This window comes from Macrosteles quadrilineatus, unplaced genomic scaffold (genome assembly GCF_028750875.1).
Source record: "Macrosteles quadrilineatus isolate MER2022 unplaced genomic scaffold, UCM_ALF_1.0 Scaffold_1__1_contigs__length_201487025, whole genome shotgun sequence".
Taxonomy (NCBI): Eukaryota; Metazoa; Arthropoda; class Insecta; order Hemiptera; family Cicadellidae; genus Macrosteles; species Macrosteles quadrilineatus.
The window spans coordinates 27868837-27940925 of record NW_026542594.1 but is presented as its reverse complement, the minus strand read 5'-3'; the positions used below and the strand labels follow the sequence as shown (position 1 = coordinate 27940925).

The 72089-nt window shown below is 35.3% G+C and overlaps 3 protein-coding genes across 5 annotated transcripts; 2 read left to right on the top strand and 1 right to left on the bottom strand.

Moving 5' to 3' along the window:
• The first annotated feature begins 1188 nt into the window (after positions 1-1188).
• Positions 1189-7901, top strand: LOC128995529 (uncharacterized). The gene is made up of 10 exons (XM_054420551.1): positions 1189-1272; positions 1793-1871; positions 2099-2262; positions 2563-2624; positions 3224-3468; positions 4084-4277; positions 4972-5594; positions 6088-6390; positions 6683-7090; positions 7652-7901. Exons 1-10 carry the CDS (start codon positions 1189-1191, stop codon positions 7899-7901), a joined length of 2412 nt encoding a protein of 803 aa, XP_054276526.1.
• Positions 7902-19746: 11845 nt separating this feature from the next.
• On the top strand, positions 19747-60719 carry LOC129005709 (geminin-like). Of its 3 annotated transcripts, none has more exons than XM_054434692.1 (6): positions 19747-20294; positions 25859-25992; positions 33511-33605; positions 34865-35037; positions 39221-39293; positions 60587-60719. In XM_054434692.1, the coding sequence occupies exons 1-5, from the start codon at positions 20232-20234 to the stop codon at positions 39290-39292; spliced, it is 537 nt and encodes a 178-aa protein (XP_054290667.1). In that variant the 5' UTR covers positions 19747-20231; the 3' UTR covers position 39293; positions 60587-60719. The 3 variants fall into 3 exon arrangements, with proteins under 3 accessions (XP_054290667.1, XP_054290676.1, XP_054290658.1); XM_054434701.1 differs by lacking the exon at positions 60587-60719 and adding an exon at positions 50405-50429; XM_054434683.1 differs by lacking the exon at positions 60587-60719 and having other exon boundaries at positions 39221-39689.
• On the bottom strand, positions 50487-67995 carry LOC129005704 (probable G-protein coupled receptor Mth-like 3). The gene is made up of 6 exons (XM_054434670.1): positions 67040-67995; positions 61993-62071; positions 60122-60306; positions 59721-59847; positions 53722-53845; positions 50487-50940 (listed from the first exon to the last, which is right to left on the bottom strand). Exons 1-6 carry the CDS (start codon positions 67872-67874, stop codon positions 50737-50739), a joined length of 1554 nt encoding a protein of 517 aa, XP_054290645.1. The 5' UTR covers positions 67875-67995; the 3' UTR covers positions 50487-50736.
• Positions 67996-72089: the final 4094 nt, after the last annotated feature.

The window sequence follows — 72089 nt, the reverse complement described above, 5'->3', positions numbered from 1 at the left end:
TCCGTTTGAAAAAAACGTGTTTTATCGTTTTCAGAGGTCCGCCATTTTGGATTTTTGGCGGGGTTAAAATTTGAAAATGGGACTTTTGCAAAGTTTACCGTTAATATAAGATCCCCTACAACAATAATACCAAGTTTCAAGTCTCTAGCACGTTTCTAAACGGTTCAGATGAGCACACCAAAGTCGACCACTTTCAATATTATTCTCCATAAGAATAACATGGGGCTTGTAAAAGTGGTAAAAAACCTTCAAATTTTGAGATTAAAATTAAGTTTTGGGGGTCAAGGAGTAAAGTTACCTAAAAACATGTAATGAGTAAAATTTAAAGTAAAGTAAGGATAATACAAAGCAATAATAATTTTTGAAAAAAAAAAAAATTTAAGTATGAAAACATGGCGAAAACCGGTAAAAATTTAATAAAAATTTACCAAATTTTGAAAGTAGGGCGTTTTTTGAAGCTGAAGGAGTGCGATTTTTGGAAAACGCCTAAGAGGGTTTTATATAAAATTTAATTCCTGTTCCTGAATATGCTTTCAAATCTTTTCTATCTCTTACCGTTTTCGGGCTATATCCCTTTGAAAAAAACGTGTTTTGTCGTTTTCAGAGGTCCGCCATTTTGGATTTTTGGGGGGGTTAAAATTTGAAAATGGGACTTTTGCAAATTCCACCGGTATTTTAAGACCTCTCACTACAATACTACGCAAATTTGAAGTCTCTTCCACGTTTCTAAACCGTTCATATGAGCTCACCAAATTTGGCCACTTTTAATGTTATTCCCCATAAGAATAACATGGGGGGGGGAAATTCAAGATTACGGGGGGGTTAAAATTTGAAAATGTCACTTTTTGGAATTTTATGGGTGGTTTGGGCACTAGACCTACAACCACCGAAAATTTCAAGTCTCTAGCTCATCAAGAAGTGGTCTAGAATTTGTATACCTGAGTGAGTAACAATTGCGGCTGTATAGTATTTAGATATATAAACTTAGTGACTTTTTCAAGTTTCATTATTGTAGTTTCTCTACGTTTGTTGGTATAAAACCAATTTACTTGTGGTAAACTAAAAACTGTTTGGATATTTGGATTCTACAGTTAATGCAGAATAAAACGATATAAGTATCATATGAGAAATATGTTCGTACAACGGTAGGGGAGCGTGTAAAAGAGTGAGATTTTCGCTGGCCGCGTAATGGAAACAGGCCCGACTGTCAGCCCGGTGACGTCACAGGAGGTGGGGGAGCGGGGCCGTGTCGGCAAGTGCTACATCAAAGACGTGAGCTAGCCCCTGTATTCTATAGCCCCGGTAATCACGCCCAACGATGTAACACCACACCAGCATACCACAACAAATGGTGTATCTCGTCAAAACATGTTAATTTTATATATTCTTATCTACATATTATTTTTTTATATTCTGAACACTTTTTAATAATATAGATAAATAGTAAGTACGGCTTTTATATTGGAGCTCTCATACCTCAAAAAGAAAATAAATTAATAAAAATTGTTTTCTAAATGTTTAAAAACAACTCAAGTTTTACTAACAGTAGGCCTACTTACACGTTTTTTTAACAGGGCAAGAGACGCCTTACGTATGTTTTTAATATTTTCGCAGGGTTGAAGAAGACTCTTAATGTAATGTAATTTCATAATACAAAATTTTACTTCCAGTGTGAACAAACATCGCTCAGACAAATAGTACACATCAATATAAAGTAACCAATTGTATATTAAATTGATTTAGCTTTTCATATTTTACATTACATTCTTGAATACATTTTTGTATTTTATAGGGGGAAATGGCGTCTACCTCTTGTGATACAAACAAGAAATACAGTAGAAACTTGTGCTCCTTCACCGGATGTGGAAGAAGTAGAGCTCGCTATCCCTCATTGCACTTTTTTAGATTTCCGACTAAAAGACCTTCTATTTGTGATCTTTGGGTCGAGAATTGTGCTAATGAGGCTTTAGATGCGGTCACCAAAAAGACACTAGATAGAAGGGTAGTGTGTGAAAAGCATTTTGAAGACAGTTGCTTTCTAAGCACTGAGAAAAAAGATTACACGCATGTGCTATTCCAACAATTTTGTCTTTGGAAGACGGAAATGATGCACCATCAACAGTAGCTGCCCAAGAGCCAAACCCCACACAGCTGACACAACCCCCTTCTGATCCTTCTAATCTGTACCAAGAATCAATAAACCCCGTACAAACCCCACAACAATCTCAAGTTTATGACAGACAGGCTGCTGGTCACGAAGCGGTTTCTCGAAGAGCTTTATTTGCCACGCCTAGTTCTTCAAATACCGATGCCCCCACTCCACTCTACAAAAAATTTAAAAGCATTAAGGGCCGTAAACAAACCCCCAAAAAAACGTTGACACCTGGGAAAAAAAGACTGTTAGGTAAATTAAATACATCAAGAAAACTTAAGCGAAACTATCAGCAAAAAGTACAGCGCCTACAAAATAAACAGACCAACATAACAAAGGAAATGATGATATCTGCAGTACAAAACATGCTACCAGTACATGTTTCAAATTTTGTTTGTATGCAATTGAAGCATGTGGATATGAAGAAAATGCCATGGACACAGGAAGAGAAGTTGCAAGCCTTAGCAATGAGGTACGCTTTTTATACACACTGTATTTTTTTATGGCCTACCTATTTTATGCGGACAGCTGAAACATAAATAAGCGTTGAGAGGTGTTGCTCTTATTTAAATAAGTTAGACGGAGGATTTACTGGTTATTTCATTGTGCGAATAATAAATCATAGCACGAGTGTAGATGTAGCAGATTTTGTAATCCGCGTAACATGGAGCTAAGCCGTTATTTTCAATTGTTTATCAATTAATTCAATAACCTTTGGAGCTTGGAGGGTTTTCTAAAACTTTATAAACTTGTGATACTATTTTAGCTTGCTATTACAGAAGTAAAACAAACTTTTGGAAGTAAATTTATAAAATTTCAAAATTATGTAAATCATAATACAACTTCAAAGTTGAATTGAAAAGTCCGTTATTTCGAAATTCTACAAGCTTGGTACTAAATGTTTAACTGTATGGGTTTGTTATTCCTACGACACAAAGTCGGATAGTAGCCTATAATAGTATAAGCATAGTATAATTTCTTGCTTACCGATTAATATAAGTGGGTAAGTCCAAGTCGTATTACAGTTTAAATTGAAGAAATTTGTTTAGTGTCAAATATACAATTTTACAGATACAAATCCCCAGCATTGTATGACCAGATGAGAAGTGATGGGTTTGCTCTGCCTAGCACATCGACAATTGCACGCTGGCTGCAGTCTATCAACTTAAGGCCTGGCGTATGCTCAGAGATCATCGGCTTGATAAGAAATAAAGTCAAACACATGGGTGATTGGGAAAAAAACGCTGTCATTCTGTTCGATGAGATGAGCATCAAGTCTAGTCTTGAATATGACTCGAAAAGGGATGTGGTTGAAGGTACTGTCTGTTTTGTATTATGCTTTAAAAGTATAATGCATAATATTAAATGGTATTAAATTATAACGTTCTTTAGTTAATTTGAATGAAAACCATTCCTACTAAACAAGCTACCAAAGTTTGTTGCTAAACAAATTTAGAATTATAAAGTCAAAATTAAACTAACGGAATTTTAACCAGTGAGCTTATCTTAAAGTTAACTAATAACCTCTACCTCATTCAATATTTACCTTTCCCTCCTCCAAACCACATCCACTTCACCAACCCTTCCCCCTTTTTGTAACAGTGGCCTTATGCTAGACTTTATAAGTAACTTATATTTCATTCACTATTTATTTTATGTGGAGTTGATACGGATAAAAGTGGTATAACCATTCGAATAGTCATTGGTATTTTGTTATTGACATTACTCAAAGTCGTGACAGTTTTTGTTTACCTTTTAATATAATTATGCATTTTGAATTAAATTAATTAACTTCGTATTAAATAACTAATTTGAAAAGGGTCGGTTTATTTTTTGTTATTTATTTATTTTAAAAATCCACATAATTACATAAACAATTAACAAAACTTAATACATCAAATGATTTTTTTTAACTCACTTTGGTATTTCAGGATTGTTTGATCTTGGAGAAGATGGCCGTAAGCCTTACCCAGCTACTCATGTCCTACTGTTTATGGCCAGAGGGCTTACATACAGATGGAAAATGCCCATCGCTTATTTTGCCACCAATAAAATGGTGAACGGCTCTGTTGTGGCAAAACTGATTCCTAAATGCATAAATGCAATGCAAGATGCTGGGTTAAAAGTGAGAGCGGTAGTATGTGACCAAAGCTCAGTGAACAGAAAAGCAGCTACGCTACTGAACACGTCGGCAGAAGCCCCATTTTTTATAATGGACGAAAGGAAAAACTAATTCATCTACGATTTTCCTCATGTCATAAAATGCATCAGGAACAACCTGATGAAAAGGAAAAATGGATGTTTTTTTGGACAGATGACGTTTAGCAAGACACCTACGTTTGTAAATCAGGAGGTAGGTGGTGTTACAAAGTTTAAGTTTTGCTACGTATTTTGTTAGTTAATTTTGTTTATGTTGTTAATGTATGCTATAATTAATTATAAGCAATTTCCCTACAGGGAAGAAGCTATTACCGTCTCATGGTAAAAGCTAAGTCCGGGTCCATGATAACTTTTTGTTTTGAGGTCCCCAGCTGCCAAAAAAAACCAGTCGATCAACTTTGTATAAATTTATGTGTCCATAAGTACGATAACTCTCGTAAAAAGGGCCCAATAATAATGAAATTAAGACTTCATTTATATGAGTTATATTGATATTTACATAAAAAAAATTTATTTTGTGTTTATCGTTGCAGCAAACCTACGTTCAGTAAACCTTTTTCCATTATACTGTATTCAAGCAGCCAAAATCTAACGACATGTTCCCACATGTAGGGACTTTCTTGAACTATGTAATTAATTAAAACATGTAAATGTTTTAGGAAACGGCCAATCCTGATGATGAGCAGCAGGCAGCTGCTTCAGAGGAGCCGGGTGAAAAGCCCAGTATTGGTGTTGCCGACTGGGATCACGTCCAAAAGCTCTACAACATAGATAGCGGAGCCACCAAGTCCAGAGCCACCAAACTGACGGAGAAGCACATCCGGCCAAACAGCTTTGAAAAGATGTCGGTTAAGCTGGCAACTCAAGTCTTTAGCTTATCCGTCAGCGCAGCCATGTCAACTGCAGTTGAAACTGGGGAGCTGCCTTCAAGCGCACTAGATACTGCGTACTTACTGAAACGTTTAAACAACAGATTTGATGTGATGAACAGCACAAATAAGTTCCATCCGAACCCATACAAATGTGCTATTTCAGCATCTACCAACAGCCATCTTAGAAAGCCACTAGATACTTTAGTTGATGACATAAATTGGGTCAAATCTTTAAATATGTTGCATGAGAAGAAAAGACCACCTTGCTTACACAGCTTAGAGCACACACTGGTTGCAACCCGAATGCTCTGGGCAGATTTGGAAGAAGATGGCGCCAAATACCTTTTGACTGGAAGACTGAACCAGGACCCAATCGAGAATGAGTTTTCGGTCGCTAGACAGAAGTGCGGGTATGTAAACGTATTGGGATAAGAAGGCTTAAGGATTAGGCCTGTAAAATATCTCTGATTTGAAAACACCCCCGTAGAAGTAAACCTACTAATTCATGAAATTTCCAATGAATAATATATGCCATAAAACCGCAAACCTAGTTTCTTAAAATATGTTCACACACATATAAGCGATAAATACAATAATTTTAATAAGTTTCCATAACAATAACATTGTTGATGAGTACGTAGGTTTGCTGAAACAAGGAACACAAACAATTGGTTTCTATGAAAATATGAATAGAACTTAATTATGAGTGTAGGTTTTATTGGATTTACTCATTAACCACTTAACCAAGGTTAATAGATGAAAATACAATGTTATTTGTTTTTAAACTCGATAAAATCGTCAAAACCAAATATGTTTTTTTTGTCTTGACGATATTTTTAAAAGTACAAACAAAAAAACCCCAATATAATTGAAATTCTTTTCTCAAAACATTTTATGTTCTAGGTTTGAAAGAAATCCGTCTATTCGGTTGTTCCGCCAAAACTTAAGGCATAGGATACAGGCAGCTCTGGTCCAACCCCCAGCTGGAGCCAACTGTGAACCCGATGACGATGAACTTTTGTCGACAATGACGATAGATAAAGAGACAGAACCACACAGCGGATCCTCATTAGCCTGTGAGTCAGCCACGACCGCCCTCCCCACTGAAGAACATGAAAACTCTCTTACTCCAGAATCGGACACCGACGAGGAAAACGACGCCGGTCTTGGATCCTCATTGCCATCATTGCAGTCCTGTTCCGTTAGGTGAGTATAATTAAATGCATTATAAGTTTTTTATAAGTGTTTTGAATGGGAAATCATATTTATCCACTAAACTGGAGAAGCATACTATTCCTTCATTAAGTAATAATGCTGTAAGATAAATGGAGAGCTGTGAATAGAGATATTAAATAGTTTACAACTATTTTAACTAATTTTTAGTTTTAACTCATTTACAGGCCTACAATTTTTAACTAATAAATGTTATTTTTACAAGGTATTTCACCGGTTATGGGGTCAAGTCATGCTTAAATAAATTCAATTGCGCCGACTGCAGGAGGGAACTGTTGAAGCTGCCACCTGTTCATACAGCAGACAGTCCTGAAGAGGCCCTCATCAGGAACAAGGAGTATCGGCATGACACATACAGTTTGATATACCCTACGGACAAAACAACTGAGGTAGTGGACATGGTGCTAAGTGTTTTGGACAAAATTTTCAAGACCAAAATACACGTTGTTGGTTTTAAGAAAAATGTGCTCTTGAAAGCCAAACAACTTATTTTCAAGACCCACTCAGAATGGATGAGAGGTGCTACGGATTGCTACAAGCACAGGGAGTTCTTAATAAATAAGATTGTCTCCGCCAAAATTAAAAGAACTCTGCAAGCAATGTCCAAAGAACTGCGCCAGCCCGGTGGGAAATATGGTAATCACTGGGAGAAAGTGATGAAATTGCAAAACAAGTAGGCTCTTTTCTCTTTCAATGCCATGTATATGCAATGATAAATCAAATGTATATATAGCAAAGCAAGTTATTGTATAAAAATATTAACGAAGTACTTGTCCTTAAAAAAATCAGATAAGATACCAGTAAAATTCAATAACTTTAATTGTAAAGTAATTTAGGTTTCATAATAGTAAATTGTATTCCTTCAATTCAAACCTGTCAAATTTATTAATGTTCCCAGTTTTTTTGTCAACTTTAATTTTATTTCGACTAAGTAAACATTATCCAAATTTAATACATCAAATCACAGAAATTACTTTTTCAACTGTAACAGTTCTGAATTTATGGCGGAGTTTTTTTAGCCGGTAAAAGTCCGGCACTACTCTCAAATACGGGTTTTTGAGTGTCCATGAGGATTTCCACTCCGCCCGACAAAATAAAAAGGAAAAAAATGATATAGAATTAAATGGGATTCTATAAGGAAATTATTGCTTATTATTAATTAACTACATCCTTGGTAATGAAATATCAGTTCTACATATCATGCACCCTTTACACTAATTTGATGTTATAACAGTAAGAGGATTTTCATGAGTGATCGTAGTACATTTATCAAGGGAGAAGTAGGTATATGGTTTGACAAGAGGACAGTACTGTCGCTTGTGGCTAGCCAGCACCCTGCGAGGGATCCATTTGCCAAAGGTATGTTCAGCGGGTTCAGTGTACACAGTACGTGTACGTCGGTGTCGAGTCGAGTCGACGGCCAGTCCCGGGTTGGCGCTCGGTGCGGCGGTGCCGTTCTCATACGCCGCTGTATCCCCTCCTAGCACACGGATCGTTAGTTCCTCGCGGCGCCACAAGCTGTGCCACTGCGCCGCTGCCGTCGACACTGTTGCTACAAAACTCCGCAAGATCGCACCACTGTTCCCCCGTCTTCATCTTTTAACATAGCTATAACTGATCTACTTAGGGAGTATGTTTAATCTATGGTTCTGGTTAGATGAGACGTGTGACCAAGCTGTAGCGGGAATCCATTCTTGTATTTGAGATACTCTATTGGCTACATACGTTTTTAACTTGTATGGTTGGGTACAAATCCAATTTAAAGTTACAGTAGAATCCGTCCAGGCGTGAATGGAAGTAAGTGGCACTTGTTTTGATAAGAAATTATTAGAACAAAAATGCATTAATTAGGCGAGTAAATGCGCCCCGCACAATTCGAGTCTGGGAAGAGAAATACGCTTAAGAGGCGCTACTCTGGTTTTGGCGACAATTAGTGAAATATGCGTGTTATGGTCGGAGTCAGTAACACGTAAATAAATACAGGCTGAGAAAGCAAGCTCACTGGCATCACAAAAACCGTGCAATTGTATGTCACTTGAATTGGACATTCTAAAATGTCGAGGCAACATTATATTTTCAAGTAAATATAACTGTTCTGTAAACAACTTCCATTGCCGCAATAGGTCGGAGGGGAGGGGGGTGTCCCATTGAAGTCCTCTTGTCCACAATGTTTGGATAAATATTTTTGCCCATATCACCACAGGAGATAAGAATCCGCACGGGTCAAATATCTTTGCAATGTCAGATAACACAATTCGTTTTGTATACGTTTCAGACTGAGAAATATTTATTTTATAAGTAAAACAATCAGAGCTTGAGATCCACTGTAATCCTAAGATGCTAATCAGTGGTTGGTCTGGGGTGCGAAAAACTACAGGTTTTTCATGAAACTCACTTGGAATGTCCTTGAGTAGAGCATTGTGATTTGCTGTCCATTTTCGTAATTGAAAACCACCTTTAGCGAGAATTGATTTTATATCATTTTGAAGGAGCAAGGCATCTTCTATTGTGTCAGCGCCGAGGGCGACGTCATCTACATAAATGTGATTCCTTAAAACCTGAGAAGAGGCAGGGAGATTAACTTCCTCATCCTGAGTTAATTGTAAAATTACCCTATTAGCTAAGTAGGGACTACTTGACATACCGTAGGTGACAGTGTTTAGCTGATAAATAGAAAGCTTCTTTTGTGGATCGTCTCTCCAATAGATAAACTGATAACGGCGGTCGTCCTTGTCGAGTTCGATTGAACGAAACATCTGTTTTACATCAGTAGTGAATACATATTTATAACGCCTGAAATTCGTTATAATTGTAGCTATGTCATTATGCAGTTTTGGGCCTACATGAATAATGTCATTCAGTGATAAACCAGTCGTTGTTTTTGCGCTTGCATCAAAAACCACTCTTAAGCGAGTACTGGAACTGGAAGCTTTAAAAACACCGTGGTGCGGTAAAAAATAATGCGGCTTGTCAGGAATAGAATCTGTAAACAATGACATGTGGCCTGTACTCTCATAATCACTCATAAAATCAGAATACAATTGCTTAAACTCAGGTTGAGTATTAAGTTTACGCTCAAGCGATAAAAAACGCCTTTTAGCATTGAAAGATGAGTCCCCTAACTTTGCGGGATTTTCCTTGAACGGAAGTTTGACAGAATATTTTCCTGTCTCAGGGTTGCGGCAGTAAGTTTCAGAAAAATGTTGTTCACATTTAATATCTTCCTCTGTGAGTTTAGAGGGTGCGGGAGGCTGTTCCAAAGACCAAAAATTAGAAATCAATTTACTTAAATTATCCTCTTGCAGGCAATGAAGTATAATGTGATTAACATTTTACAGTCCGTGGATACAGGAGTTTTGCCGATAACAATAAAACCAAATTCAGTGTCCAGAGCATGAGGCATGTTCTCACCTAAGCTATATTTATTCGGCTTTATTATTTCCATGAAAAGGTCAGCTCCAATGAGCATTTGAATAGGACCGCTCTTATAGAAGTGAGGGTCAGCGAGTTTGAAATTAGCCACACTTTTAATAACATTGTCGTTAATAAGTGCTGAAGGCATGTCTGAGGTTATCTTACTCAAAACTAACACTGGATGGTTAGTAGAAACTTGTTTGTTATCAAGCGTGAGAATATTTACATTTGTTACACCTTTGGTGCTAACAGGAGTAGTGGAAATACCATTTACTTGGCATGATTGTTTAGAATGTTTTAGCTTTAGCTGCAATTTATTCACAATGTCCGTGTTAATAAATGTACAAGTGGAAGCACTGTCCACAAGTGCTCTAACAACCATTGTGTTTCCTTCAGTAGAAGTCAGTTTCACGAGCGCAGTGCCCAAAAGTGTAGTAAACAATTCATTGTTACTATTTGCGGTGCAGACGGTCTGCGAGTCATTGTTGCCATCAGCTGATAGGGGAGAGGGGTGAGGGGGGAAGCCGGAACTGGTTTTATTCCTAGTTTTGCGAATACTGTCCGCTTCGTTATCTTTGTAGATTGCTGCAGTCTGTCTACTGTGTGATGGAACTGTGTTATTAGACCTAGCTACATTTAAATGTAAAAGCGTATGATGTCTTTTATTACAAGTACGACAAGTATTCTTGCTGACACATTCGTTGAATTTATGCTTACCTAAGCAGTTAACACATAAGTCATGCGACTTAACAAAATTATATCGCTCTGAAGGACTTAGCCTAGCAAAATCATTGCAGGAATAGATCACATGATTGTGACTACAGAATGAACACAATGTATTGTTATTTGTGTTTTGAGTGGTGAGAGATACATCTTTTATGCGGGAAAACCCAGGTTTCGGCTTTACATTGCTGACATGTTGTGCATTATGACGCACATTCTGCGAATGAATTAAATGAGCATTTTCCATAAAAGCGCATTCACTTTCGAGAAATTCAATAAATTCCTTAGGCGTGGGAAGTTCCTGGGAGTTTTGACGTTTAGTTTCAAAACTAGTGCGTATTTTTATGTCAAATTTACGCAACAACAAAGTCATGAGAACTGGATTATCATCATGTATGTTTACATTCAGACTGGCTAGAGCGGAGCTGTGCTCATTAAATTGAGAGATAAAATGCCTTAATTGATTAGAACGTGTGTCAGTGCAATTAGGCATATCAATGATATGATTTATGTGAAGCGACTTTAAGATCCTAGGATTGTGATACCGCTTAACTAGCGTGTCATACGCGATGTCGTAATTGTCGTTAGTGAGAGGAAGAGCCTTAATTAAATTAAAAGGCTCGCTTGAGAGACAAGACAAAAGATATTGGAATTTTTCAATGTTTGTGAGCGATTTATTCCTATGTACAGTCACCTCAAAAACATTATTAAAGGCTATCCATCGAGATATGTCACCAGAAAATGTTTTTAACTGTATCTTGGGAAGCCTGACATTAGATTGGTTTGGATTCAACGAATTTGAGGTTGTATTATGTTCACTAAAGCTTTCCTCAGCACTTTGAGGGAGAAGCGGCCTTAAAATAGTTAGAATATCAAGAAATAAATCACTTATAGTAGAGTCAATACTTGAAAGTTCGGTTTCCTCAGCATCTGTGGTAGAACCAGGAGTATTAAGTACATTATCCCGTATCTTATTGTATTCAACTTGTTTTGCAGAAGTATCCTCGTTGAGAGATAACGCCCTTTGTTTATGTTTTTCTTCAAATGGTTTTAGTTCAGAGAGAGTAGTTGCATGCTCCAATAACTTTTGAAGTCTATTTTTAATTAATGTAGACTGTCGTTTAAAAGTTACGAACTTCATGATTAGCTTTTACAGTATAATTAATTGAAATGTGAACACTGCTAGCTAACACAATAAAATAGCTACAAAAGTAAAAAAATCAATTGATTTGAGTTGTGTTAACAAAGCTTGATTTTGACTTTTGTAAACAGAAAAGTTATTATTTTATAATCTTCATACTATCTCATTCTTAGTTTTAGTTCTTGCTGGAAAATCAGGTATTAAATTTAACTAAAAAACAGTTTGAGAGAGTTTGTCAGTAAATAAGCTTCACAAGAGTTTTAAACACTTTCTTGAAGGGTCAAAGACAAGGTTTTGCTTTTATTTAGCACTGATAAACCCCATATCCGGCTCGAAGGACCAAGATGAACGGTACTTTGCGTACTTCCAATTTATAAGAGCAGAGACCATCTTAAATTTTGAATAGTGACGCAAGGTGCGGGCTATGTTAACTGTACAGCGCTTGACTACTACAGCATAAATGCTGGAATTAGGATTTTTCAAAGATATTAAAAGCTGAAAGTCCTGTAAAGAAAACAAACATTTTAAGCACTCTTGTGACATGAATAAATATATTAAAATGAAACGCTGAGAGTACCTGATTTCCAATTTTACTGAGTGTAGGTGTTATTGAAGCTGAAGAAGTGCAGCCGTAGAGGTGTCAAGATCCTGTAGATGAGAGAGATGGCAGCATAGGGGAGTTAGGGCCTCACTGCTGTGGGAAGAAGGCGCCTTCTTTAGGGGACGATGAGATGATGTCGGTCGTATGTAGAGATGATGATGTGCAGAGTTGATGTAGATAATTGTGTTAAGCATTAGAGAGTAAAAAAGCTATTCTCTAGCATTTAAAATAAAAATAAAAATCACTTCCTCTTGAGGTTTTATCACTTTATTCATGTGATATTTGAATTAAAAATAAAAATATTTACACTTGGCACTCTTCTTTATGCCTTGCACAAAATAATAAATCTTAAAATTAGCAAATTGAAATGCAAAGTAAAAATGATTTAAGACTTTAAACTGGAGCTTGATGTTTCTTGAAATAACATGAAATTTAACATGAAAAGTGAGAAATAGCTTATAAAAACTGGCGTCTTGATGTATTTAAATTGAGAATTATGCGGTGAACTGGATGAAATAACACTTTGTCAGACGGACGCTGCATAAAGCGAGAACGAGAGTAAGTTATAAAACACTGGTAAAGAGACCACGTGCAAAAAATGCGTAATGCAATATTAACCGCGAGTACACGGGAGTTGCCACGGTGAAGACATAAGCGGAACTGGATTTTGTCGTTACAAATAACATAGCGTATCTCCCACTCTTCAATATTTGAAAACCTGACCGATCACGTGAGGCCGTGTTATCACAAAACTGCTCGACAAAGTGCATGTCTGGAAACAGGTGACTGGACATGTCGAATACTGACCACTATGTTTCGGCCGCGAGCTTCGAACGCCTAGGGCGTTACACGGACCTTCATTTGAACGCACTTCGGAGTTAGGCGAGGTGGAGCGTGTGGAACAACACGCCCAACGGATGCAACGGTTTAAAAGGTTGTACGATACCACACGACGGAACCTACAAACTGCTTTTAACGTACGGGCTAGACATTATAACTTACGGAGGAGAGATGTGCGGTATGACGTAGGTCAGTCCGTCCTAAAACGAACTCACGTACTTTCGTCGAAAGCTGAAGCTATCGCGAGTAAATTAGCGCCAAAGTATGAGGGGCCCTGGGTTATCACACGTCGATCAGGGTACAATTTGTACGAAGTAAAAGATCCAAATAGTCGTCGCAGACAAATTGTCCATGTTAAGGATCTGAAGCTTTTCCTTGATAGGAGTGAAAATAATTAGTTTCAAGAAGAGTTTTCGTTCTTTTTAATGTCGTGAGTGACAGTACTTATAGGAAAATCTAAGTTTGTTTATGCAAGGATGTTGCAGTAAAAAATTTTTTTTCCTGAAGTAAGAGCATTTTTTTTGTTGATTTTTTTCCACCCCGAACTAAGAAGGGGGTGTAACGGACCGTTGCCGTTCGCAATTCAAATAGCGCGGGGTTGTTGTTCACCGAGCGGCCACGCACTGCACCAGCGTCGCGACCCCTATATAAGCAGCACGGGACAAGGGCTAATCACTTCCTTGAGCGCTGGGCGAATAGCTAGCAACATCTCTCCCTGGTAAGTGGAGTGGAGTATATATCGCGAAACCTTAGGTCGAGGGCGGAATAGCCCGGTAACAACCAGTGGGGGAATAACCCTGGAAGCGTCGAATACTAGGGTTAGGCTGAGGGCGGAATAGCTCTCGGACCGCGAGACGATAGGTCGAGGGCGGAATAGCCCGGTAAATACACCAGTGGTGAAATAACCCTGGTAGCGTCGAAACCTAGGTGTTAGGCCGAGGGCGGAATAGCTCTCGGATCCGCGCATATCCGTCGCGAAGCCGTAGGTCGAGGCCAGTGGTGAAATAACTCTGGTGTCGTCGAATAGTAGGTGTTAGGCTGAGGGCGACAATCGAATCGGTTAATTGTAAGTATAATTGGTTTTAATTCTAAGAGTGAAACACGGTAAATCCATTAATTAGAAGTTTTATTTTATTTTCGAAGTTAATATTTTAGTTTTATTTTGACCAGTGTTTCACTTACGGAATTAACGCCTAATTATTATTTTGTTTAAATTAGGGCCTAACCCGGGCAGTGATGAATGTGTCATTCACTGAAAGCTGATGCTTTAACGACCATATCTGAGCCCATATTTTAAAACTTAACTATTATTATTACTACTAACCCTGGACTAACTCAATTAGATTAGCTATCCGAGGCCGACAGTACAATTTTGTCCCAGGACGAAATTGCACCGTCACAGGATGTAATGCTGCTAAAATTGACCAAAGGAAGAATTTATTGTCAGAATTCTTTATATTTAAAACTGCATGTTTTGATTGAATACTTTTTGGTGTGGGGATATATGACTTTGGAGTTAGGGGCTTATACTTGTAAACATGCAACTGCCAATATTTAGTATGGTCATATATCCATCCACTGCCTTGGGCTTGATATTTATGCATCGATGCGTCAATCTTTAAAAATTCATTTTCAATTTGTGGCTTTAAATCACTTTTCTCAATAGTTAAGGTAGTAAGGCTTCTAAAATCTGCAATACATTCTTTCTCATTAACTAATTTTCCATTTTGATCCATTGAATATTTTATAAATTTGATTCTCCTTACTGAAGTCCATTTTATCGGCAGAGGACAAGACTTGAGAGCATTTTCAAGTTCAGCTCTAATTGATTCACCAACAAATTGTATCATTGTGTATGGACAATTGTTGCAAGAATTTACGTGTCTCCTAAAATGTCCAACAACATTTTTTTTACAAAAATTACAAGTCTTGTGATTTTGTAATAAATGCGATTTTAGAGCCATGTTATTATCACAGATTAAATCACAAACTTTGCACAGTTTCACCTTCATTTGATGTTTCAACTTGTAGTGCCGAATCAAGTTACTTTTGGTGGAGAACGACACGGAGCACTGTTGTCATGACGGCTTCATGTTTAAGAATGAGGTCTCCGACTGATGTCACCTCTATATATAGGCCTAGACTTTTTTGGAAAATTTTTAAAATTAAGAAATTTTTAAAATTTTAATTTTGATAATCAAATTTTGTAAAATTAAATTTTTAAATTTAAAAATTTATAAATTAAGAATTTTAGAAATTTATAATTGAGAATTTTATAAACTTATAAATTTTTCTACGTCCAAACTTTTTGACAGTTTTGCACACCTCAAAATTTTCCAAGTCCATAAAACTGTTAAAAAACGCTTATATCTCGAAAACGGCTTGAGATACGGCAAAATGGTTGAAATTCTGGTACACATAGTGGGTGTCAACTTTTGATTTCAAACAATATTACAACATAAAAAAATCAAAAATTCCAAACAAAATTTAACATTATTTTATATGGGTACAAATAAAAGTTACCACGAAAATTTTCGAAGTCCAGACTTTTTGACACCTCAAAATTTTCTAAGTCCAAACTTTTTGACAGTTTTGCACACCTCAAAATTTTCTAAGTCCGTAAAACTGTTAAAAACGCTTATATCTCGAAAACGGCTTGAGATACGGCAAAATGGTTGAAATTCTGGTACACAGAGTGGGTGTCAACTTTTGGTAACAAACAATATTACAACATAAAAAAATCAAAAGTAAAAAAAATTAACATTAGTTTATATGGGTACAATTAAAAGTTACCACAAAAATTTTCAAAGTCCAGACTTTTGGACCATAATGATTTTCTCTAAGTCCAGACCTCAGAAAAACCATTATTTTACGATTAAATCACCAGAGGTCTAGTACTAATTGTTTCATGCCATTTAAAGTGATTCCAGCAACACTTTATATTTTTCTATATTTCGGGCCAACTTGGGTCCCTATAGAGTTTCGAAATCTGGTGCGAGGCGTTCCGCGCGGAACGCCTCGCACAGCCGCCGTACCTCGAAAATTTTCTAAGTCCAAACTTTTTGACAGTTTTGCAAACCATGAGCCGGGAGCACGCCCGAGTTCGCGTGCAAACCTCATTCGAATTGAGAATATACATGAGAATGGATGTGGATTTCAAATAGTAATGGAGTTGTACAATGGTATTGAACATTTATATACGGGTGTAGAGGCAAAGATCAGGATTTTTGAAAAAGTGGCTAAAAAATGATCCCCATGTTATTCTTATGGGGAAAACGTGCCTAAAGCGTCGTCTCTTTGCCCTATTGCCACTACTGACAGTCTTGATGAAAAAACATTGCTGTAAAGTCGTTGACTGATAGGCTTGAACGTGCTGTGGAAGCTCACTGCGTAGTTGCGCCCGAACTAAAATCTTTGAAGTCAAAAACGGATTGTGCCATTGTCACCGACAAATGGCTAGTTGATTCTGTCTTAAAATCGTACTTTCCTTACTTTCAAGAAAGTGGCAACGCTGTGTCTACTAAACCCGAAGGGGTACCCTGGTCGAATTACCTCAGAAAGATCATATGAGCAGTACCAAAAATTACCTCAAAGTAGTACACCAAAATATTAGAGGGTTACTTAACAAGATATGGACGCACTTGAAATTGTTATAGATGATGAGCAGCCCGATATGTTAACTCACTCTATAAATGTTAACCTTCATCTTCATCAAACTAGAACTTAGACAAAAATAAAACTTAAACGTGAAAGTCAAACATCAAATTTTAGGTTGTGTTTTGTCCACGTAGTTCTGTTTCAGAGTAATTCGTTGATTAATTTTTGTAAATCCTTAATTAGGAATGATAAATAACTTTTGTAGATTTTTAAATATATTCAGAGAATAAATATTTCATTTAGGTTATTAAAAAATAAGACTTTTAAAGGTAATACCGATACACAAAACCTATCTTTAATGTTATTTTAATCTACTTATTAGCAAGTACTCCTGTCAGTTAGCCTTCTCCAAATACTACAAAAAAAGGTATAAAATATAGTTCATGTGACTGACGTGAAAAATATTTTTGAATTTCTTGTAAACACTAACAAACAACATAGCCTAATTGAACTGAAGAGCTACATCGCTTGCACTTTCAAAATTCAAACTCGCAGTCTCGCAGACGAATCATCAACACAGGACAGGATCAAGGTAGCCAACATACGTCCAATAAGGAACAACATTTGTCGTAAACGAAATTCCAACAAACTATAGGCCCCTACCGCTAATTGATTGTTGATTTCTTAAAATAAGGCGTGTTTAGCCTACCTAGTTTAATCAAAGTTAAATGAAATCAAAGAAACATCAAGTTTATTCGTCCAAGTCAAAGAAATTTTTATCTTTGATGGATTTTTGCAAATATTTAAATTTTATTTAGTTTACAAATATATTAAACCTAATAAAATATAATATATAAATGTAATATAATTTTCTTGTATCTGACTTCCCAACAATCCCAACTCATGGCAAGGAAATTCCCAACTTTTCTCTTTCCCAGATTCTAGGGGGGAAGGCTCCCCCCCACCCCCCCCCCAAGGCGACGCCCCTGTCTGGGGGTGTGAAAGCCAAAGGACTCAGTCACGGCCATCTTTAACTCCAGGCCGTGACCTGGTAGAATTTTCAACGTTGTAAGTAGTGTTGTCTAGTGCCAGACGTCCCATAACATAACATGGCAGACAAGTGACACCAGCTCATTAATTCGCGAATAATTTATTTAAATTTAAATTTATTAACACGAATTTACTAAAAGATTTAAAATAAAACATATGGATTTAAAACCAGAACAATATTTAAATTAAAAATCTATTTATGTACGTTTAAAGTGGAGTCAGAGGTGGCCGTGACTCAGTTCATATTGAAGCTCCAAATAAAGGCTCTCCCAACTGTTTTTCCCTTCACCGTCGTCAATCCTGCAAGAGGTGTCTTCCGATCACATAAAGTTCTAACTTTCCCTTCCATTTACATTTTAGAAACATTATCATTTAAAACCAATCATCATATAGCTGTCCATACGTAACCATAATTATCCTGTCCGCAACAATTTTAATCTTTCAGTACTACTACACTCAACCACTTTCTTTCAGAAAAACTTCCACTTCTATGCAGTAAAACATTTTAATGACCTTCCTTTCGGGGGGAGACCCTTTGAAAGCCGAACAGGATATCGGAAAATTCAGAAAATGTGTTAAGTCCATCTTGATAAATAAGGTTTGCTTCAGCGTCCGGAAATTTGCTTGTAGTCTTTAACCTATTCCTATTAAATATCACAAGGGGTTGTATGTCACAACAAAACAAATTGTATATATGCCTTTAGTAGTTAATGATTTCATAATAAATGTAATTTATTGACTTGGCCAATGCAAAGTATTGTTAATCTGGCTTAGTAAAGGACTTTGACTTTCATTTTAAGTTTAAAAATATATATATAGGCTACCTAATATTTTTAATTTATTATTTTCACATATTATTTTAATCACTAACATTGATATTCTAGAACTATCAAGAACCAACTAAAAACTAACGATTTGTTAGCTATTTGAATTAAGACTTAATAGTCATAATTTTCAATTAATTAAAATTACTGACCTAAAAGCTTATGTAAATAATTAAATTACTTACTGGGTTAGGAACAGTTCGGTATAATAAAAGTTTCTTGTAAGTATTTTACATTTTTTTTTTATAAGATTGCCTTTTATATTATTTTCTACAAACGTTTCCCAACTTATACCCATAGCCACTTAAATGTTAGTGTGTATGTGAACAATAATGAGCAGTTACCATATATGATGTTTGTCTTATCTGGATCATACAAGTGTGTATTATTTAACCTGATATTACTCAACAAAATGTGTTTTATTCTATAGCGTTTCATTAAATTTAACATAAAAATCATATGCTCCCTTCATTTTTAAAAGTATTCAGTCCAAAAATGTAATAAAATTTGCTTGCGCGTAGGCCTACAAGTATTTCGTGATAATAAATAATTGAGGAGATGCAATACATTTATGTAGTCAGTCGCAGCAGTCGAAGCCGGGCATACGCAAACCGCGCAACGTGTAGCTAAATGAGCTGTAGTATAAGTGAGCCATCTAATATTTTACCGCAGGCTCGTGGCTCATAGTCACTATGATCTCTAGAGTAAGTGAACCTTCCTACTACTGTTTTTTAAATATAAGACACGAGGCTCATAGGCACTATGATCTGTATAGTAAGTGAACCCTCTTCATTTATTTGATATTTTCGATGTAGTGCAAGTGAACCTTCTATTATATATACTATTGATAGTATTATTTACAAAGCTCGTATAGACTATGATCTGTAGAGTAAGTGAGCTGTCCCCTTCCGTTCCTCGTTTTGCAATGTATAATATGAGGATTATATAATTTACTTTATCCCCAAGAAGATTTTAGCGGTGGCTACATGGTTAGTTCAACCAAGCCAGCTTTAAAAAAAAGCAAACTAGAAAGAAGAAGAAGAAGAAGATTTTAGCGGGATTCTCCTACCTAGAAATTCCCACATCGATTCGATTCGATTGTCTGTCTGTCATTAGTGTCATTGTCATTGTCACTTCTTGTTTTGGTTAGTCAGTCAAGTCAGTCAGTTAGTTTTCGTTGTCATACTTTTTACATTTAAGTATAAATCTTATTACTAAGTTATAATATAAATAAATAATACAAAGTTGCAGAATTCGATTTATGAAGTAAACGTCTGCCATCTCTGTTCGAGTGAGACTAACAATAAAAATACGAGTTAGGCTAAAATGCAAGTGATAGCCTAGTGTTGCATTGTTTTACCGTTGATTGATGCATTTTCCAGGTTAGCCTAACTTATTTGAAAATTTTGCACTTCTTTTACCCTGAGAACTTTACCTTGCCGGTAATTAAACTGTTAGCTTAATTAAAAAACATTCTTAGCGTGGCACACTTTGTTTATGAATGAAATCCTCGGACTAATGCCACTGATAGTATAGGTGGGCCGTGCTATAGACCTGATTCTGCTTGTTTTGCATCCATAAACATATGATTTTTCATTAGTACTGTAAGTCAAGCAATCTTGAAATGAGAACTGATACCCAGAAGAAAGTCGAAGCTGCAAAATCGGAAGGTGCATCTGCAAGTAAAGTAAGTCATGATTTAACTTAGGCCTAAGTTAGATTGGCTTTTTTTTTAGGCTAGGCCTAGTTTTTAAAACTTGACTGAAGGAAAAACCTCGACTATATTGTTATATAGTCAATGGCCTGGTTATAACTTGGCTTAGCTGTATGTAGGCTTAGGCTAATATTAAAACGTCAACAATTTAAGAACATAAATCATTGATAGGTAGGTAGCCTACTTCTAAGTTACAAGTTATTCTACACATAGGCCTAGTAGCCTATTTTTCTATTCTAGGCTTAACTTAAGTAAGATTAACTTAGTGAAATAGTTTCATAACTAAAGTGTGAAGTAACCATTGACTAAGTATATATACCTATAGTAATACCTGTAGGTATATATAGTCAATGGAAGTACCGGTAACTTAACCCTCCCAGTGTTACTTGACGAAAATTCGACAAGCAGCACACTTTGTGTAGTGTTACTTGTCGATTTTTCGACACGCAGACATCGTTTACGGCGAAGGCTCTATGACTGACTGAATCGGATCGAACTGGATCGAGTTAGGTATCGTTCTTTCCGTAATATTCTAAGCTTTCTCCAGAGGTCTGTCTCTAAGCGCTATTCATTTTAGTTCCGAAAATATTGTAGCAGACAGCTGACGTGCGTGTATTTGTAAACAGCTAGGTTCCCCCGGACCGATGACTGATGTGTTTTATTACGTTTATCATTGTTTTAGTGTTAAAAATCAAAAGTAGTGATATACGTGGTGCATTATAAGAAGATTTAAGTGGTTTTGAAGTGCTGGTTGATGATCCTGAAGAAGTAGGTAGTGATATCGATGTAAATAATTATCAGCCAGATTCCTAGCTAAGTTATGGTTAGGCTATGCATTCTTAGCTAAACGCTATGTACTGAAATCAGTTTTTTGCTCATAACTTATTTATTTGCAAATATACTTTCTTATATTATTATATATTTGTAATCCTCATACAATTTAGAACAAAGTGGCTATTTTCAAATATTTATAGGCCTATAATTTATACAATTTCATTGAGCGCAAACTTATTTTTTTTTTGAAAATTTTTGAAATTATATTTTTTTTACCTAAAAATTTTTTTTTTTTGAAAAAATGTTTCTTATGTTTTATATATAATATTGAAGCCCATGATTTTCCAAACAAAATGGTATATAGAACATTAGAATTAACATTGTTTTAAGCTTCTCAGATCCGTTTTAATAAAACCTTGCAAATGCGCCAAAAATAGGTGGACATTAAGGCCTAAACTATGGACACTTGGAGGGTTAAGGTTAAAGGTCAAAGTAGCCTAGGCCTAGGCTAAATGGAACTGGTGGGTCAAGGTAGCCCAAGGTAATGTTTTGAAATAGGCCAGCTGGTAACCTATTAATCAACGGCCAGTTTTATTTGAATTGAATATTTGGCCTGTATATCATCAAGCGTAGTTAGGCCTTTAATTCTGTTGTCTAGGCCTAACTGTAGGCTAACTACTTAGGACAGAGCATAGCTTAAATTTAGATTGAACTTTTTAAAATTTAACTTTCTTTTAATTTTTTTAAAGACCAAGAATAGCTAGGCTAGTAGGCCAGATGTGTAAGTTAAACACCCTAATGCCGGCAGGTTAAGGTAAACTATTAAATTTAACCCCTTAACCGCCACGCACGAGATATGCCGGGCGATACTAGTTTTCAGAGCAACCGCCACGTACGAGTTATCTCGTGTTGACGTAATCAGCTGTTGTGTTTTATTTTTTACAGTTCACTTCCCGCCTTATCTCTGATATACGTACGTAAACAAGTTTTTGACAGTGCTGCTTGACTAGTGCTGCAATCTGGTGGATTTTAGTGGTATTATAGGTCAGTAATGGTCCCGATCAGTTCCGTTCGTAGTTTCAGTAAAACCCGTGCTTGCGGAAGCTTACGTAATGCTTACGTACATTATGCGTGTCATTATAATTATTGTGTTTTTTGGGGGTTATTTACTTGGTAGTGTTGAATGAGTAGTAAATATTAATCGTAATGGCTGGTGACATGCTTGAGGATGACGATTTATTAGAGTTGTAGACTTTATTGTAGGCCTAACTCAAGAAACCCCCGAACCCCCCCCCCCCCAATCTCAAATTTTAGTAGGGTATTGTTAAAGCTTAATGTTTTTGAAGATGTCTACAAACAATATTGATAACTATTTTCTTTAAAAAAAACAACTGGTACAGTTTTTTAAATTACAAGTATAAATCGTCAAAAACGGAAAAAATAAGTGGCAATGGCGGATTTTGACTATGCTACTTAGACGGCGGTTAAGGGGTTAAAGTCGTTTTTAAGGGTAGTAGGCAATAACTTAGGCCTATCATCAGCATGGGACTGATTTTATCCAAACCTACACAATTCTAGGATAAAAAAAACACTTTTGATCAAAATATTCCTTAAAATAAATTTTATATAATATATACTTTGGGTAACCTTATTTTACCTCCTTTGCCTAGTTCCGGAATTCGCCGGTCTAATACCGGCACCCTGTATAAAGACCTTGAACTACAGTAGGCTATTTAGGCATAACTTATAAGTTATTGGCTATATAAAATATATTTACTAAGTTAGGCCTAGCTTTTGATCAGATGCAATATTTTTGGAAGGTTAAAAATAAAAACAATATTTCACCTAACTTAACTTAGGCCTATAAACTAATTAATATTAGATGTTTGGGGTGGGCCTAACTAAGTTTGATACAATTTAACTTAAGGCCTTTTTTAGTGTTTTTTTTTTCAACAGTTATTTTCTATTTTCCAAAAAAAGTAGCCTAGACTTTAACTCAAACACGGGAGAAAGCTCTACTGATATTGTCGAGCAGTATGCATTATATTTCCACTGCTATTATGCTGGATCAGCGCTATTGGTACTGCTCGGAGTGATTAGGGGCGCATAGGCCTACGCATGCCAGTGTTATTGTCAAGACACTAATTCCCCCCTATGCGTCCCTAAAGGAAAGTTGGTAATTAACTGATCTTTTGATTAGCTTACAACTTGCGGGATCAAGGTTAAATATAGTCCAGTAAATAGAGACAGAAATAGAGGGGTTAACTTACAAACGGTCCGGTAAGTCTAAATTTTTTATATGTTGTCTAGGATGGTAAGTAGGTGTTAAAACCGTAAAATGCACAATTCTACCCCCTCCGCGCCCGCCGCCATATTTAAAAATCGAAAAAATCGGTACATTCTAGAGATTTTCGCCTATTTTTCCGTTTTGGTGCGTTTTAGCGAAAAATATGTAATTGCAATGTTGTAGACAATTAAATTTCCTATAATATAGGTATAACAATTTGGTTCTAAGACTTATGGATACGAAAATATTCAAATTATTTTACAATAAAACATAATTTTTTTTGTTATTTTGCCAAATCTCTTTCTTTAGATCGCTGTAATTCAGTAATGAAATATTCTAGTAGGCCTATAACAAATATTCCAATCACATGTATGTATAGAGCATTTAATTACTTACAAAATGCTTCTATTTTTTAGGCCAACCGTTTGATGTGGGGCTGAAAAACAAACAAAACAAATTAAAAGAACGGGTCTATTTTTTCCGTTATGTGACCTAAAAATGAACAAATTAACTTTCAGTTTTCGGTTTAATTTTCAGTTAATGAAACAATACTTACTGTACTTACTACATGTAACAGTGCAATGCTCATGATGCAGGTACTATATTCCTCCCTTACAAATATTCACTGGTGAGAGGAGGTGTTAAATTTAAAACAACCCACCAATACAGCAAGTACATTTTTTAAGATTCATTTCAAAAACGACAATCTGTTTCAAAAATACAGGATATAAAATACTCACCGACAACTGGTACAGTAGGCCTACAATGAAATCCACAGATCGAGAAGGAGAGAGACTAAGAGTAGTGAAAGCAGCAGCAGACATAGTTTTGGAAGATATTAGATGTCAGGTGTACAATACCACAGAATACCCACCCACTGACCAGTTTTTGAATCATGTTGCAACAGTTATTCCACAATCTTTGCCCACTCTCCTGACATCCGTTATAACAAAGAACAAGAAAAGATCTGTCATAGCTACTGCAAGACGAAGGTCCTTTGTGTCACCCCTTCTGACTGGATTAAGTGTATTCATGTACAAAAAGTTTGGTTCAAAGCTTCTGTCATCTTTTGGATATTCTTCCTCTTATCACGAAGCACAATTACTTAAAGTGTCTACCATCATGCAACAACTACCTCTGGTGAAACCCAACCGTGGCGATGCTTTCTGCCAACTGGTTTTTGATAACGCCGACTTCAACGTCAATACTCTAGATGGTCGAGGGACTTTTCATGCCATAGGTGGAATAATATGCATAACCCCATAAGATGCCTACTAAACGAGCAAAGCTCCAGTAATTAATTTTCTAATATGTTAGTTATTTAGTTTATTTTAATTCTATTAGCCATTAGTTTACTTATTTATTAAACGTTTATTATTACAGTATTTGATCTTATTTTGTTTAAATAAATGAATCTTTAAAAATGTACTTGTTGTGTTGGTGGGTTGTTTTAAATTTAACACTTCCCTAACCAGTGTATATTTGTAAGGGAGGAATATAGTACCTGCATCATGAGCATTGCACTGTTAACTTACATGTAGTATGTACAGTAAGTATGGTTTCATTAACTGAAAATTAAATTCTTTTAATTTGTTTTGTTTGTTTTTCAGCCCCACATCAAACGGTTGGCCTAAAGAATAGAAGCATTTTGTAGGAAATTAAATGCTCTATACATGTGATTGGGATACTTGTTATCCTAAAATATTTTATTACTGAATTACAGCGATCTAAAGGAAGAGATTTGGCAAAATAACAAAAAAAAACTACGTTTTATTGTAAAATAATTTGAATATTTTCGTATCCATAAGTCTTAGAACCAAATTGTTATACTTATATTATAGGAAATTTAATTGTCTACAACATTGCAATTACATATTTTTCGCTAAAACGCACCAAAACGGAGATATAGGCGAAAATCTCAAGAAAGTACCGATTTTTTCGATTTTTAAATATGGCGGCGGGCGCGGAGGGGGTAGAATTGTGCATTTTGCTGTTTTAACACCTACTTACCATCTTAGACAACATATAAAAAATTTAGACTTACCGGACCGTTTGTAAGTTAACATACCTCTATTCACTGGACTAATAGAAAATATGTTGTGTTGAATGTTACTAAATGACCAAGTTTGTCTTAAAAATATCAAAAAAATATTAATGTGAATTATTATGACTTTGCAATAGGTCATAACCCAAAACTCAGGAGGATAACTTAATACCCTCCAAAGTGCCATTTCAATTCTGTCAGCCTCTCCTCAGGCCTAACCATCGTGTGGTTGGCCGCGAAATATATTGCTTGGATTTCCTTTGTGATTATAATCTAGTTGCCATTTAACTTCTCATTCCATTAAATTAGGGCGGAAAGATTATTGGGTCTAGGGGCGCCAAAATGCTTAATCCAGCCCTGTTAGTATTAAAACAATAATTTTATCTCCATTTAACCTTATTATTGATTATTTTAGGTGGTTTATGTTAACAGGAGACAATGAAAGTTGTCAGGAAGTCACTTCATCCCCTCCAAATTGCTGCTGGTGACAAGGAAAACCTTGTTGGAGCTGGGAGGATGCCATCCACTACTGGAGAGAAAGATGGGAAAATCCTGTCTTTGAATAGGTAGGCCTAAGTTAGGAATTTGGTATTACTGTACCTATGTATTGTATATATTCAGTTCTTATCAGGCGCTCATGGAGAGTGGACCTCCTTATCTGTTCATGTCCGGCTAGTTTCCTCGTTGCAAACTGTCCAGCTCATACCTGTCAGTGTGTTGTGTTATTGTGATTTTTTATAATTAATAAACTATTTACGCGGTTGGTGAAATCGGGGATAGCCAAGTGGCGTTGGTGAAAAGTGTTTTTTATACAGTAAAGTGGCTCAGAACATGACAAGTGAAAAGTGCGGTAAATGTGAACTACTGATTGATCAGCAGAAAAACTTAATTAAATGCACGGATTGTAATTCTCCGTTCCATTTAACCTGCTGCAGGAACGCGTCTGGAGATTCTTCGAAGAGGCTGACTAGGAATTCATACAAGTGCGAAGGCTGTGTATCCGAAAACTCATCGACGAACAGCAAGATGGGTCTTGATCGCGATACGGCGACTATACTAGATACGATAGCCGCGCTACGAAAAGACACTAATGAATCTTTCATCGGGTTACGGAAGGAAAGTTCTGAAATGTGGCAGCAAACAAAAAATAAATTAGATAAAGTCAAATGTGATATAAATATCCTAACAACGGGCCTCGGTGAAGTCAAACTACAATATGATGAAGTGAAGAGTAAAATAACAGCTACAGACATAAATGTAGAGAAACTACAGGAAGAAAATATAGAACTACAAACCAAAATACTAGATATGCAGACTGAAATCGAAGAGATGCAGCAATATTCCCGTATAGATAATATCGTTATCACAGGAGTGCCCATGCTTAAAGGCGAAAATGTCTTCATGATCCTAGCCGACATTGCCAAAGTCCTCAATATTAACTTCCACCGGTATGACGTGTCGGCTGCCCATCGTCTTTCAAATAAAATGTCCAAAGGTCGTCCTCCCGTGATTGTCGTGAAATTCTCGTCCAGAACTATTAAATCTGAATGGTTAGACGCTAGAAAAGAAAAGGGATCTTTAAAAGCCAACGAAATCCATCGTATCTTTCCTGATTCGACTGTCTACTTTAATGAGCACTTGACCGAACACTCTAGAAAGGTCTTTAACTTAGGCAGGGATATGGTCAAAGAGAAATGTCTGGCTTGTGTCTGGGTGAAGGACGGGTGCATACTCGTCAAGCAAACGGAACAAGGGAAAACCATCCGAGTAAAAACTGAAAACGATCTCAAGCGAATTCGTCGTTCTTCTTCTGGACCTGCCGCTCTCAAAGATGAGGTTTCCGAAGCCGCCGCCCCCGGGAACGCCACCGTCCCAGTGGTCAACTCAGCTGCCCCAAGCTTCACCCCTTGCGATGTCGACTCGGCAGCCTCTGCCGCCGCCCCCGGGAACGCCGCCGCCCCAGAGGTCAACTCAGCTGCCCCAACTAACTCCATCAGTTTCACCCCCGGTGATGTTGACTCCGCAGCCTCTACCGCCGCCACCACTGTCACCACCCCACCGACCAACACGTACGCCAAGACACTGGCCTCACCAGCTAAACCTGGGTTACCCTCAAAGTAAAGTTTTAACACCATAAATTGTAAGTCCCTCTTTTAGAGTATACTTTTTATTTAGATGCATAGTATTTATTTATTTTCTCAGAGTACCTATCAAATTTAATTTTCTCATTAACCACAGTTTATCTGTAAAGAAACAGTTCAGTAAATGTAATATGTATGTGTTAAATCTCCTGTAAGTATAGATATCTTTTACCTGAAACAAAAGTCAATTTTAGATATCTTTATTTAATACCCCATAGTAATTTTAGTTATACTCAGGCAAATCAATAATGTGTCTTTTATAACGATAAAGAGAAATATACAAATAGCATCGTAATTAGGTATCTACTTACACACTACAGTATACTCTTTTAGATGTAACAATACTTTTTAGCTATAACAATTGTTTAGTTGCTTTTATGGTAACCAGAAAAATATCTTACGACATAGTTAGTTTCAACTAAAAGTAGTTGTTTATTAGGTCTTTTTATTTTATTTAATAATTTGTTCAATAATAGTAAAAGTATATTTTAGAGATACCACAGTGAAATTATAAATAATACAGTCAAATTAAATACCACTTTAGTGTAACCAAAAACAATAATACATTAAACTATAATTATTAGTCAATTACAAATACACAATACGTATTACAAATAATTAATATTATAAATAGTTAATTTTGTGCGTTATTACAAACGTATTATCATTATTATTACGTATGGTTATTATTACAAGTACAGTAAACTTATTACTTTTCAAAATATAGTCAGAAAGCTATAGAGGGGATTATTTCATTTTTTATTATAGTTAAATTCTAACAAATGAAAAGATAATAGTCAATCTAGTAACAAGAACTATATTTCCAAAACACATATAACAAGAAAGTAGTATTCACCAAGAATTAGCCATTTATCTGTATTAACAGTTGCTCAAAAGAGTTGTGTAGGTTTAGTGTAATATAATAAATATGAGAAATGGGTTCAAAGTATTTAATGTGTTCATCAAATCTAATGCCATTCATTTGTTCATTTATTTCATTCTATTAAATTGTCATCCACTTTTAAAATATCAGTATGTAAAAAAAATCCCTCAACACTTTCAAAAAATAATGTCTCAAATCTCAAATCATTTAAGGTTGGTCTTGTATCTAACAATTACATTTTGCCAATAACCCTTCCTTATAAGAGACTAAAGCCCACCTTGTTAAAAAATGTTGGCGTATATTTTCATTTTAGTAGTAATTTTACCTTGATGAAAGGAATGTGGTAAGGATGTGTCTTTAGATAAGACTAAGATAAAATCATAATTATCGGAAATATTATTTTTTGTGATTTTCCAATCTCCTTGGCATTGTAGGATTTATTTTAATTAAATATGTGTGTAAATGAGTGTATTTATAGCAGAACATTCCTATATGAATAATAATTAATATTTAGGTTCGTAATAAACATAAAGAAACACGACTTTGGATCTGTTAAATTAATTAGGCTGGATGGTTTTGCGATAGGGACCGGGTATGGACATGTTAAACGAGGAAGATTATAACGAATTTCCAATTAAAGAATGTAATGTTTACTCCGATATAAGTACTCTTAAATCTTGTTTTGATTTATCTCAAAGTAATTTCGGGTCAAGGTTTAGAATAATCCATCAGAATATAAGGAGCTACAATAAAAATGTTGACGAATTTTGTGCGTTTCTCCAAGGAATAAAAACCCATTTTAATTGCATAGTACTAACAGAGGCATGGTTAAAAACAGATTCTATTTTAGAAAGTATTCCGGGTTACAATATTTTTAGTTCAAGCAACAATCTTAATCAAAGCGATGGTGTAGTTGTATATCTAGATAACTCTTTATCTGCAACCTGTAATCAGCTGTTGATCGGCGGCGTGGCCACTGCCTTATCTCTGACCTTCGACTGGGACGGACAACCTTGTGAATTACTAGCCGTTTACAGGAGCCCTAATTCTAACCTTCAATTGTTTCTTGATGGTGTTTATTATTATAATTCCACTTCCCATTCAGAGTATGTTCGTATTTTCTCTGGTGATATAAATTTCAATATTTTAAACCCATCACTTAACTCAGCTGAAGAAAAATATGTTGACATCCTTAGTGATTTTGATTTAATACAATGCATTGACAAAGTAACTCGCCCTGAAAGTAACGCATGTCTTGACCACTTCTTTTTGAAATTAAAATCATTTCATTCAGCATATCCGGCGGTTATTGAAACTAATATAACGGACCACTATCCTATTGTTCTAGAAATTTCTAAACCTAGTAAACAACATCCAATCTCGAAAGATTCATTTAAAATAAAAATTGATTGGAATAAAATTGATGAAAAACTAAAAGAATCTGATTGGCAGAATATTACCAATTGTAGAGAAATTAATACTTGTACTTCTAATCTAATTGAAACTATCCAAACTATTATTCATGATGCATCCAAGGAAGTCAAAGTAAACGCAAAAAGTAGAAAACTTAAACCTTGGATTACGGCAGGATTGCTGACATCAATAAGGAAACGGGATATGCTCTTTAATACAGTAAAAAAGAATCCATACAACAGGCAATTAAAAAATAGATATAACCAATATCGCAACATGCTGCATTCACTAATTAAACGCACCAAATTCAATTATTACAAGAATAAAATCGAGGAAGCAGCCGGAGATGCTAGGAAATTTTGGACAACTATCAAAGAGGTGTCAGGTAGACCATACATTCCCGCACCGTTCCCGGTGGAGGCCTTCTGTGACGGAAGCACTGCTACTCCTGACAAAAAATATCAGCCAACAATTCAATGACTATTTTGCTAATGTAGGCTACAACCTAGCTAGCGCTATTAATCCGGTGGGGCCACCCGAGGTGGAGGATCATCACCATGCCTTTCATTCTGTATTTGAGCTGAAGCCGATCAATCAAGATCAACTAATAAATATAATTAATAGTATAAAAGGATGCTCTGCTCCAGGATGGGATAACATCCCTGCAAAACTTGTTAAGACCTTCTCAAATTATCTTGTTCAACCCCTTTTACATTTGATAAACCTAAGTATCTGTTCAGGAGAGTTTCCCGACCTATTCAAAATTGCAAAAGTCATCCCTATCTACAAATCTGGTGCCAAAGCTGAAATGAGTAATTTTAGACCAATATCTTTACTAACCACCATAGATAAAATTCTAGAAAAATGTGTAAAGATCCAATTAACTAATTATCTTGAAACAAATAAAATTTTATCTGAATCACAATATGGATTTAGGAAAGGGAAAAATACTTCCGATGTTTTATTTGACTTAACCAAATTAGTAAATGAGAAAATCAATGGAAAAAATAAAATCATTTTAACTTTCCTAGACTTAGCAAAGGCATTTGATTCTGTAAATAGATCCAAATTATTACAAAAACTTGAATTAATAGGGGCAAAAAATAACACACTAAACTGGTTTTCTTCCTATTTCAAAAATCGTAAACAATATATTTGTATTAAGGGAATAAATTGTGACCCAACGATTGTTGACTATGGCGTGGTTCAAGGAAGTACACTTGGACCTCTGCTATTTCTGGTATACATTAACAACATATCCAAATTAAATATAAATGGAAGCATACTTCTGTTTGCTGACGACACGGCTTTGGTATCATACGGAAGCACCTGGGATGAGGTTTACAATAAGGCATCCTCTGACCTCATCAAAATAAAAAACTGGTTTGATCACAATCTACTTTCTGTTAACGTACAAAAAACTAAAAGTTTGCCAATTATCCTTAGAGATAATTATGGTTCAGGACAGAGGATCCTAAAAATGCACTCTTGTGGCGATCCGGAGTCCGTCAACTGTGGATGTGAAATCATTGAAAAGGTTTTAACTTATAAATATCTAGGTGTAGTCATAGATCAAAAATTATCATGGGTGCCACACATACAGTACTTAAAACAAAAATGAAGAAAAATGATTTATGCTTTTGGGCAGTTGAGCCACGTGCTAACTCCGGATCACTGCAGGAGTGTGTACATCGCCTATGTGCAATCTATAATGCAATACGGGGTTCTGGCGTGGGGTGGTGCCTCCTCCGCCGTGCTGGAGCCACTGGGGGTGACACAGCGCTCTATAATAAAAACCATTCTAAAAAAAGGACAAAGATATTCTACTGATCTGCTATTCCACGATTTTCCTGTACTTAATATCAGACAATTATTTATTAAAACCCTTCTAATCTACATTAAAGACAACAAACACAAAATTTTCACACATCCAACTCACGCATATATAACAAGAAACCGATTAAACTTTGGATACACAATACCACAGAAAACGTACTACTATAACCCAGAATGCCAACCGCATGGTAAAAAGCATTAAGCGGTTTGAGAGAGCTTTGCCTGTCAATCCGTAGGCAGCGCCACCAGCGTTGCTATGCTATTGCATGGCAACGCTGGTGGCGCTGCCTACGGATTGACAGGCAAAGCTCTCTCAAACCGCTTAATGCTTTTTACCATGCGGTTGGCATTCTGGGTATAGTAGTACGTTTTCTGTGACAATACCCAGATTAGGTTACAGAATAGAGCTTTCTAATCCATTTTATATTGCACATCAATTATACCGAAATCTTCCAAATAATATCATTCAGGCAGAGAGTAGCAGTGCAGCCGTTTTCGCGAGAATAGTTGGAGAGTGGCTGTTACACGTCGGCCCCACGGCTGCTGAAAATTTAATTCATTCACCATACGTTTGAATAAAAAAAAATAATAAAAAATCTATTAAATCTCCAATTTATCAGCCAAGTTGGGCTATATCAGGCATGGGCTATGTCAAAATTTTTAAACCGGATTGATTTTTGTTTTTAAATTGTAAGAATTATTTTATTTTGAGGGGTATCTTTAATTTTTTAATTTTTAATTTGCTTTAACTTAACAAGTGTTTAGAACTTATATTCTGATGGTTATATGTTGGCCAGGACTAAGATATTTTATTTTATTTTTAATTTTAATGAATAAGTTATATTATTGTTAACTAGAAAAGTTGTTTTATGTAAGTGTATATATTTTTTAAGAGTGACCAGCGAGTGCCATGGACTCTTCCTCACACACAGACGTGTAGTCTTGTGAGGAATATTTTTTCCTTTTATAAAATATGTCACTTTTTATTTATTGTACTTTATTGGAAATAAAGAATCTTGAATCTTGAATTCAGTAAACCATGGAGGTATCCCTACATCCCTACCTATGCCCTATGGAATACAGTATATATTCCCTGGTGGGTCAATCCATTTCAAGTGGTCCAGACGTGGTTGCTTCAAGATTTTTAAATTTTTTTATATTTTTATCCCTGAATGTATATATTAGGCCTACTAGCTGGCCCGACGGACGTCGTCCTGTCCTAATGTGGTTTTATGTTAATGCTCGCGTCGCTCATTTTCAAGATGATCTTGTTCACATGGCTCAATCACGTCCACTGGTTGATGTTCGTTTGCTACGCTTACTCACGTTTAGGTTGGAGCTCGTTCGCTATGCTAACTTGCCTCCAGGTTGAAGTTCGTTTGCTACGCTCACTCACCTTTTGGTTGCAAATTAGCTGTTATCATAAATTTAAAAAAATAATAGTGATGCACCCTGTTGGTCATAGTTGGGAAAGTTAGTCCAAATTTCTAACTAGTTAATTATTAAAACCAACTAGCCTACATTACAATTAAGATCTTTATGACTCAAATGATAGAGGCTTACTAATTATACAAGACCCCTTAGCAAGACTTAATTAGCAAGACCAACCGTGACATTGAACTAGTAAGAGCCTAGAATAATCTGTAAGGAAGTTTAAACAACATGGTGTCAGATTTGAACTAGCTCGCTTCCTCTTAATGAAATGTTCTTAGAGAACTTAACTTATGGACAACCCTCGTAATATTTTTCAATGTATACAAACAAATACCATACCCTTTTAGGTATTGATTTATTTTACTGTGTTGTTTCAGCAAGAATAGCAATTCTTCACCTAAAAAGGAGAAACAGAAAGTAAACAAAGTTGCTGATAAGAAGATTGCTATTGAACACGATTTGACCTCAGAAGGTGAGTCTTCAGATGGATTTTAAAAGATTTCTTTATACTGTTGAAAATAAGAACTAGCAGAACTAGCTTGGGTTATCCGCTTGAAAAGAGAATGAGTGGATGGGCTCATTAAGAAAGATATGGTTGCATGTAATGTTTGTCCTGTAGACTTATGCTAATAAACTGTCACATTCTTCTCTTGTAATATTAGCCAATTTATGTTTGAGCATCAGATATGAATCATTTGAATGAAAGTAAGAATTCATCACATCTGCATATGTTGAACTGTATCACCTCTTTAGGTGTGTTGGTGAATAGTGATACTTAGGCTTTACACAGTGCTTGTCTACTTTCATGAGTTATCTCATATTATCTTCATCTTCATTGTCAATTTTTGGTTTTATTATCATTTATATTATGATCTGTTATTAAAGAAGAATGGAACAAAACTAAATGGTCGGTATGACTGTTTCTGTGATTTCAAATAGCTGATTGTTACACCAATGAAAAGGGTGTGTTTGCTGTGGCATGGTTATGTTTTGTGTCAGTTGCTTAGTTGAGTAGCACAAAGCTTGCGATCAAATGGCTACTACAAAACAAGGAAAGGAATTTTATGTTTTAGAAATTGCTCGTACAAATGCAATTTTTAGTGCTCAGCGGAACTCTCGGACTTTAGGAAGGAGGCTTCTTATCGGAACTGCATAGCTTGTTGGGTGAGGCAATTCAAGACAACCAGATGCTAGTGTGCCAGGAAGGTTTGGGCCGTCCTCAAACTCTGACAGACACTGTGTAGAGAATCGAAACTAACTTTGCACGGAGTTCAAACACCTCAACCAGTCACAGGAAATTTCACATACCACAGTCCACGGTTTCACGCAAGCGTTGAGACTAAATCCTTAAAAACTGCAGTTATTACAAGCATTGATGCGATTACTGACAATGTCAAAACAGCATGATAGCTTTGATTCTTATTTATATTCTTCGATTATGCTGACAGGCTTCGTGATACTCAACTAAGCAACTGAGACCAAGTATAACTTGTCAAAACAATCTTATAAAACATATTAACACGCCCTTTCCATTGGTGTAACAATCATCTGTTTGAAATCCCAGAAACGAGCACCAACTGTTAAGTTGGCGATGTATTTGGTAATATATAAATGTATTTATATTTTGGATCAGAACTTTTGTGAATTATAGAGACATCTTTCTAGTTTAGTCTGATTCCAAATCTGTTTCATTTATTGTAAAACTGTAAAAATATTTACAATTTTTTACAGAAGGCCCAAGTGAGCAATATTGGGAACTTTTGGCAGAAACACGTCGTAAAGCCTTAGAAAAGGCCTTGATTGAAAACCAACAACTCCATGAAAAACTACAAAATTTAACAGAAGAAAAAGAGAAGTATAAAAGCCTACTGGATGAAGCTCAAATGATTATTGATACACTCAATGTAAGTTTTTGTTAATTGGCTTTGGGCCTCACGGTCAGGTTGAGCAAGGAAATTTAAATAATCAAGTGTGTTTTTTTATCGAATTTCCCTATAGGGAAGTAGCTATTACCGTAGGTGGCATGGTAAAACTTAGGCCCGGGTTTACCGATTTACTTTTTCATTTTGATGTCTCCAGAGGCCAAAAAAGAAAACACAATTTGTCCAAATTTTTATTTATGTATATATATATATATATATAGATTTATATATATGTGTCCGTGAACACGATAACTTGAGTAATTTTTGTCCGATTTGATGAAATTTGATTTGAAGGTGTAAGGCGAGATAAACTTGAATGAGTTCGCGAACCAGCATGATCAACTGAGACTACATGGGAACGGGGTTTTATGGGGTAAAAATTGGTTTTTCTAATTTTTGACCCTTAAAACATAAAATTCCCCAATTTCTCTCTAGATCTTATTTAAGAGCTTAAAAAACAAATAATTCAAATAATTCAGTATATCAAAGTGTTTTTGTACGATTATTGGTTACGGAATTGTAAATTTAAAATTGGAGAATATTGTAAATTATATCAATTATCAATTATATCAATTATTTAAGATGGGGACGCCACTATGTGCGTATTTTAACCCAAATATGAGTGAAGGATGAGTGGCGCGATCTTGTAGTCTTGTTAGTGACTAAGGCCGACATATTCCTTAGACACAGCTGTTAATTAATAGCCCATACAGCTAATGGCAACTAAGGGACCTACAGTTTATAGTGGAATCCGAACCACATATCTTCCTTTTAATTAACGAATTGGTCTAATTATCAGGATAGTACTGCGGATATCGTAGTACTCACTAGTGCGGACGTAAATCCACACCAGGGAGCATCGCATCCACAGTGCATCCCTATAAATATCCACAATTCGTGACCTCCTAGTAGCTGGATTACAGGACGACGCCACCCGTCCCAGTCTACTACATGTTTGCTTGTTTATACTAAAATGTTGTAGTTTGCTTGTTTATAGATATATTTTTATCAAACTTGGCAAATTTATTGATTTTATACTAAGCTATAATTATTTTACCAAAAAACACCCTTTATTAGTTTTTAGAACCTTTTGGCATACAACAAAAACGCTTCAATACACTACAATGTTTTAGCTCTACAAAATGGTTTTGAGAGAATCTGCAAAAAGTAACATTTTTAGGGTCAAAATGGGAAAAACTAATTTTTATCCTATAAATCCCATTCCCATAGTCCGATAATGCTGGTTCCCGAACTCATTGAAAATGTAGGTTTACACGTTTTACCAGTTTCATCAAAATCGGATGATTTTTATTTGAGTTATCTGTCACACAAACATACATATAATTATAATATGTAAATGAATTCAGTGCGGTATTTCCCTACCAGCTGACATGGTAGTCGCTGTAGCCAAGGGGCCCTCACAGCCTAAAAGTAGGGATGGTCAAGTCTCGAAATTTCGGAAAATTTTCAGGAAATTTTAAATCTCGTTACACGAGACGAGATTTGTTTTTGGCCGAGATTTTTATCGAGACGAGAATAAAAAAAAAATTAAAAAAAAAAAATTAAAAACGCCTGCAGAAAGTCAATGCAATACCCGCAATACAGGAGCGTGTTGTAGTTGCGTTTCCTTTGCGAAGGCGTTCTTATTTAATTAATTCTTTAAATGTAAATATTACTTTAATTATTTTAATAATATTACTTTAATAACATTTGAGAAGTTTTGTTAAGTGTAAGCAGTGTGAGGAATGTTTTATTACTATAAAAAGTCAAAACAAGTAACTATTTTATAAAAACTAATATTGCTTTTATTTTATGATTTATTTTATTTTAGGATAAGTTGAACTCTATCCTAACTGATATCACTATGTTTCCTAATCGTAGGCATTTTTAATAAGTTAAGCGTGATTAATAAAAAAAATGTTATGATGATGTTTTTTAATAAAAGATTGTAAATATTCTTGCCTATTATCATTATTTTTGTATTTAAACAGTCATCTAACAATGTTACAAAATCAGGTAAAAATTTTGAACGTGCATTTCCTGTTGTGTATGAGAAGGGAAATCCCGTCTCGATCTCGTCTCGAAATTTTATGAGAAATAAAAAATCTCGTCTCGTCTCGTCTCGAACTAAAAATCCAATCTCGTCCATCCCTACCTAAAAGGAAATTCAAATTACTTTCTCATAAAAATTTAATTTCACAGATATTCTTTAAGAAGGTTCAATTTTTGAATCAAGCACTTATTCTCATAATCACCAAAAGCATCTGCAAAGATTGGCTGATTGCTAAACATGCTTAAGCTGTGATCGGACATGGGGAGATAATTATGAAGTCTTTGTGATGCAATAATTTAACAAAAAAGTATCCGATTTTGATCAAAACTTGTACAAACGTGTAATCCTATGTTTATTTGAAAAAGTTCGCGAACCAACATGATTAGACTATGGTAACAGAGTTTTAGGAGGGGTGTTATGGGCAAAAAATTGGGGTTTCCAATTTTTCGACTCCCAAAGTATAAAGTCTTGCAATTAATTTTAAAACCATTTTGTGGAACTTAAAAAACTAATTATTTAGTATATTGAAGCATTGTTACGGGTATACCGGTAATTATCAAGTGAGAGTTGTTCAAATACTGTAAGGTTGAAATTCTTGTGTTATTCTTTTGGAAAATAAGTAAACTGTTGTAGTTTGCTTGTTTATGAACATATTTTGATCAAATTTGGAAAATGTATTTATTTCAAACTGAACTATTAACATTTCACTAAAAAACACTATTACCTTCCCTGTAGCAGCAAACGTATGTACTCGTTAAGTTAATGTTATTTAAATAGAGAATAAATTTCACATTTTAAAGGAGATATTTGAGTAAAAATATAATCAGGCAAACTAGAGGGCCCTTGTTGCTCCGCAGCGTTAAAATAAATATAATATCCTAGAAATAATTAAATCTATGATTTTTTATTGAGTAATGAGCTTAACTGATTCATATGATTAATAGCTCAAATTAAAGCCTATAATTTACTAATTATTTTGAGTCTAAATAAAAAAAAAACATGAACAATACTGGAGCTATTGATTTTTAATCATAGGAAACCCTTATGAAAAATAATTTTTATGTTGGCTGTTCACCTTGCGTTTGCTTGAAACTCATCCGATTTGAATAACTAATAGCTTAACTAAAAGCCAGCACTGAAGGTTATTAGACCAAAATATATAGGATTAGATAATTATAACTGGTGAAATAAATCTTAAATTGAAGTAAGAATTCTAAAATTAAACAAATTATGTTTTTGGTTGAATTAAACAGTAGGTAAATAAATATATGCCGATGCTTGATGTGCAATCTGTGCATGCATACCTTCAATTTGAGACCTCAATAATGAAAATCGGTTGGATAAAAGAGCCAAACGAACTCGGAAAAGAGAAACCAAATTTAACTCCTACAGAAATACATGGGGAGCAAATTTTGTTTACGTATAAGCCGAGTGGGATTATATTAAAATATATGCCAACGCTTGATGGCAAATCTGTGCGTGCATACCTTCAATTTGTGACCTCAATCATGAAGATCGGTCGGGTAGCAGAGTCAAACGAACTCAGAAAGGAAAACCAAAACTTTTTAAATATATAAGATGGAAATCCACTTAGTCTGCAGGTTGCTGTGGCAGGGGTACATATTTATTACTCACATGTTGTTTCATGTTTTAATTGCCATAAAATTGTTATCTTGAAAATGAATTTTTGTGTAATTGCATAATTAATGTAAAATTTAATTATGTAACCATCAAATAAAGTATCCATTCGTATTTAGTCAACAATAATCCATTTTCCATGTGATTTGCTTTGAAACATTAACCACAATTACATTATAGCGTAGTAGAGCATTCAATTTGACTAATAGTATCGGAAACGGGTATATAAAAAGACATGTTTTGCCATTTTGACAGAGGGGTATTCAAAACTCTTTCAAGTAGTAAGACTTATGATAATTTTTCACTCATGAGATCTAAACTGGTTCTCTTCAGGTAACCTATTATTAGAAATATGTCTTATTAAAATGTGTTGTTAAAAAAAAAAATTACCTATAGTTTTCCAATGAGTTAGTTGGTATTAATAAATCTGAGTAATATTTGAATCAAAGTAATTTGAATTGAAATCTGTTTCAGGAAATAATTGGAGAAATGGGCAATGAAGACGACAGTAGAAATGATGAAGAAGAAATGAGCCGCCGAGCATAAGGTGATAAAAGTTGAATGCAGTGTTGGCCCTGCATTTTCTTTGACTATTTTCTTTAAGACTTTTTTTTTTATATATTTCTTAAAATAGTTCTTTTAAGTTTGTGGTATTCCATTACAAATCAAATAATGTCTTAAAAATATGTTTTTGATGGGCTATTGAATTGTGAAGTTAGACTTTGATTTTATTAGTTACAGTAATCATTGACTGTTAAAAATCAATTCATCACATGCTCAGTACAAAGGATTTGTTGGTTAGGCCTAAGTAAGTGTTTAGTTTCCCTTAGCTCATTTTCATTAGGAGTATTACAAAATTGTATGTATTTTTTAAAACTTTTGCTATTAATTGAAATGTAATAACTGTTTGTTTTTTAATAAAGTTGACTGTATAATACTTTTACTAAGCAAATCGTTTGAGCTACAAAGTTATTTTGTTTAGACTTTTAACTAGAGATGGGCCGATACCAAAAATTGTCGATACCGTTACCGATACCACCAAAGTACTCTCGATACCTATCGATACCGATACTTCCGATACCTATCTTTTTTGCACAGTTAGTTTCTTCCACTAATAATATTATAAACTGTTATACCATTAAAAAACACAATATGTATGTGTATCAAACTTATATTTTGGTGTTAAAGGTTTATTATTAATTGCAAAAAACAATTGCAAAAATATGGAACTAAGTGTTTATTTTAAAATAGGCCTACTGTAAATGTTTGAATTTGACTAAAGCACGAGATCTAATAAAGTTTCCTCTAATTTATAAATAGGCTTATATAAGTATTTATCTGTCATTTGTCAGTTTTTGTATTTATTTGAAATTGCATCAATTGTATTAGTTAACTCATTAAGCTATAAATTAAAAAAAAAATTACGTACATCTTGGCCTACAAATACTCTTGCAAGTTTTTTCCCTTAGAGAGTAAAAACGAACTTCCTATATAATGACAGTTTCTCACTAGTTGTATGAAAAACAGCTATATCTTCAAAATTTGTTTATCTATGAAAAAGACACCAAGTCTAGCTGAAAACACATTCATAAATGAGGATATTTTTGAAATACAGAATAACTAATCAACAACCTTTCTATTTTTAACACTTTTATTTCTTAGTTTTTCTTCCTTGAAAATGTCAACGCAGTTTTTCTATTTTTAATAAAGATTATCACTTATAATTTCTCGAAATAAATCTACGTGTGAGCTATGAAGAGCAGACAAGAGACATACGTCACTGCCACAAAAACTATTCTCTTCTGTGAATGAACTGAGTGTTTATTAGTGTGAAACCCCGTCCACCGTCTAACGGGACATAGGGTAGGAAAGAGAAAGTTTGCTCTAAAGCCTGGTTCTGGTTCACATGCCCTCCCTCACCCTCGGCCACAGTCGCTTGCAGATTTCCATTACACAAAAGTTTCTGAGTGTTAATTATTTTAAAACACTGTAAATTTTTGAATTTAACTATGTTGAGATCTAATAAAGTTTCCTCTAATTTATAAATAGGCTTATAAGTATTAATCTAAGTCATTTGAAAGTTTTTGTATTTATTTTTAAAAGCAATTGCAGTTATACTTTAAAAAAATTACATACATCTTGGCCTATAAATACTTTTTGTAAGGAGATTCTTTTCTCTAGTGAGTAAAAACGATCGTAGTCAAGGAATGACTGTGCTAAAACAGCACATTGTCAATTTTTCCAAAAGTATTTTGACTGAAACCTGGTAATTTTAAAAAAACATTGTAGAATAAGTCGACGTCTGTGGAGAAAAGTATGGCAATAGATAGGTTTTACTTTTAGCCTACAATAAAGATTATGTTTTGGGACTAGAATCTCCAAAAGAGTGCTTTTATAAAACATACCATAGTTTTATTTAGTAACAAAAATGTTTCACTATGTTCCCGATGATACCAAGAGTGAAGAGTATAGGTTCGGCAGAGTGGATTCACTGTGAACCGGCCTGCCTGGCCCTTATGCACGATGTCACTATAACCTCCGTGTAGGGGTGTCAACAATGGATCGGAACAATCAATGTTTTGAACCTGTCTGTAACCCAGTTTTTATACTTTAATACTCATTATTTATAAACAAACACGTCCTACATATCGGATCTCGAATCACGATATTTATCGATACCCTTCTCACCCACAATAAGCACATAAAACGATGTCTAAGCAATCGTCATTTGCTCCATTGAAACACGAAAGTCGATTGGCTGACATGGTCGTGCATTGTCGCCTCCTGACCAATGAGAACTGTTGTTACATACTATTGTCAACATTCACCATTCGTTATAACATTACAAAATCGACATGGACTAAGGCTTATGATATTTTTCAATAAATACATTATGTCATAGTAGCACTTAAAACTTCACTAAACTCTTTAATCAGGTAGATAGTACAGATCATTATGGACCTACTTTTTGGCGTAATATAAAGCAAGCCTAACCATACGACGATGACGATGTTAAAGTTTAATGGTTGAATATAATTTTTATAATGATGCATATAATGCAGGGATGAAACTGAACATTTCGACCTAGTTTAGGTTATTTATTTTGTACTAAAAATAAAAATAATACATCTAAATGTCTGACTTATTGATACAGACATTGTTTAGTATAATTTAGGGATGGTCAAGTCTCGAAATTTCGGGATATTTTCGGGAAATTTTAAATCTCGTTACACGAGACGAGATTTCTTTTTGGCCGAGATTTTTATCGAGACGAGAAAAAAAAAAAAAAAAAAAAAAAAAATTAAAAACGCCTGCAGAAAGTCAATGCAATACCCGCAATACAGGAGCGTGTTGTAGTTGCGTTTCCTTTGCGAAGGCGTTCTTATTTAATTAATTCTTTAAATGTAAATATTACTTTAATTATTTTAATAATACAGTATTACTTTAATAACATTTGAGAAGTTTTGTTAAGTGTAAGCAGTGTGAGGAATGTTTTATTACTATAAAAAGTCAAAACAAGTAACTATTTTAGAAAAATTAATATTGCTTTTATTTTATGATTTATTTTATTTTAGGATAAGTTGAACTCTATCCTAACTGATATCACTATGTTTCCTAATCATAGGCATTTTTAATAAGTTAGGCGTTATTAATAAAAAAATGTTATGCTGATTTTTTTAAATAAAAGATTGTAAATATTCTTGCCTATTATCATTATTTTTGTATTTAAACAGTCATCTAAACAATGTTACAAAATCAGGTAAACATTTTGAACGTGCATTTCCCGTTGTGTATGAGAAGGGAAATCCCGTCTCGATCTCGTCTCGAAAATTTATGAGAAATAAAAAATCTCGTCTCGTCTCGTCTCGAACTAAAAATCCAATCTCGTCCATCCCTAGATAATTAATTTCGTGTGGCAGGACATTCTCGCGCCAGTTGTCTCATGAGTTGAGTCTGACATCTTGAAATGGTAGATTGTGTTGTGCAATGAGCTGAAGCTAAACAATGTCACCGGCACCGTCGCTGTTTTGAACTAGATAGTTTCTAAGTTGGCTATGAAAATTGTTAACCGTGATTACAAAACTAATACTGTAGCTATAAAGTAAATAAATGTTGAAATAAAATATTTATCCCTGTCGGGTGTGGTATCATCGGAATCGACTTTTGACAATCGAGTCTTGGTACCGATACCAATGTCCAAGTGGTAACCAATGTATCGATGACGATAATCGACACATCCCTTTTTAGAACTGCATCGTGACCAAATCGATGCATGCTGGATCGAATTGGTATCCATGCATCGAATTGAAATTTCAATGCATCGCACTCGCTGACACCACTACATATCACTATCAACCAGTGTCAGCTGTCGCTGTCAGTGAAATGGATGACGCAAGCGATGTCTAGGTTGCCGATTATTATTAGGCCTAGTATGTCAACATTGAAAGGGGTTAAGGGATTAAATAAAACTCAAACATTTTCCTTTCTAGTTATTTACTTGTCAAATATCAACGAAATCGGCTTAACCTCTACTACTCGACTCGAGTTGCGAGTATATTTAACTAAGTAGGCAAACAGCTAGGATTCGTAACGGCAACGGCAATTTACCCGCTCTGAACTGACTTAATCCGCACCGATTCGTAGCATTCAGTGGTTCAGTGTCAGTATCGGTATCGAACCCAAAACACGCAAGTATCGAGTATCGGTATCGGCCCACCTCTACTTTTAACTTGTTATGTCTTTTGCATCATCATGAAACGTTCATCCACTACCTGGCGTCGGTCGTCCTGTAATCCAGCTACTAGGAGGTTACGAATTGTGGATATTTATAGGCATGCACTGTGGATGCGGTACTCTCTGGTGTGGTCAACGTCCGCAGGAGTGAGTACTACGACTATCCACAGTACTATCCTGAAAACTAGACCAATTCGTATATACCAAGGCAAAAATTTTGTTCGGATTCCACTATCAACAGTAGGTCCCTTAGTTGCCATTAGCTGTATGGGCTTTTAATTAACAGCTGTGTCTAAGGAAAAAGTCGGCCAAAGTCACTTACAAGACTACAAGATCGCGCCACTCATCCTACACACATCTCCATTCATACTTGGCTTAAAATACCTACTTTATATGGTCGCCATTTCATCGAAAAGTATTAAAGTAAAGTACCTTCCAGTACTGCTGTTGTGAGATGATTGACAGACAGTAAACCCTTCAAGACAGTTAAACAAATTAAGCTTGTCATGGCTTTGGCCGTCTGGAGTTTGTTAAACTCACCTGTGTCCCATTTAAGTTGGGTAATTTATATCGGAATTGTGGGAGTGAGTCGATTTTGGAGCTGACCCGAGCTTTTGCCATCACAAGAGCTGTTCAATAATTCGCCGCAACCGCATTTGTTATCACAATTTCACTTCGACCGCAGGGAATCATCACAAATTCGCTATGACCGCAGAAGATGCTAATGATTCTGCTGTGATTGCAGGAGATGTTTACTATTTCATGTAAGTGGATCGCGACCTTGAGACATCACAATTTTAAAACAATCAATTCTTATATATAATTCTATAAGACAAAATCTTTACCAGAAAATTTTGGACGTCTGGTAAGTTGCAGAAAAGTGGGAGGGGTCTTAAATTAAAGGTCTTGACCCCAGGGACTCGGGAAAAATAGCAGAATTTCCATAAAGTTTCCAGAAAACGAGATATAACGTAAAATGTTCTCCATAAGAATAGCATTAGAAGCCATTTTCTGCTAATTTGTGTTTACTTCATACAGCTGATCGTGATTTATCATCAAGCCAGTACGCAATGTTAACATTTGGATTATACTTATTTGCCAGTAAGTTTAGCAATGTACTATATTAAACCAGGGATAACGTTACCTATAATAATTAAGACTTTTAAGTTACGTTATATAGAATATGGAAATATATTATTTTACTGTGAAACTTTTCAAACTTGTGTTTAACAAGAAATAACCACATTGAATAAATAATTAACGAGCTACCTTAATAAACCAGTATTTATTCACAACCAATTATATGTTTGCTGCCTTTATAGTGTGGCCTTGCTTTAGCAGAGTTAAATCTATGTAGTGATTCGAATGATTTATTGAAAATAACATCAACAAAGACAAACAACAAACTGTTTTTGAACGACATGCTTTTAGGCGAGGTGTTATTATTGACGTAGATTTTTGTGGGCTTCACTCACCTTTATTTGAAACGTCGGACCTTGATGCTGTGGACGATTTTGTATTGTATATATGTGTGTTTATGTGTGTTTTGACGAGTCCCGGACATCACAAACAAAAATAAAGGTGAGTGAAGCCCACAAAAATCTACGTCAAAAACAACAAACTGTTTTTTACACAAAAGATATGGCATATATACAGGGATATCTATTCTGACACATAGATAATATATTTCTTTGTTTGTTTAAATATTAGAATAATTTGTTTTATATTATTGAGCATTTTAGGGACTTATGTCCCTACAAGCCACTAGTGAATCAATACTTCCCTAAGCAACCCTATTTTCATTTTGGCTTAAGACCCCAAGTTAAACTGTGTGATTATAATTTAATTCATGCTTGCTGACTAGATAGTCATACTCTGCCAGCTTTTGAATTGTTACACCCAGACTTGGGAAAGTTACTAAAAAATGTAACTGATTACAGTTACAAGCTACATGTTCAAAAAGTAACTGATTACAGTTACAAGCTACATGTTCAAAAAGTAACTGATTACAGTTACAAGCTACATGTTCAAAAAGTAACTGATTACAGTTACAAGTTACATGCTTCTTGTAACTGATTACAGTGTCAAGTTACATGCTCTATTTTCAAGGGATGTGATCTCTGAAATCGGAAATAAAATTCAATTTTTTTTTACCAAACCGATATGCTCAGAAAGTTTATAACGTATTTGGTTTTGCCTATATTACAGACGATTGAAAAAAATTAAACTAAAATAAAATAATATCTATTAATACAATACAATATCTGAATTATCTGGGCGATCTTGAGTCTGCTAATATACATTTTTACTGTTGAACCAAAATGGAATAAACAATTCAAGCATAATTGTTTAAAATTATTGATAGAATTCATGATCTATAGCAATCAGATTTTTAAAGCGTTTTTAGGTAACCCTCAACAAATAACTACTAACTAAAAATACAACAGTCATTTTGGTACATAAGACCTTCCACACTTTGAATATAAATACTGTAAGAGGAAAAACAAGAATTTAAAAAAGCGTTGGTCCAAGACCACTGGAGATTCAATGTAGTTTTGGCTTTTGACAGGCTGGATAGGGATGAAGAGAAGGTAATTCAAGTAGCCTAGTTTAGTTCATTGATGGTAGTGTCTCGCAGAAACTGCTTTGTGCTTAGATAATAGAATATAATGTGCTTGTAACTATTTTATCTTTAATCATAAATCAATAAATGAGGATTTATTTTGTTTATTCTTAGTTCCTTAATTTGTAAAAATATTTTTGTACAGTTATATCATAAGACATCTTTAAGACAGGCTTCATTTTTATCTATAATGAAATTAAAAAAATATATATATTTAAAAATTTAGTTTTCATTATTTTGAAAACCTCTTTAAAACAGTACAATTAATACTGTATAGAGTCTGTGTGGTTTAAACATATTTATATATAAAAAAAACAATGTTTAGTACAGCAATCTTGTTATAAATTTTAGAATTTCGGTAAACAAAAAATTCAGCCGTAGGGTCTTGGCCTAGGCCTACCTAATTGCTGTGATTCAAGTCAGAGCTACATTAAAACTTGTATTCACCAAGAATATATATACAAAATTATTGCATAATACAAATCAAAAGTAGGCTTAACTAAACGTTTCAGCAAAATATACCCACATTCTAGGATTGACTGGAACGTTATTTGTATTTGTATATGTTTCTTATCCTTGATAAAAGTATTTTCTCCATGCTGCGAAGTTTGTCACAAAATTGTGTCATAAGGTTATAAAAACTAGCCATGCGCCGTGCTTTATTGATGTGTACTTTGACTTTAAAAGGCAGTATAATTCACTACTCTATTTTTTAAGTTCACCCATAATCCTAGGATTTTTTTATGTTCATCAAAATTCACGCATAATTGAATGTTTTTGAACTACAGTATAACTAATAAAACTTCGTGACAACTGAACAGATAAACATATAAAATAGACCTTAGGCCTATATAAACCAAAACAGACTGGAAGCACAGTCACGGACCACAGTGTCAGGAATGTCACTCACTATTCATGTTGTAGCCGGGGGCCGCTGGTTGGGGTGTTGATGGGGGTTAATGGTATGGTATGGAGGAGGGAATTCGGGTAATCAGGAGGGAATAAACAGGGTAATGCAATAGGTTAGGAGTAGGTGTGTCTGGACCAAACTTAATATAAGCGTGCTGAATCTGCTACCAATAAAATTAGGAAGATTGCTGGGGACCAGAGGGACGGAGACCTTTTACCCAGATCAGAACACTTGCCTAGCCAGCTTTGATTTGCACTAATTGAACTAACTATTTAAATATTGACCTATCCTTCCAACTATGAACTGAACTTGGATAATTTCTTACTAATATTGATGAGTGAGGGAAATAATATGTAAATTGAATACTGAATGGCTAATATGTATGAATTTGATTGATAATTGCTAAGCTACATTCTGGGAACATGTGGTTTAGTTTTTCATGTTTGAAAAGGTTGGTTGCAGAAGGCAACCAACCGAATGAGTTGTGATTTCCTACATTTCAATGGTCGGGTGAGCCAGAAGGGCTCCCCGCTTGTTACCTGACTTAGCCAACCATAATTGGTACTTATATCTATCTACATAACTATACTAATTGTAACTTATCAGTTTCGAGTCACGGTCCTGGAAATTGGTTCATGTGTCGGTTTTTTGATGCCGAAGTTGAAGAGGGAGATCAGCCAAGAAGGGGGACAAGAGTAGGAAGGTGGGATAGAGCGTTGATGCAGTCGCGGCAGGCAACGAGATAGTCATGCAGCCCGGCTTCGCGAAATGCACACACTATGTAAAAACCCATATTGATTTTGAGAGAAAAGAGATCTACTAGAAAAATATTCCATGAGCCTCTTTTTAACCAAAGTCTCAAAAACTTTAGCTACAGTACTTATAACGGAGATAGGCCTGTATGATGAAATTTTAGATAAACTTCCAGACTTATGAATCGGTACTACCGATGCTATCTTAAACCTGTCTGGGTAGACACCTTGATCCAAGGAAATTCTAATTATTTTACATAACAATGGGGTGAATACATCTAAGTTATCCTTAATTATAAAAATATTAATACCATCTATCCCAGCACTAGCCTTATTTTTTAAAGATTTAACTATATCTACAATGTCTGACTCGATAAATACAAAATCTCTAATAAAAATATCATAAGTACACAAACACAAACATATCACAGCCAAAGTTCTCATGTTTTAATTCAGGTACAATTTGTGTAAAATAATCATTAAATTTATTTGCAATAACTTTCTCACTGCCACTACATTCAATAAGGACATCATCTATCTCAAAACTAGATAAATTACTTTTATTACTTCTAATTATTTTTTTTTATAACACTCAAATAAACCTTTGAATCCCCAATTAGACCTCTCAATCAGACTAGAGTAGTAATTTTTCTTAGCTAACCTAATTTTTCTTGTCACCAGCCTGGAAATGTTTTTATATTGCATTTTCAACTGAACATTGTTTTTATCTTTTGAAACCATACTATGAAGTTTGTATTAATTAATTCAGACAAAAACAAACTAATTCCGTAATGATCTGTTATACCTATTTTATCAACAATATGAACAAAAGCAATTCTTTTTGTATTTCTTTTTAACAAATGGTCGATACAAGATACACTATTATTTATCTCCCTAGTAGGCTGATTAATTAAATTAGTAAAACCATATGCAGAAATTAAGTTAAGGTAATCAGATTTAGATCCAGAATCATAAATCTATGTTAAAATCTCCAACAAAAATTGTAGGGTCATTTGATTCTAATAACAAATTTTCAAAATCAGATTTGAAATTATTATAACTGTGTTTACATTGACCCTTGTCTCTGTACGATGTACTGAATTTACATTTTGTTATTTGGGTGATGACTGATGCAAAAATAACGACATAAGCACTGATGCACATTTTTTTATCAATAGTTATCAGTATGGGGGAGGAATGAATATGTATTTAGTTTGAAGCAAGTTTAAAATTTGGGAGTGATTAAATAAATAAGGTAAACATTTACTTTTTTTCTAACATTTCTTGACTTTAAATAGTCGATTTTGACTTGCGGTATACCTGGAAAAAGTGTTATATCAGTCTGGAAAAGCCAGGGAATTTTATTTTCCAAATTTAGTACCAACCCTGTCATGGTAAGAACTCGACCAGAAACCAAATTAGTTTTTCCTTTTGATGTCTTCAGTAGAGGCCAAAAAGCACTATCAATTCAAATTAATGTACATAATATTAATTTATATGGGTTTGTGTGTGTGTCTGTTAGCATTAATTCAACTGATTTTGATTAAATTCTATACAAATGTCTAAACCTACATTTACTCAAACAAGTTCGCTAACCAGCATGATCAGACTAAGGGTTCGTATGGGTAAAAATTTGTACTACCCCTTTTTGACTCCCAAAATATAATAGTTCTGCAATTTATTTCTTAACTATTTGGTAGAGCTTAAAAAATATATAATTTAGGAAATAGAATTGTTGTACGTTTAATGGTTGTAGAGAACTTACTGTTGTAGTTTGCTTGTTTATGTATGTATTTTGATCAAGTTTCAAACAAAAATTTATATTTCAATTCACCCCCGCCGCAGCAAACCTGCAGACTTACCGAATTTCCATTTGCCTGTTTTGATTCTCAATTCTCACTTAAATGGATTTATTAAATTACATTAGGTTTTAACGAGTACCTAGGTTTGCTGCTACCAGGGTGTTTAATATATAGCTAATTTGCTGCTATAAAGTGTGTTTTTTAGTATAATATTATTAATAGCTTGATATAAAACATATCCATAAATAACCAAACTACAACAGTTTACTTATTCTGCATAAGAATAACATAGGATTTTTAAATTTAAATTTTTTTTTATTTTCTCTACAACCAATAACAGTACAAAAACACTTCAATATACTAAATTATTTGTTTTTTAAGGTCTTTAGTTTTGACTGTCAAAAATTAGATAAACCAATTTTTACCCCATACAGCACCGTTCCCATGGTCCGATCATGCCGGTTCGCGAACTCTTTCAAGTTTATCCCGCCCTACATCTTAAAGCCAAATATCATCAAAAGCAGGCAAAAATTACTCTTGTTATTGCGTTTACAGACGTAAATATATTTACACGTATAACAATTTTAATGAATAGTGTTTTTTGGCTTCTTAGGGACATTAAAAAGAAAAAGTATATCGGTCCCGTGTCCAGGTCCCACCTACGGTAATAGCTACTTCCCTATTTGCTAAATTTGCTAAAAAACACTACTACCTCCCAGCTAACTTCTAGTACTAGATAAAATTCATGTTATTTAAATGTAAAACTATCTTGTCAATTTTAAAGGAATATTTTACTGAAAATCCAACCAGATAAATGGAAATTTGCTTAGTCTGCAGGTTAGCTTTGGCAGGGGTATTTTCGGTTAACCGACATTTTGGAATTCTACAAGGTCATTGAAAAGGGTAAAAATAATTAATGTTTCTTGGTAAAAAACTTGTATTAAGTAACTTTTTATAAGCATAAGTTAGCATTAATAGTTTACATCACTTGTCGTGTGTTGTATATATATAGCATAAATACATTTGAAGTGTGATGAGTTTAGGGGCACTCCACTATAAAACCTTACAAATATATACTCCTGGCTTTCACAACAAAATACTCATCGCAAACAGGTCCTTGCCAATGATGAGACATCAGTAGTCACTTCAGTCAAATATGCCTGCTTAATTTAACCTTTGTATTTATTCTTCTCATCATCATCTAAAGTTTTAAGAGCCAATATATCAATCTCAGTCTTGGTCTCATCACCACAAGTACTCACACTATTGGAATATTCTTGAGATTTTCGTAAGCTCCAGCTGGGACATAAATGTAGTTTCAACTTTTGTAAAACATCACTTTTGCAAACAAAGAAGAAGAAGATCGCCAGTCCCTGAAATAAATGTGTCAATATAAATATCTGCTGTATGAACATGTTATTTCTTATATGGTCTGGGCTGTATTTTGTTCCTGTGTGGTGAAGTTTTCTTCTATAAAAATTATGCAACTCAATTTAAACCTTTCCTAGTGTAAAATTAAGTGTTCATAAATTCTACTAGATAATCCTTATTAAAAATGCTTTATTTATAAAGGCTATAATTTTGCCAAAAGTGATTATCATCAGGGACACGTTTGTTGTGGCTGGAGGGAGGCTAGTCGCTTCTAGTAGGAAAATTCTCTGGCTGTTCATATTAGGGAGAAGGGCTGTGCAAATAAATTCTGTTTACCTCTGTGTGCCTCTGTTTACAGTTAGGCTTCAATTTTCTTTGCAAATTGATATAAAATAATAAAAATAGTTGCAGGCTCATTATTCTCTAGTGTTCTCTTTATTAGTAATTCACAAATATATATTTTATTTACATTAACATTTAAGCTGTTTCACACTCACAACCAACATAACTATGTAAAATGCTACTGAGCAATAATTGAACTTGTATGTGGTGTATGTCATTAAGAGGAAGACCTTGAAAAAAATAAAATTTCAAGGCTTCCCTTTCGAGTGGGCATCAAGGGAATTTCAGGTGGGCAGAACAAAGGCAAAAAGGAACGTAATGATGCAAATGTGCTTGCGAGATTTGTAGACCATATGCTGTATCATCAGCAACAAAGTTTCAATACAAAGTCCAAAGTGTGAAATACTTCGGTAAAGTATTTTCTCGAAAAGGTTGTGTGGACTACAAGACCAGGACCATATTAGAGCAAACGTAGGTCTGGAAAGCCCTAAAAGAATTGCAACGGTTGCTGGGAATGTTTAATTTCATCAGAAGTTTTATTCCAAAATGGCAGAAATAACTAGTCCTTTGAGAGAACTGTAACGAAAAGATATAGCGTTTTTGTGGATACCTAACACGAGGAAGCGTTATCTAAACTGAAGGAGCTGATCAGTAATTCACCGGTTCTTGCTTACTTTGATGATAGTAAGCCAATAGTATTACAGTACAGTGTGATGGCTCTAAATACGGAATGGATTTCCCTATTTCAAAATGGTCATCCTGTAATAATATATATGTAGATCAAAAAGCTTTACAAACAGAAAAGGGAATGTTAGGAAGCTGTGAATATGTTGAAAGGTACCATATTGTACCGTATAGAATATTGCAAATAATCATAACGCCAGGCTTCAAAGAATGCAAGTTGGTTAAGTATGTCCTTAAAGTAAAATATGTACCAGGTAAAGAGATGTATGTTGATGATTGTCTTTCAAGATCATTTTAAAAATAAAATAATATGATGATCCTGAACTGTTAAGCCTACGATATATCGCAGCAATCTGATTGCACCAACAAATCGTTGCGATGAATTGGACATTGATGTTCTGTCCATATGCAACAATTTTTTGCCCCAACTTTTACGCAATTTGTTGGTCTTTTCTCAGTTGTGATCAACATGGAAGAGATACTATTGTGGTCCCTGTATGTAATTTGTTTGTCAAAAGTAGCGAGAAAGAGATGACGCAAACCAAGAAGTAAGTGGTGTCGTTCTTGGCTTCTCAGGAGTTCTTGGCTTTCGCATTTCAGAGTACTGAGAAAGTTGAGAGATGAACCCAACGACTGGCGTACAATTTGAAAATGACAGAAAACTGTCATATGTCATAAGGCTCTATACCGGTTGAGGCTACTGACCAAGAGAACTATGAAGAGGGCACAATTGCACTGGGTTTCAAGCAGATGATCACAGCGATAAGTTGAAACGCTCTCTACACGTTCCAACCTGTCGATCCAACCACGAAATCAAATTTTTCATAAACTTTCCAACCCTGATATATTGCAGCAATCTTCCATCCACACGCTCCGATTATCGTAACGATATTGTTGGTAACGTTCAAATCGCTGCGATATATTGTTCATATGTGAGAAGGTGTGTAGACGGGCCATTAGAAGTTGTTCGTTATTTGAGTAAACATAAGCAAGTTTTAGAAACTATAAAATCTGAAATTCCCAGTGTAAAAAAAATGATGAGACTCTCAATTGTGTTGTTAAATATGTTCAAGACAGTTGGCCAGATGATGAGCATACTATTCCAAGCCATGTGACAATTTATCTCCAGTTTAGAGGCTGGTTAACATTTGATGACAGGCTATTGTTTTTAGATCATAAAATTGTTGTCCCTGATTGTTTGAGAAGTAAGATATTAAATCTTCTTCACATATCAGGCTATCATATATGGGTATTGCAAAAATTCAACTTAAAGCCAGAATTACAGTTTATTAGCCAAACATTATCGCAATATTGAGCATATCATTAGTAAATGTACTGTGTGTGAGCATTATATGTCTAACAACATCAAGGAACTTATTCTGCATTCAGTACCTATTTGAGAATCTATTGAGAAAGTTGCAGTAACACTGTTTTGAAACTTAGTTTTGTAGATAGGTGACTTCCCTTATTCTAGGCATACTACTATGTTCTGTGCCGTGATTTCATCGTAGTAAATCCAGTTTTAATGAACGAGACTGTGAGCTATTTTAATACCTAAAGTGAAAATACAACAAAGGTGACAAGATGATACCTACACATATCGTTCCTTAAATTTTAAATGATTTATTTTGGTAAAAACAACTTTAACTCTTTCAGATTTCCCCAACCTCATTTTCCATCAAACTAATAAGCTATGTTTGACTGAGTCACATCATATAATCGTCGAGATTTGTTACATCTTCTGTACTATTACTTACCTGTAAAGTATTGCACAAGTCAGTGACCAGCCAAAATGACTCGGGGCCGCCGATGAGAAAAGATAGAATATCCAAAGTCCAATTAAGACCCATGACGATGAATAGTTTCAGATACAGATAAAACCTGAAACAGTATGTATTTTAAAATTTAAATCACATTGAGTCATTACTGTACCAGTATTCTATAAAGTTTGTTGTGTGACTATAAGTATTTAGAGTCTACCTGGTCTTCAAATTGTCAAAGGTGAGTTGTTTTATATTGGGTAAGAGTCATATAGTCTTGGATTGGATCAAGTATCATTAGTTATTTATAAATATAAAACAATAAGTAGCTGTAAAGTGTGTTATATTTCCAATGATTCTTTTTCTTCAACAATTATTGGAATTATATGCCGAGTGTGTAAGAGGTTTTGATTGTAATTTGTTAACACAATTTACACTAAACTAAATTTTACAATGGTTCCAAACAATAAATACTAACTCACTATTTCAACTAACTACGCTTGGGTTTTTATTTGACTTATGTATTTGTTACTGTGGTAAACAGCTAGGTCTCAGACCCGTTTTTGACCCCGTCAACGCCCTAGGCACATTCAATAGTAGCGCCCCATTGCAATACAGGGTGTCAACCAACCGGGAAAACCAGGGAATCCGTGAATTATGCGTGAGTTTTTTTTACCGAGAATTATGCATGACCTTTGTATTTCTACCTAGAATTTTCAATTTACCACAATCGCGCATGACAACAGTGACGTATCCGTGACAGCAGGAGACGATATTATGTCTACACACCGCCACGAGGGATGGTCAGAATTCTCTGCCATCGCAGAAGACGATGATGATATCTACCTACAGTCAGGAGGGGTGATCAGAATATTGCTGCGATCATGGAAGACTATGGTAATGTCCACTTGACTGCGGGATATTATTAACATTTTGGCGCAATCGCTGGAGACAATTACTATGTTTTCACGTCAGCGGGAATCGATAACGATCTCTAAGGCAGTGATGATCTCCACAAGAGTGCGGGAGGTGATCATCATTTTGCCGCAAGAGCGGGAGGCGATTACTATGTCCACACGAAAACGGGGGACAATATAATGATGTCTACACGGCCGTGGGAGACTGTTACGATCTCTAAGGCGGTGATGGTCTCCACAAGAGTGCGGGAGGCAATTATCATTTTGCCGCAATAGCAGGTGGCGATTACTATGTCCACACAAAAGCGGGGGACAATATAATGATCACTATGCTTAGTGGCACAGGATCACTTATTGAATAAAATTGATTATATTACCTGTCCGTCAGTGATCCTATTGTGGTCTTAGGCGACCGGTTTCGGGATTAAAATCCCATCATCAGGTGGTTAAAAAATGTCATGTCACTCAAGCTGAGGTCGTCGGTGATCACAAAAGCTCACACATAAAATACGAAAACACTGATTGACATTATGTACAACGTTACTGGCCAGTGTAGGACACTACGATGCGGCACGGGTAGATGCGTGGTTGTGAGTGATAAATAGGATAACTGACGGACAGGTGACATAAACCATTTTATATACAGGGTGTCTAGTAGTCGGGAAAATCGGGAATTAGTATTGAATTTCAAAACGGTCTTAAAAAGTCGGGAATTAGTGTTTAAGAAGTGTTTTATTTATTTATCAATTAAAATTTTTAATGTCATTCCTGTTTCTGTAAAGCAGAGTAGGTCATTTAGTGTTTTTAAGAAATCTTTGAAAAAGTGGCTATTAACCAAGTCATATGATGAAATAGAACAGTTGTATTCTTAATAATATTAGTAAGTAATGTCTAGCTCAATGTATTTGCTTTATCTTTGTAAGTATCTGTATTTCAGAGTCTGGGTTTTCATTGTTTCCTTCAATTTCTTAAAATGTTCTCATTATTATAGTTACATACTTTTCGTTTTACTTCCTAGATATTGGTGAATTTTGTTTTCTTTGTTGTCTTTTCTACAAAAGTTATTGGACTAAAGGTAAATTTAATTTATAATTCATTTTGTTACCCTTTTCAGAGAATTTTTTTGTTATTGTTAAGTATTAGTTGAGACTCCCGCCCACACACAGAAGTTTTAATCTTCTTTGGGTGTGTATATTTCTTCGCAAGTTGAAGCAAACTGTTTTTATTTAATTAATTAACAATAAGTTTTTATTACATTGTAAAATAATTTGTTTTTTATAGATCTTTGTAATTTTATTGTATTACTTGTGGAGAAATAAAGATTTATTATTATTATTATTATTATTATTTGATTTCAAAGTCGGGAATTTTCATGATTTTGCCGCGGTCGTCGTCTTGCGTTTACGTAACCGCAAAAGATGATGATGTCTACACGGCCTCGGGAAATTTTCACAATTTTGCCGCGATAGTGGACGATGACGTTTCCGAAACCACGAGAGACGACGATGACGTTTTTGTGACAGCGGGAGACGACGATGATATCTGCTCGGCCGCGGGAAATGTCCATGATTTTGTCGCGATCGCGGACGACGACGATGACGTTTCCGTGACCGCGGGAGACGGCGATGATATCTGCTCGGCCGCGGGAAATGTTCATGATTTTGTCGCGATCGCGGACGACGACGATGAGGTTTCCGTGACCGCGGGAGATGACGATGATATCTGCTCGGTTGCGGAATCATCGGTCGCGAGACATAATATAATGATGTCTCCACGGCTGCGAGTGGTGATTAGAATTTTGCCTCATTCGCGGTAGACAATGATAATCTCTTCACGACCGCTGAATATGTTCACACAGTATATTGCCGGGAAGACAATAATCATGTCTACAAGACCGCAGAAAGTTGTCAAAATTTTGCTGCAATTGCGGGAGACAATTACGATGTCTACACGGTCGCGTGGGATTATCAGAAGTTTACCTCAATCAGGTGTAAATAGTACTACCAATTTTTTTCCAAATTTTTAGCACCCACCAAAAAAGCCAATTACCTCACCCCCCCCCCCCCCCCTTGTGCACATGCCTACCGTGCCTATTCGCATTGTTTCTCTAGCAAAGGGGATAGTGTTAGTGTGGTTAACAGCTACATCTGATGTATGGAATTTTTTTCTTTAGCCAGGAGACGTGTGGTGTCGGTGTGGTAAACAGCTAGGTTTGATGCAAGGCATTGTCTCTAGCAATGTAGACGTGTAGTGTTAGTGTGCTAAGCAGCTATGTCTGATGTATGGCATTTTTTCTTTAGCCAGGAGACAAGTGGTGTTGGTGTGGTAAACAGCTAGGTCTGATGTAAGGCATTGTTTCTCTATCCAGGAGACGTTTAGTGTTGGTGTGGTAAACAGCTAGGTCTGATGTAAGGCTTTGTTTCTCTATCCAGGAGACGTTTAGTGTTGGTGTGGTAAACAGCTAGGTCTGATGTATGGTGTTGTTTCACTAGCCAAGGAGACGTGTAGTGTTGGTGTGGTAAAAAGCTATGTCTGATGTATGGCATTGTTTCGTTATCCAGGAAACGTGTAGTGTTGGTGTGGTAAACAGCTAGGTCTGATGTAAGGCATTGTTTCTCTATCCAGGAGACGTTTAGTGTTGGTGTGGTAAACAGCTAGGTCTGATGTAAGGCATTGTTTCTCTATCCAGGAGACGTTTAGTGTTGGTGTGGTAAACAGCTATGTCTGATGTAAGGCATTGTTTCTCTATCCAGGAGACGTTTAGTGTTGGTGTGGTAAACAGCTAGGTCTGATGTAAGGCATTGTTTCTCTATCCAGGAGACGTTTAGTGTTGGTGTGGTAAACAGCTAGGTCTGATGTAAGGCATTGTTTCTCTATCCAGGAGACGTTTAGTGTTGGTGTGGTAAACAGCTAGGTCTGATGTAAGGCATTGTTTCTCTATCCAGGAGACGTTTAGTGTTGGTGTGGTAAACAGCTATGTCTGATGTAAGGCATTGTTTCTCTATCCAGGAGACGTGTAGTGTTGGTGTGGTAAACAGCTAGGTCTGATGTAAGGCATTGTTTCTCTATCCAGGAGACGTTTAGTGTTGGTGTGGTAAACAGCTATGTCTGATGTAAGGCATTGTTTCTCTATCCAGGAGACGTTTAGTGTTGGTGTGGTAAACAGCTAGGTCTGATGTAAGGCATTGTTTCTCTATCCAGGAGACGTTTAGTGTTGGTGTGGTAAACAGCTAGGTCTGATGTAAGGCATTGTTTCTCTATCCAGGAGACGTTTAGTGTTGGTGTGGTAAACAGCTATGTCTGATGTAAGGCATTGTTTCTCTATCCAGGAGACGTGTAGTGTTGGTGTGGTAAACAGCTATGTCTGATGTATGGCATTGTTTCGTTATCCAGGAAACGTGTAGTGTTGGTGTGGTAAACAGCTAGGTCTGATGTAAGGCATTGTTTCTCTATCCAGGAGACGTTTAGTGTTGGTGTGGTAAACAGCTAGGTCTGATGTAAGGCATTGTTTCTCTATCCAGGAGACGTTTAGTGTTGGTGTGGTAAACAGCTATGTCTGATGTAAGGCATTGTTTCTCTATCCAGGAGACGTTTAGTGTTGGTGTGGTAAACAGCTATGTCTGATGTAAGGCATTGTTTCTCTATCCAGGAGACGTTTAGTGTTGGTGTGGTAAACAGCTAGGTCTGATGTAAGGCATTGTTTCTCTATCCAGGAGACGTTTAGTGTTGGTGTGGTAAACAGCTATGTCTGATGTAAGGCATTGTTTCTCTATCCAGGAGACGTTTAGTGTTGGTGTGGTAAACAGCTAGGTCTGATGTAAGGCATTGTTTCTCTATCCAGGAGACGTTTAGTGTTGGTGTGGTAAACAGCTATGTCTGATGTAAGGCATTGTTTCTCTATCCAGGAGACGTTTAGTGTTGGTGTGGTAAACAGCTAGGTCTGATGTATGGCATTGTTTCTCTATCCAGGAGACGTGTAGTGTTGGTGTGGTAAACAGCTATGTCTGATGTAAGGCATTGTTTCTCTATCCAGGAGACGTTTAGTGTTGGTGTGGTAAACAGCTATGTCTGATGTATGGCATTGTTTCTCTATCCAGGAGACGTGTAGTGTTGGTGTGGTAAACAGCTATGTCTGATGTAAGGCATTGTTTCTCTATCCAGGAGACGTTTAGTGTTGGTGTGGTAAACAGCTATGTCTGATGTATGGCATTGTTTCTCTATCCAGGAGACGTGTAGTGTTGGTGTGGTAAACAGCTATGTCTGATGTAAGGCATTGTTTCTCTATCCAGGAGACGTTTAGTGTTGGTGTGGTAAACAGCTAGGTCTGATGTATGGTGTTGTTTCACTAGCCAAGGAGACGTGTAGTGTTGGTGTGGTAAACAGCTATGTCTGATGTAAGGCATTGTTTCTCTATCCAGGAGACGTTTAGTGTTGGTGTGGTAAACAGCTAGGTCTGATGTATGGTGTTGTTTCACTAGCCAAGGAGACGTGTAGTGTTGGTGTGGTAAACAGCTATGTCTGATGTATGGCATTGTTTCGTTATCCAGGAAACGTGTAGTGTTGGTGTGGTAAACAGCTAGGTCTGATGTAAGGCATTGTTTCTCTATCCAGGAGACAGCACCATAGACTGAGGGTCCAATTCCCACCTTGATCTGGTCTGGTGTGCAACTCATGGACCCTTAGAGGGATCCTTAGGTCACCTAATCATGGCACTTAAAAACAATGAAAAAAAAACTTACCTGGCAGGATTTTAAAATATTTATGCTCAAGATGAGAAGAAACAGAAACACCCAGTAAAACAGGCATAAATTTATTAAATGAATGGTTAATCCACAGAGTGCAAAGAATTAACATTATGCTCTGGCTAATTTTTAAATGAACCAAAGTGTAACGATCGTTAACTATAAACTAATTCATACGATTGTGTTTAATATTCTTATTCTTATTGAGGGGAAATACTCCTATAGGCCTTACAACAATATTTAGTCATTAATTTTTTTGGTTTGTGTAATTTTAATTAACGATATTCAAAATTAATTTTATTATAAAATGCACTAATTGAGTAAAAACTGTTATTACCTGACTTTTTCACGACCCTTCTTGGTGTAAGAGTGTAATGTCAGTGCTGTTGAGACGAACATGTACAAGTTGTGGACTAGTATGACACCAGAGGGAATGTAGAAGTAGAGCAATGCTGCCTTCCATTCTGGAACAATCACATACATCTCACCTATCTGGTCCCCTCTTCACTCAAGCCATCTTGTTCAAACTTAATATACAGTATTAAATTAGTTTGGAATTACGTTCAATCACAAAACACACAAAACAAACTATTTATACCAGTCTAAAAAATATGTGTAAAACAAAACCCATTCTAGCCATGGTACCTCACCTGGATAAAATCTATCAAGATTAAAGATATAAATTGTTTAAATCCTTCAATCACCTCTATCTTGGTAAAGTTAACGTCAAATACCAACCTGCAAACCAGCACTTGGCTTTGCCAAAGTCAGGCTTGATGATGGAGTCAGGGATGCTTGGAGCTAAGTCTATAGCAACCGAGATAGTTACAATAACTAGTGGCATTCCCCAGGCATACAGGGAGTACAACAGGAACTTCTTATGATCCATTCCTTTTTTACCCCATCTGGCAGGTCTTCGTCCACTAAAAAATACTGTGTGTAAGAAATGTTACGACCCCTGACTGTGGTTAGATACACTATTACTATAGCATGTTATAATTGTGGTTAGTGCCTTTGCACAAAAGCGTATACATTAATTAAATCAATCATGTAAAGAAAGCACAAATTTATATTTTGAAAAGTTGAAACTGGTCTATTTTATTCAATATTATAGAGCTGGGTAGAATTAACAGTTTGAGGTGGTGATGTAGATATTGATATGATATTAGGTAAATTTATCATTATTTAGTTTTTTTGTTTTAGGCTAGCCAAGAGCAAGAAAGAAGAAAGTGCCCCATCTTGGCCTGTGTAAATAAAGAGTTTTTAATTCTGTCCCAGAACTCATTGTGCATTTTGAGGGATTTTTAAAATTATTAAAGAAACTTGTTCTTTACTGGCACTTTACAGAAATGTTTCATAATTTTCATAGTCCACATTATGTTACACTGAGTGAGATTTTGAAATAATTTTACATAGCAGCAGCTATAAACACTGGTAAACATTTCACAATTTTTCACCAGTACAGTACTAGTGAGCAAAATACTCATCAAAGAGAGCAAATCTCAGCGTTCCATTAGTACATTTCTTACTATATACCACAGGGGTTGGGGAGTGAGCTGTTCTAGTGGCTTGACACTTCGGTCCATGAGGTCCCGGGTTTAAATCCTGCCAAATCATCACTGGATTTATCCAAGTGATAATGCCGCAACCCGTAGGTCTAGCCTGAAGTATGTAATGTGAAAAACAATCCCAGGCTCATCATCATAGGAAAAAATTATATATACCCTTTATCCCAGGAAGCATAAAAAAGTAATTATTCAAAAGAACAAATTGCTTAGCAGTAGACAACTATTATAAGTCACCCTTGATGTCATTTTTTGTTATGGACTTGATTTGGGTAAGCATTGCTCAAACAAAATTTAGTTTCATTTGCTTCAGTTGTAAAACTATATTGTATTAGTGAAAATTGCAGACTAGTAGAACTGTGGTGTACTAAAACCATGTCTATGAGAGAAGTAATTACTTGTGATATTAGTAATAGTATTCTGTCAGGCAATGTACTGGAAAGGGCTCTGTACAGTTCTGTGTTATTACTCATTGTATAGTACTTTTTACAAACCTATGTGTAAGTTATATAGGTACTTAAATCCTCTACAGTGAGTTGTTGTCGATTAAAAAGTAGGAGAATGTATGAATTTTAATTTATTTTAAACTTTTTTGTGCATATTTTTTGGTACATGGAACTAAACATTGTGATTGTTCTCATTGCAGTCATGGATACTGTACTGTTTTGGACGATGAGTAGCAAATTATAAGGTTTTCATCTATGTATTATAAAATTGAGGAGGTGTCTGTCTTCGACTAAAATACTGAACTGATACAGCCAAAATTAAGCACAAAGATGGTCCCCATATCTAGGAATGTCATAGGCCTATTCACTTCCCTGAGTTCCTTCCGGGCTACGTCCCTTGGATGTCCGAAGATCCATTAGCCTCGAAGGACTCTTAAGGGTTAAGATGTTTTACTATTTCATACAATGGACTTGAGGAACCAAAATTTATTCAGCCTTCTACAGCCCCTCCCCGTTGCAAAGTATGGGTATAGCCAAGGCATAGCGGCTAGTTAATACATAAAATCAATGTAAATAATTATATTTTAACTTAACTTACCTGAATGACCACCAGATATCAAAAGACATGACGTTTAACCAGAAAGAGCCAGCCAAGAACGTGAACTGAATCATAAAAGCTGAAAATTAAAATGCATTGTCAATTCTGTTCAATATGAAATGTAAAATAAAAATTTTCTTTTTTTAGAATTCGAGTAATATTGTTTAATAATCTCATGTACAGCGCTAGAGATTGAAAGATTGACAGGTCCGCTTTTATAAATTAGCCTGGGCTCCTAGAAGTTTTGGGTTTGTTGAGGGCGGGCAAGTAACAGAAAATATTTATGACTCATCACTGCCACTACTTTCATTTTTCTACTTGTTTTTATTAATTCCATTTTTTCATTACTCAATGTCTGTTCCTTTTGTTCAATCGCGTGAGAAACATTTTATCAGTTGGCTAATGAATAAGGCTATTGTCATGTTTTTGGATCTGATCCTTTAATTTACACTGCTAAATCACATTCTGGCCACTCAGAGAAACCTATGAGATTATCGAACAACCAAGTGGCAGTTAATTCAAATGGAGGGTGAAAAAATATTTTTGAATATGAAAAATTATACAAAAAGTCCCTAAAATAAAATAGTAGCCTAGTTTGTGAATTAAAAACATTGAAGCATATTGTGTACCGAAAGTGATGTAACACTATTAATAAACGTTGATAATACCAGTAACTAGTGTGCTAAACATATAGGAAAATCCAATCATGTAAAGTATATTAAAAGTTAAACATGTTTTTTACATCTTAAACAATAAAAAAATCAATTGGATTCAATACGTTTTGAAAACTAATCCATTTTAATTTGTTAAACCAAAGATTACACATGTGCCATTGTTCGTTTATTCATATCAAAGGGGGGAGGGTCTTGCTTGGGCCCATAGCGTGTCACGTTGGCTTGAAGATGGAACATTCTCTGTCAGGGCTGATGTGCCACCGGTGAGGAGCTTGATGGAGGAGACCAACGACCATCGTAGAAGATAGAGTATATAAGTTAGTTATTTATGGGTTACACCTCATACCAGACATTTTGCTATTTGTGTTTTATTTAGGAAAAAAATGGTGTATAAACATTTCATTTTGCATTCAAAGGATATGGAAAACATAAAGTTAACAAATTCAACCAGTAAATAATCCTTGGGGCTCCAAACTGTTTTAAAGTTATTGAATAGCAGGGTTAATGTTTAATCTGTTGAGAGCACAATAAAATGAATGATAATACAGTTGGCTTTTGCTTTTGTAATACAGTAACAACTTTATATTTTGCACTATCGGCCCCCAAAACAGTTATCATAACAATTCCTCCTGGGTCTTTGTCAGAGGCATTTGAAATTATAGTCAAACACTATAAACAACTTGAATTACAACACTATTAGGTGAAAGTGGTTCAAATCCAAAGAATTGTTGATAATGTGCTGGTGGATTGAACCTGCCCCCCTCACACTGACATCACCACCATGGCAACACACACAATATTCTTTTCATATTCACACTTGTTTGAAATATTCCACGTTTGAATATTTACTTGCAATAATTTTATTTTATTGAGCGGAGCGAATCGAAGCTTTTTGGGATCGACTTTAATGCAAACTTTCTAACACATTAACTCAATAACGGCTGAACATACTTTAGTCAATCTTACCAAAGTTGTTTTGTCAAAGGTTTGGAAGGTTTAGACGAAACTAATTTCGATTTTTGATTACGCCTATATAGTTTAAAAGTAACTCTTTTAAATTTAACATTAGCCTTATGGGGTAACATGATAGTTACAGAATAACGACGTACATGTAAACAAAACAAAGAATCGTAGCATATGTTAAAACCAAGCCACGACCTAAACACAGTACAAAGAAAAAAAAAATCTGATGATGACCATTGATCAAATAATACAGAGAAAGTCTTAATGTAAACATTAAGTAGCATCTAAGTCGAAATTTGGAAACGACCACTGATCGAATAGGTACAGTATTTTACAGATTTTATTTACGTAGGTAAGTAAAGTTATAACAAATAACATTGATCTTATGTTATCTAAATAGGCTATTATGGACATGCTTTCTTATTATTTACTTTGAAATATTTTTGATATCATCGTGCTGTCAACACACTTGTATTGATTGTTGTGTTGGCAACGACTTGAGGTATATTATTGCCCAAGAAGGATGATTTGTTGTGTGTATTTTGTGTATTTTTTGCGTTTTTGTTTTACAGGAAAATACCTAATTCACAGGGTGTTTGGTCAAAAATTTGATGTCTTATTTTTTGTTATTGTTCAATTGTACTAAAAATTAGAGATACAAATATATAAGAAAAAATATTTATTTTGAATATTAAGCGAGATATGGAGCTTGAAAGTAGTAAATTTTTAATCTTTGGTACCAGTTCACAGGGAGAATGGGTAATGCGATTCTCACCAAAATTTGCATTCAGGTGTGGAAAAATAAGATAATAATCACTAGCTATTTAAAATAAAAAAATAAAAAATAAAATATTTTTTATTTTTTATAATTTTTTTAAAAAATAAAAAAAAATTTAAAATAGCTCTTTGTTTTTGGGAAAAATGTATCTGTATGTTGGAATTAAAAAAAATGTGATATGTTAACTCGTTTGGGCTGTGAATTCGTACCTTTGATGCCTTGCGCTGTCGGAGCACTACTCGTTGAGAGTGTGTACACTAACACCGGGGCTTTAGAATACAACGATAAACGTATTCTTTCAATGTTAAAGGATGTTAATAATTACGTGATGTTAAAGTATTCTAAAGCCCCGGTGTTAGTGTACAAACTCTCAACGAGTAGTGCTCCGACAGCGCAAGGCATCAAAGGTACGAATTCATAGCCCAAACGAGTTAACATATCACATTTTTTTTTATTCCAACATACAGATACATTTTTCCCAAAAACAAAGAGCTATTTTTAAATTTTTTTTAAATTTATTTTTTATTTTTTTAAAAATTTATAAAAAATAAAAAATAAATTTTTTTTTAATTTTTTTTAATTTTAAATAGCTAGTGATTATTATCTTATTTTTCCACACCTGAATGCAAATTTTGGTGAGAATCGCATTACCCATTCTCCCTGTGAACTGGTACCAAAGATTAAAAATTTACTACTTTCATGCTCCATATCTCGCTTAATATTCAAAATAAAACATTTTTTCTTATATATTTGTATCTCTAATTTTTAGTACAATTAAACAATAACAAAAAATCAGACATGAAAATTTGCGACCAAACACCCTTAAAGCGTCATATTAAGGATAATTTCAGAATGCATTCTCAAAAAATGTCTGATATTTGTAAAAAATGAAGACGAACAATAAACACCCGAAACGCACGAACAACTACTTCCTGCAATGTTTTGAGATAGTTGAATGTAGAACACTTGCTTGAAAACAGCTTTTCATAATTATGTTAAATGTACAAAATTTTTGAAAACAAACCTCATAAGAAATGGTGACAGCTATTCGTGTAATTCTCTCAAAGTAGGAAAGTCTTTAAAAAGTTGCATCTGCTAATCGTATGGATCCATGCAGGATTATTTCTGCCTGAATTGCAAAATCTGGCCAAGATTGAGAAAATTTCGATTGGGTTAGGTTCGAGGTCGGGTTCAACCAGAACTGTATAGGTTCACCAGATTACATTAGCAATCAAACACAGGAAAAATATCGATATACAAAGGAAATGTATGTAATGTCCACATCTTTACTTATAAAACTTGTTGTAGATGTTGATAGTTCTTAGCGAAACTGATAATTTAAATTGATGAAATATTTGTATTTTCTATTATATCCATAAAGGTTTGTATTTATTGCTTTATAAAAAAAGAAACATAATTGCTCCGCTCAACTGGCTTTCACTGATATGAAAGCAATCCTAGTATAAACTGTTTAGCCAACTCCATTTTCATGATCATTAGATCTTTGAGAGTCCAGACTGTAAATTCTGGTCAAACCAAGAAAATCAAAAACATGTAAGTAAAATTGTTTACTTACTCATGAATTTGAACAGAGGGTGTTTTTGGCCTCTGGGGACCTCAAAACAAAAAAGTAAATCGGTCCTGGGTCCAGGTCTTACTATGAGTACCACGGTAACAGCTTATTCCCTATAAGGGATAGAAGACTTTAGAATTTAATAACATCTTTAAAAATTCAATTATCTAAGATGGGGACGCCACTATGTGCGTATTTTAACCCAAATATGAGTGAAGGATGAGTGGCGCGATTTAGTGACTAAGGCCGACATGTTCCTTAATATTTATGTTTAAGAAATTAAAGTAGCATTGAGTCAATATTTTCTACCCACTGCCTGCGATCGTTTTGAGGTTTATACGTTAGGCCTTTGTCATTTTCACAATGGATAAATTTTGTAGTGTTAGTCAAATGTTTCATTTGATTTCTCACATTAGAGTGCCAATGTCAGTTTTCTCAGTTTTGGAAAACATTTTAAGGTGTGGTGTATTTATTCTTGGGGGTTATACTTTTCCTAGTATATTATGTGGATTTCCAACATGCGAGTTGTAAAATCAATCTTTAAGTCAGTTTTCATTAAGTTGTTAAGAGTACCTACTTAAAGCCTAGCCGTGCTAACTCCTAAACAAATACCGTACAATACTACAAATAAAATATCTAATCTCATAGTGCCCTGGTTATTTAAAATACAATCACTTCGGTATTTTAAAAATATTTTGGAATGGTCAATAAATCTTTAGCGGCTGTTTGAAATTGACATTGCTCTTATGCGGGCAAATCCATGACACCCGTTAGCCTCCAAGGACCCTTGGAAAACAATTAAAAACTACAAAGACAATTTCTGATCTGATAGCGTCCTAGATTTTCAAATTACAATCACTTTAGTATTTAAAAAAAATATTTTGGGATGATAAATAATTCTGTTTAAAATTAAACTGTTTAAAATTAAACTGTTTAAAATTAAACTGTTTAAAATTAAACCAAGATGACCGCTACATCAAAATTCTTAAGTTATATTAACAACAATATTTTGAACAATAGTCAAGTCAAACCAAGCACAAAATGTAAAAAAAAACTTACCTATAAACACACACCAGCAGTCTTCTAAAACACCCCCCTTGAGGTAAGCTATTGTAAGGCCGATGTAGGTCAACAGCAAACATGTACATTGACACACCAAGCACTTGCCATGGAGGTTCCGCAGGGCCGGCAGTATAGAGTACACTACGATAGTGATCAATAGACAGGGCATAGAGATAATCATTCCCAGGGGATACAAAAACTGCTGTGCTCTCGTCACCTCATCCCCTGCAGAATCAGGGAGACATACAAACGTCCGGATCTCGTCACTTCCATTCATAGACTCCAGGCAGTAGTTGGATACCTCCAGGTGATCACTGTCCATGAAGTTGATTCTACCGTCGACCAGCAGATAGTGTTGGTCTCTCTCGTCCTCCGGATCCAATATGTATTTGCCGGGACTACACACGTCTCCGTAGAGCAGGCGGAAGTGGTCTCGGTCGACATCCACTCGTTTTCCAGGCGCTTCGTGTACAGGGAGAGAAAAATTTTCGAACGGGGAGGGCTCCGGATTGTGCACACATTTAGCGCGACTCCCGGGGACTCGGACATAATACTCGTCTTTATCACAACACTTCCTGACACAAGGGTGTAACATACACAAACAGCCACGATGAGTACCGTTCAGGGTAAAGTGGTGACCCGAGGGGTAGAGATCGCCGTCGTTCTCTATTGAGCCGTTCTCGTGGAAGATCGGGTTGGAGAGAGCTACACTGTGATTCTCGTGGCAAGGAGTATCCAGCGGTCGGTTGGCTCTTATGTGAAACACCAAAGGTACACCAACGACGGCGATCAGGAAAAGGAAACAACAAACTGCGATGGAGACTCGACCCATTCTCTGGCAACAAACTCCGCTCCGTCCTGTGTTGCCTGGCACACTGCACTGAAGTAAGTACTGTAGGCTACTGTACTGTGGTGTGGTAAGTAGGAGCCGGAGAACTGAGAAGTGACATTTTATCACCACTCAATGACGCATGCGTAAACGAAGCCCGTATACTCGCGGCCGCTTGGCGCTCTATTAAACCGCAATCTAACAAACATCCGACGTGCTGATGTTAACTAATAAGACCAAGATTAGTCAAAACATCACTATCAGTTAGTTCGTTATTTAAGCTTCAGCTACATGTTTCAGTTATCTATTTTTAACTCAGCAGCCAGGTTGTTATACATCTAAGAATGCATGTGAATCGCATTAAATTATCAACTCTCCGAATACAAACGAATTACATCGAGGACACCTCCTTCATCCGATTCCTTTTCATTGGACTCAATAATTAAAATGATCCATTTTAAGACAGTACAACTCTTCCCCCATAAAATAGAATTAACTTTTAGACGCTGTAAAGTAAGTTACCGTATAATTTTGTTGCCTATTGTAGCGCATGTGGACTCACATAGATTAAACATACTCCCTTTTTAGCGAATTTCCCTATAGGGAAGTAGCTATTACCGTAGGGGGCACGGTAAGACCTAGACCCGGGACCGATTTACATTTTCATTTTGATGTCCCCAGAGGCCAAAAACACCATTCGTTCAAATTTATATATATATATATATTATATATATATATATATATATATATATATACGTCCGTGAACGCGATAACTTGAGTAATTTTTGTCCGATTTTGATGAAATTTGGTTTAAAGGTGTAAAGCGGGATAAACTTAAATGAGTTCGCGAACCAGCACGATAAGACCATGGGAACGGGGCTTTACGGGGGGTTTTATGGGGTAAAAATTGGTTTTTCTCACTTTTGACCGTCAAAACACAAAATTTCCCAATTTCTCTTTAGACCTTTTTAAAGAGCTTAAAAAACAAATAATTTAGTATATAAAAGTATTTTTGTTCGATTATTAGTAACGGAGAAAACAAAAAAAAATTTTAAATTTAAAATTCCCATGTTATTCTTATGGAGAATATTGTCAAATGTTGTAGTTTGCTTGTTTATGGATATATTTTTATCAAACTTGGCAAATGTATTTATTTTGTACTAAGCTATCAATATTTTACTCAAAAACACACTTTATTAGTTTCCTTGTAGCAGCAAACCTAGGTACTCGTTAAACCTAATGTTATTAAAATATATTTAACTGAAAATCAATTCAGACAAATAGAAATTCGCTTAGTCGGCAGGTTTGCTGCGGCGGGGGTATTTAGTTAGTCTATTATACTACTAACCTACTTGTAAAAAAACCTACTTTTTGACCAAAGTATTTTTATAAAAATAAAAAATAAAATAGTTTTATAGAATACTAGCTGCTTTACGGTGCTTTGAATCGAGGATGTGGCGGAAGGGGTAATTTGTCTATACGTTAAGAAAAAGTTACAAATCCACATCCACAATTAATTGGTTTATAATAACACGATTGAATCACCCAATTAAAAACAAATCTTTAATTTAGGTAAATGGTTATCAAACAAGGAAAACAAATTTGACAATTTAAACAGTAGTAATACGGCAGCCGCTGCAAACCTTTTACACTAATCGAATTTCCAATTACCTTGCTGAATTTTCACTAAAATATCCCCTTAATATTGTCAGACTCATTTCCTGTTTAAATTACATAATTTGTAATGAGTACTTAGGTTTGCTGCCACAGGGGAGGTAATAAGGTGTGTTTTATTGACATGTTGATAGCTTAGTATGCATACTGTGAAATAAACAAATTTCCAAATACTATTAAAATCTATCCATAAACAAGCAAACTACAACAGTTTATTTATTCTCTGTAAAAATAACATAAGAGGTTATCATTTTCACTTTTTTATTTTTTCTGTACCGGTAACCCTTAGGCATACAACAATGATTCAATATGATAGATTATTTGTTTTTTATGATTAAGAAATATTTTGGAAAGAAATTGCAATTGTTTTAGGGATCGAAACCCCGTAAACCTCTCCATTACAACCACGTTCCCATTGTCCGATATTGCTGGTTGTGATAAACGTTCTGATCAACGTATGTTAACTCGTTTGTACCGAATTTCACCAAAGTTAGATCATTATTAGTCGCGTTATCGTGCTAACGTTAAAAAGTAAATTGTCTCGGGCCTAGGTCTTACCATGAGACCTACGGTACAAGCTTATTATAAGGCAAATTCACTGAAACGAAAAATATGGCTCATCCCCACATGAGTTCCAATATAAAAACTGGTTCATGCCTCCTGGTTTAACTCTTGCTATATTGCCTAATTTTCCGGAAAATTTCGGACGATCCCAGTAGTTTTCACGTGATGGAGTACCAGACTAACTCAGAAACATCCATAATTTCCCATTTATAATATCCGCATTTTGTAGGATATAAATGAACACGTACGTTTAGTTGTTGGTGTTGGACAGTGGACAGTAGATAACAGCACAGTCGGTGACCTTGATCTTGGAAGTGTTGGCATGGAGGGTTTATCTATCCACATGCTACATACGCAGAGGACCACATGGCCACAGTGTTCCACGAATGTTTTGCTTGGCGCAAGCGCAAATATGCCTGACGTCAAACAAACTGACTTGCTAATTCCACCAACACAATGGCAAATATTCTATAAACGTCGAATCAGTTGACTACTCATAAATTTATTGATTTCATCTGGCACTACTTTTACGAGTATTTAACCATTTATGAGTCATTAAGTATAAAAGCTTATTGCTAATAAAACAGTGTAAGTTTATTACAATGCTAAATTATACACGTGCTTTGTATCGCAGGTGAGAAGAATGTGGGGGTTTAAAACTACTGCTAAACTGCCTACCCACTCATTTTGATTGAACAATTTTCTTTAGCCTAATTCAACCAGATGTGCGATAGACTAAAGTATATTATGAACTTAAAAGAAACATTCAGTGTGTCTATCTAAGTATGTGGTTTCTCTTTTTGTTGCCATTGCCAAGGATACCAGTCAAAGTACAGTAGGCCTACATTTGAAAGTCATATATAAAAATTGTTAAATCCGGGGCCGTTAAACATTTAAGTGGCATTATTATCGGATTATGAGTTAAATCGCCGTAATAAGATTTGTAGGCTAGACTTATGGAAACCACCGACTACTTGAGCCAAAGAGTCATTGCACCAGGGTATAGGCTGGGGTGAAATGTGTTTGAGCAAAAATTCTACAAACTCTGAGATAACTGTAGCAAAAATATTATTCTTTTAGCATTAAAAAACTTTTCATTAATATTACATATTTGAACATTACATCTTCAATTTGATTTGTAGGTAGCAAATTTGCTATAGCCATAGCCTCCAAAAAACAATGTAGCATTTTTAGGTTGTGTATAGCAAAATGCTAAAAATGCTACCACAGCTTAAACCCTGCTTTCCACCCTGAAGTCAAAACTGAGACATCTTGTTTTAACAGTTTTGATATGCTGTTCCCCTTTGACTATAATAGAATAATAATGTAATGACGTAAAACCACACAAATTCCAAAATTTGTGGACATTAAGTTTGGGTTTGGGGGGTTGTCGAATTATATATCCAGAATATTAAAATTGGTAATGGGGTTTTAATAAATGAATACATAGCATAAGAGAATAGTTTTTACATAGAAATGCATGTGCATTTTTACATGTTGAGTAAACGTTCTTTTAATAAATACTGAAAATATTCTACAATTAAAGCTAAATGTTCTGAAAAAGTTACTCGAAAAGTCGAACGGACTAACCCAAAGACATGCCCGGGCCTAATACAAACTTTGCAGTATCATCATGCAAGAACTGCTAAACATAAGTAGTCAAACTTATCAAGGATACTTCGACACTCGCATTGTAGTACAGGAAATATAGTTATAGATGATTACACACAAAAATCTGTTAGTTGCATTAAATATCTGTTTATCATTCACAAGAGTGTAAACTTTTAAATCAAGTAGCCCTTGGAAAAGCGGCCGGTGGGGCAAATATCCTTCAATATACAGCAAATATACACACTCCAAGCGTATTTTTGATGTACCATAATATTTCTATATTTTTTTATAAATGGCGACCTTTCCCCATTTTCCGGCGAGTATAGTTTGCCATTCGAGCAGTCAGGAAAATGGTGCCCGGCGCTATAC

Bases quoted from the DNA above. Each gene is read 5' to 3' on its own strand.
- LOC128995529 (XM_054420551.1), top strand. From the start codon at position 1,189: ATGGAAACAGGCCCGACTGTCAGCCCGGTGACGTCACAGGAGGTGGGG. The intron at 2,625-3,223 runs GTACGCTTTTTA...ACAATTTTACAG, and splicing joins TTGCAAGCCTTAGCAATGAG to ATACAAATCCCCAGCATTGT. The intron at 7,091-7,651 runs GTAGGCTCTTTT...ATGTTATAACAG, and splicing joins GTGATGAAATTGCAAAACAA to TAAGAGGATTTTCATGAGTG.
- LOC129005709 (XM_054434692.1), top strand. From the start codon at position 20,232: ATGAGAACTGATACCCAGAAGAAAGTCGAAGCTGCAAAATCGGAAGGT. The intron at 20,295-25,858 runs GTAAGTCATGAT...TTATGTTAACAG, and splicing joins AAGGTGCATCTGCAAGTAAA to GAGACAATGAAAGTTGTCAG. The intron at 35,038-39,220 runs GTAAGTTTTTGT...AATCTGTTTCAG, and splicing joins TGATTATTGATACACTCAAT to GAAATAATTGGAGAAATGGG.
- LOC129005704 (XM_054434670.1), bottom strand. From the start codon at position 67,874: ATGGGTCGAGTCTCCATCGCAGTTTGTTGTTTCCTTTTCCTGATCGCC. The intron at 62,072-67,039 runs GTAAGTTTTTTT...TTTAATTTTCAG, and splicing joins CTGCTGGTGTGTGTTTATAG to CTTTTATGATTCAGTTCACG. The intron at 50,941-53,721 runs GTAAGTAATAGT...CATTTATTTCAG, and splicing joins ACTTGTGCAATACTTTACAG to GGACTGGCGATCTTCTTCTT.